At 47.2% G+C, this 71204-nt stretch overlaps 1 protein-coding gene across 1 annotated transcript; it reads left to right on the forward strand.

Moving 5' to 3' along the window:
- Positions 1-7065: 7065 nt before the first annotated feature.
- On the forward strand, positions 7066-59670 carry KBTBD12 (kelch repeat and BTB domain containing 12). The gene is made up of 5 exons (XM_039248650.1): positions 7066-8135; positions 11241-11511; positions 13505-13655; positions 36829-37026; positions 57111-59670. Exons 1-5 carry the CDS (start codon positions 7066-7068, stop codon positions 57290-57292), a joined length of 1872 nt encoding a protein of 623 aa, XP_039104581.1. The 3' UTR covers positions 57293-59670.
- Positions 59671-71204: the final 11534 nt, after the last annotated feature.

Below are 71204 nucleotides of genomic sequence, written 5' to 3' on the forward strand. Positions count from 1 at the left end.
CAGCCAGGGGTCTCTCCCCGCTTCATGTCCCAGCGCCCCTGTCTTAGCGTTATCCGTCTCCGAATCGTGCGCGTTACCGTTTGCCTCCCTCCCTAGACTGCAGGCTCCGTAGAGGTAGGGACACTTCGGTCTGTCCCGTTTCTGGTGGTCTGCCTAGAGCCACGAACAGTGCCTGGCACTTTAAAAAGCTTCTGCGAGCATCAGAAGTATCCCCAGGCAACTCTCTGAACTTGAAAGCCAGGAATATAATTGCCCTGCATCCCCCCCTCCCCCCACGTGATTCTTAAGAGGAACTAATGAGCTACTGTATAATGCATATTAAAGCACTTTGAAAAGTATAAAGTGCCCAGAGAATGCAAAGCAGTGTGAACTCCTCAAAGGAAAGCCAAAAAGAAACTTGTCTTCTTTAGCTTTATCACTCTAGGCCTGGCCTGTTATTAAACACCCAGTGTGTGGGATGGATTGTTGCTCTTAAGTGAAGCAGGTGCTTTTCCCCACTTGTGGGAGACCGAGTGCGTGTAAGTGGTGCAGGTATTCTGAGCCATTTCCGACCAGCATCTGCGCCTTGTGATGTAAGGTGTGGGGATGGAAGGGTGAAAGCCGGGGGTCACAAGTAAGTGGCTGTACGGTGACTAAAAGGGCCGGAGGAGAAAGGCGACAGCGTGAGAAGGATTATAAATGAGGACACTCAGGTCCCAGTGAAAGGATCATGGGGGCTGGGGAAGGAGAGGAGAGGTTCCATCGGAGAGGCGCCAAGGGACTACTCAGGTCCTGCTCGCCATTGTCGCCATGGGAATGAAGGGCCCCTGGTTGCCATGTCTTCCATTGTTTTCCGTAGATGCTCCACTGTGTCACTTTTGCCTGTTGACAATTAATTTGCAAAAGAAAAAAAAGTGAGCAGCCAATTTGTGATCTCTGGCTTCGGTTCTCTAAAAATTGGGGCCAAATTCCTGAGAGCACGTGGGCACGGAATTCATTCTGAAAGTAGAAACGAGAAGTGGGTGTCACAGTGCATCAAGCTCTAGGCAAGGACATGACGGTAACAATTCTGGGTCATTTGCTTGACTTGGACAATAGGTTAGCAACTTGAAGAATCAAGCACAACTTTTCAGTGTAGGGAAAAAAAGCTTCAAGATAGTGGTTTATTAGCAACACCAGAAGGAAAAAAGGTTATCATGAACTTATAATTTAGGACTAAGCAAAACATTCACAAAATTGCAGAGACGTGAACTGAGCAACTCTCATGTACCAGGCATCATCACGGACAGATGTTAAGAATATGGAAATGATTGAAACATGAGCCCCCCCCACCTCAATGTGCTTGTCATTGAAAGGGGAGGCAGGCAATTGCATAAATAAATTGCAGTAACATGGTTCAGTTGCAGAATCATTAAGTTCAAGGTACAAGCAAGGAAGGGCAGAGAAGACCTCACGAAAGAAGTGATATCTGAGCTAAGTTTTTTTTTTTAATTTTTTTTTTATGTTTTATTTACTTCTGAGATAGAGTGAGCAGGGGAGGGGAAGAGAGAGAGGGAGACACAGAATCGGAAGCAGGGCTGTCAGCACAGAGCCCGACGCGGGGCTCGAACCCACAAACCACGAGATCATGACCTGAGCCGGAGTCGGACGCCCAACCGACTGAACCCCCCAGGCGGCCCTGAGCTAAGTTTTGAAGATCTACTTGTGTTTTTTCAGGTAGAACAGGGGGAAAGGGGAGAAGGATATTCCAGACAGAACAACGTGTGTGAAGGCGTTTGTGTGCAGCAGAATTGTCAGGGGTTCAGTACTCCTAGAAGATGGCAAAGTATGAGGCAGGAAAGGTTGAGAGAGGCCAGATTGCGAAGGGCCTCATAATGTTTGAAGAGGGGTGGTGGTGGTGGTGGCGAAAATAAGCTCAGGATAAATTTTTTTCATCCTTGTTATGGAAGTATATTTGACATCCAATGTTAAGAGTAGTTGCAGGTGTACAGCTGAGTGATCGGACAGTTTCATCCAGTAGGCAGTGCTCACCTCTATAAGTGCAGTTCCACAATTTGTATCCCCTCCCTCTCACTTCCTGAAGGCAGCCCCCTCCCGAATTTGGTGTTTTTTACAATTACCCTTCATGTCTTTATATCCCACTACAGCGGTATGTATATAACGTTTTTAACGTTTTATTTTGCTGTAACTCCAAGCTAACAGAAAAGTTCTAAGAATGGAAAAAAGCCTCCCATATACCCTTTCCCAGATTTACCAATTGTTTATATTTCTCTTGCAGACTATATCGTCTGTATTTACTCTTTTAAACATGATTTCAGTGGGATGTATTCTATTCTTCTGCAGTCTTTTGTATACACTACAATATTTGGGAGAGTCACTCGTGTTGAAACATGTAGCTCTAATTCATTCTCTGTTTATACGGTGCAGTATTCTGTTGAGTGAATATGCTGCCGTTCTCATATTCCGGTTATTTCCAAATGTTTGCCATTTCAAGCAGTGCTGCTATGAAATTTAAACTAGTGTAGACTTCAGCACATGGAAGCAAGGTCATGTATCACTTGTGATTTAGGAACAGAAAATGTAAAGAGTATAAAATTAAACATTATAAAAGCAAAGCATTGGCAGCTTAAATTAACATTTTTATTTCGCGTTAAAATTTGTAGCAGTCTGTCTCTCAAAACTCAAATATACTGGACATGGGTGTAACTGCATTTTGGATTTGCAGAGTAATTAGGCTTTATTCTTGTGATTTGTATTTATCTTTGCTACTCATTTTTTCTCTATTATTATGGGTACTATTAATATAAATGTACCAGTTCTGTCTTCTATAAATTGGAGCAGAGAATAACTTCCCATTGATATCATTGAGAACATTTATACAGTTTTATTTTGCTGATGAAAGGAGAATGCCCTCTCTCCTCATTAAAAGAAAAAGTTGCTGTCAGCTCCCTTTTATTTATGAGCTGTGTCTGTGCCCGCAAGCAGTTTGCGTATGGACCCAAACGTCGTTATTATTAGCAAATTATTTCTACAGGTGTATCCTGCTTCAGCTTTATCGTACAGATTTTACCAAGCGAATTACGTGTTATGCATGCATGACCTTATTTAATTCTCCCAACCATTGTATAATTCTCAACACTAATCTCCAGTTAGAAGACTGAGCGAGGCTCAGAAACTTGCTCATGTTGCTAGACGGTAGAGCAGGCATTCAGACCCAGGCCTCAGTAACCCAGCCACAGCCCACGTTTCCAGCCACACTTGGCTACACTACCGTAAAATAACGGTGATTTCCATTTCTTGAGCCCTTGGATGCCAAGAACTAACCTAACTACCTTATTTGTAGACCTTATACCCATTATACAGATGAACAAACCAAGGTTTTCAAAGGTGAAATAATTTTAGGATTATAGCAAGGAAGTAACTAAACAGATGCAAAGCCAGGACTGGTCTCACTTCAAAGCCATCTCAGTGCAATGCCAGTATCTTCTCTGCACCATGTACGTGCAGGAAACAACACTGAGAACGTCTTTGAAGGCCGGTGGTGAGCTTAACTGCTTGGGTGTTTTTCAGGATTTCCATTAGCAAGTTCATTTGGTCTACAAATCCATAGAAATTTAGAGTATATTTCAGGAGGTGTATAAAAGGCAAGTGGAAGGAGGGGATACTGAAATATTTACATGCATCTAAAAAATCCATAAATGTTTCTTCGTAATGTTTGTAAGAGTTACTTTTGTTTTAAAAGTGTTTGTTGTTGTTGTTGTTGTTGTTGAAGCCAGTGTTTGGGGAAGACAGGCCACATCCAAATAAAGTATTTATACAAGAAATTGATTTCTATCTGGGAACCTTAGGGGACAAGCAGATGATCATTTTGAAATAGGGATCTGACCATTACGCTTCTTAGAACTGCTCAGCTGGGTTTAAGCAGAGAAGTGGAGATCAGCACCCAGATGGGGCACTGTCCTACTCATGATCTAGAAAATAAACGGATTTATTTATAACGGTAGAATGGGGGCCGTTGACCTGTGGCCTGTTTTCGTATAGCCCATAAGCTAAGAATGGATTTTATAATTTTAAGTCGCTTTTAATTATCAGAAGAACGTTGGGGCGCCTGGGTGGTTCAGTCGGTTGAGCGTATGACTTCAGCCTAGGTCATGATCTCGTCATTCCCGAGTTGGAGCCCCGCGTCGGGCTCTGTGCTGACAGCTCAGAGCCTGGAGCCTGTTTCGGATTCTGTGTCTCCCTCTCTCTCTCTGTCCCTTCCCCACCCGTGCTCTGTCTCTATCTCTCAAAAATAAATAAGCATTAAAATTTTTTTTTTAAATCAGAAGAATGTTTCATGACACATGAAAATATATGAAATTCAAGTTTCAGTAGCCCTGAAACATTTCACTGGCACACAGCCACGCTCATTTGTTTCTGTATTGTTTGTGGCTGCTTTTGCATTACAATGGCAGAGTTGAGTTGTTAGGCCGGAAGCCCTAGAGCCTATGGGAGCCTGAAATACTTACTTTGCCTGCACTTGCACTTGCACGAGAGGGAAGGGGTAAGAGTGCAGACTCTGGAGTTAGATGGAACTGGGTTCAGGCTTCCATTCCTGCACCCGTAACATGTTGTGGCCATTAATGAGAAGAGGTAAACTCAGAAGAGTGACGTAGTGATAGTTGCCTTCTATCAAGAAGAAATCAAGACAGCTAGAAGTTTCCATGTTTCTTTTACTTGACAGTGTAATCGTAGAACACACTAAGAATCCAACAAAAGTGAAATTTTACAAAATACACAATTGCAAGTACCTTAGGCAACCTTTTCTCGATATTTCTGCACCTGCCACTTACACCGTAAGGACCCCTGAGCGTCCGTTCCAGCAATCCCGATTCCCACTGGCTTCAACGGTAGAGGAAATTGTCAGTGAAACCTGAAAAGCGCAGAAGTAAAGCCTGTCGCCAGCCCGTCGCTCTGTATTCTGGGCCCTCTTCCCTGCACCAGTCACAGCGGCCCGGGCCCTTCGGCTCCAGGAGGAGGCGGGCTGGATGCTGCGCGGAGCCCAGCACCGTCTGCTGTAAACTCGTTTATAAGCTACTACTATGTTTATAAAGAAAACAAACGTACTGTACTAGTTAGTCCGTTTTGTAACCCTCTCTGAAACTAAGGCTGCCTGTGTGTTTATTAAGGTAGCCGCACGCCACCAAGCTCTACAGGGTGGTTTGGGATACACAACCCTAGGGTTGTCCTCCTAATGTTTGGGTTCCCAGCAGCATCAGGGTCAACACTTTAGGAACTCGCGTCTGAACCGCCCGCATTATACTGGATCTAGCGACCCTATCAGGAAACTGCTCTTGGCTTTGCAGCCCTGGTATCGATTATCCTGTGAGCGATTCTTATGTATCAGTACAAACGGAATAGGAGAAATTTTCTGATACTTATCTCCTCATGAGGAAACTTTTCTGGGTTTCAGCTCAAAGTAACAGCTGTCATCTATAAAGCTGACTGATATGTTTATGTACAAGGAAGCCCACGTAATATGATTTGGGCTCCGCATAACGTGTTGTAGGAGAGCTCAGAAATGGGAGGGCCTCTCGATTACCGAGAATTGGATTCTCTTTGTAAAATGGAAAACAAGTGAAGGTAAAAAGCAAAAGTTCACTTTTAACCTGCAAGGCCTCACAAAGAAAGTCTTAAGCTTTCATGGAAATAAAGCTGAACCATTAATGCTGGGAAATCTGGCAAAGAGGGTTTTATTCCTATTTCAGGTCTGTAAGTCTCTTAGATTGGCTGGTGGTTATAATTCCACACACCCCAGCACGGTGACTTTTCGGTCTTGGAGTTGCGATTATATACTTAAACATTCCTGTCATGCCTAACACTTGTTTCCTGAAATGAACTTTCATTCAACACTGGAAAAAAAGTGCCATTTCTCCTCGAGACACAGCGAGAATGGGGGTGGAGAAATCTCATCGAGATTGGATAGAATTACAGAAATGTAGAAAATTTACAGCCTTTGCAGCTGACAAATTATGCTTTCCCATGATTGAAATAATCACCTCCCTTCCTCTCTCCACTCCTAGCACTGACGTTTCTGCCTCTGTTCGTTCGTATTGCTTACAACGTATATAGAGCCAAGTAAGAGCTCCAGAGGGTGACGGGCCCAGGAGGTCTGCTCTTCACATGAGGGATGCTGACTCTAGGATGCCCTTCCTTAAAACCAAACAGCCAGTTAACTCCCTCGAAATACCCTGTTCCCATTCCTCTGGGCAAGAAGACAGACGACCAGCTTAAAGACACTTCTAATTAGGCCAGTGCTTTTTAAGGGCGGAGGGGAGCCCATCTATGCCATGATGAAGTAGGTGAGCATGGAGTGGGAACAGAGAAGCAGGCTGGCTTTGGGGTCCTTTCTAAGTTTAGGATGAGTCCGTTGTCCATTTCAAGTGTTGTAAATTCTCAGGTCAGCAGACATTGGGTTGCGCTTTGCAAAGCACTGTTTTGAGCGATCTGCCCCATCGCCAAAGTTTGCACAGAATTTTAATGGGTTTTTTTTTTCTCGGCCATCCTGTATGGCTTTATGGCCATTAAATGTTGGGGTGCATTTCTTTGGGAGGGTGCACGTAACATTTTCGTGACACATCTCCTTGGAGAGAAGATTACCTCAGGCCCCTGCCTCCTTTGTTGGCCGGCCAACTGTATTTGGTAACTGGAAATGTATTCGAAAACATGCGTCTTATCAGCTCTCTCCATTCACCTTGGAACGCAGGACTTTCCAGCCCTCCTAGAAAAATCTCTGCTGCTGATTACGTTAATGTTGTTAGTAGTTAATAATTCACTGTTTATACAATCCATGGCTTTATTTTTAGATACAAAGGTGGTTGTCTTAAACTACCCCATTTGGAATGGATAATACTGATTTATAAATAATTCTTAGTCCTCATTCTCCATATTTAAATTACAGAGAATTTTTTTCTTACCAGAAAACGGATTCTTCCCTCTCCCTCAGGACATCCCTGTTGCTTTTTGACTCATCAGACACGCAAATAGCCCCCCAAGAATCAAGCTACGTTTAAAGAAGACTTACCTAGAAACATTGAAAAGTGCATCATGGAGTGCAAGGCTGAGGGAAGAGAAAAATACCAACATAGCTTGAATTTACTGAATAAAGTTAAGAACATGAAAGAATTAGCGGAAATGATTGACGTAGTACTCATAGCAGAAGGGGAGAAATTTCCTTGCCACAGGCTGGTCCTGGCTGCCTTCAGTCCGTATTTCAAAGCCATGTTCACCTGTGGACTACTCGAATGTTCTCAAAGGGAAGTCATACTTTATGACACCACAGCGGAAAGCGTGTCGGTGATCTTGAACTACATGTACAATGCGGCTTTGGAGATCAGTAATGCCAATGTTCAGACGGTAGCGATGGCTGCCTATTTTATGCAGATGGAAGACATCTTTAGTGTGTGTCAGAAATACATGATGGACCACATGGATGCCTCGAACTGTGTAGGCATCTATTATTTCGCAAAGCAGATTGGAGCTGAAGATTTATCTGATCAATCGAAGAAATATTTATATCAGCACTTTGCCGAGGTGAGCTTACACGAAGAAATATTAGAAGTTGAAGCACACCAATTTCTGACGCTCATTAAGTCAGATGACCTAAACATATCCAGGGAGGAGAGCATTCTGGACTTGGTCCTCAGATGGGTGAACCACGACCAAGAGTCACGCACAGAGCACCTTGTCGAGCTTCTGAAGCAAGTCAGGCTGGAGCTTATAAATCCTGCTTTCCTAAGACAAGCCCTGAAAAGGAACACGATGCTTCTGTGCGACGCAGCTTGCATTGACATTATTCAGAACGCGTTCAAAGCCATCAAGACCCCCCGGCAGCAGTCCCTAAATCTCCGCTACGGCATGGAGACCACCAGTCTCTTGCTCTGCATCGGCAACAATTCTTCAGGAATCAGGTCAAGACACAGGAACTACGGGGATGCCAGTTTTTGTTATGACCCCGCTTCACGGAAGACCTACTTCATCTCGTCTCCCAAGTACGGAGAGGGCTTGGGGACCGTGTGTGCTGGCGTCGTCACAGAGAACAACACTATAATCGTGGCCGGAGAGGCAAGCGCCTCCAAGCTTTCTAGACAAAAGAGCAAGAATGTGGAAATCTACAGGTTTGTGTCTAGCAAACAGTTGTGAATTGGTTTTAATTATCGTGCTTTAATTATCTCGGCTCTAGCAACAGTAGAAGGAAATACTCCCCAAAGAGGGATCCTGTCTTAAATTACGTGTTGTCAAAATTACCCCATAATTACATATTTTACATACATGTATATAAAATTCATAACAAAGTCACCCAGTATAAAATTATTTTTCTCCTTTTATTTGTTAAGAGCATGTAGTTGGATTCCCGTAAGGTGAACATGTATATATTATGATTCCACTGTCTATTTTCATGCTTTGCTTTCATTACTGACCCATAAGAAAGGGTGCAATTGAAGGGCTCCTGGGTGGCTCAGTTGGCTAAGTGTCTGACTTCAGCTCAGTAATGATCTCGTGGTTTGTGGGTTCTAGCCCCACATCAGGCTCTGTGCTGACAGTTTGGAGTCTGCTTTGGATTCTTTCTTCCTCCCCCTCTGTCTCTCTCTCTCTCTCTCTCTCTCTCTCCCTCTCTCAAAAATAAATAACAAACCTAAAAAGAAGAAAGTGTGTGATTGATTAGGTTTTGAAGAGTTTGTTGATATAACTTAACAAGAAGAAAAGTTTATTAATACTGATTCCTTTCAGCTGATCTTTTAGTTCATAATTCAGAGTAATAAGTAATTTTTTTCTGAACCCAAAATTACTAATTCTCTGTCAGTTTTCATTCTGTATCCCTAATTTGTAGATCTTTCCTGTGTCTCCAGTAGTGCAAAATGTTTGTGGCCTAAGAATGCTTCAAATCCTAGAATCATAAGCGGAATGAGTCTCTGTAAGCAGTAGCATATTATCCAGGTCTTGTATGTGAGGAGGATACATCTGTTTACTATTTATTTAGCAAGTATTCAGTGAGCATTGAGGCCTTCAGTTAACTGGGTAAGTGAGAAATGTGCACCTAGAATAAATACTGGGTAGTAAAGCTCTCCTTCGGCGCCCTCCCCTCTCACCTCCCTCTTGCGAGGGTTTGTTCAGACTTTTCCATGAGAAAAGTTCCTCTTGATGGTGAGGTTGGGAGAAAGAATTAAGAGGCCTGTTATTTTTCTGTGATCTGTTAACACTCCACTGTCGCTTTTAAACTGTAGGTCTGTCCCTTTTTCACCATCATCTCCCCTAGCAGTGATAGGGAAGGGAGTGCAGAGCCCTGGGTGAGAGACCTGGCCCTATGCCCGTGGGGGCCACACACGTCCCTGGGCAGCAAGAACAGTCTTCCTCAAAATCATCAGGTAGAGACTCCCAATCCGGGATGTCCGACCCCTCCGTGCCCCGCGTTTGATCGGACAGCCGCTGGTACAGGGAGCTCGGGTTCTTCAGACTGCTGCTTTTCTTCCTCATCAGGACAGTCCGTAGTCCCGTTGTCTTTTTTTTTTTTTAAGTATATTTACTTATTTTGAGAGAGACAGAGAACGAGCGGGGAAGGGCAGAGACAGAGAGGGAGAGAGAGAACCCCAAGCAGGCTCTGCACTGTCAGCACAGAGCCCGATTCAGGGCTTGCTCTCATGAACCATGAGATCATGAGCTGAGCCAAAATTAAGCATCGGACGTTTAACCGACTGAACTGCCAAGACGCCTCTAGTGGGTCATTTCTTTAAAAAGAAAAGAAAAAGGTCTACCTTTCCATCTCCTTTAACTCTCCCTCATACTTCAGTATATTAGAGCTGAGGATCTAAGTGCCGTGTTCACACTGTCAGCCTCTGAGAATGCTGAACCTCTTCCATCACTATTTTCTTTTTATGTCCTATCCGTTTCTCCAAAGCGTATGTTTTATAGTTTTATCTGGTCCTTTTCTCCTCCCCATTTTCACTTTAAAGTGTTAAAACAAAAAATCAGATTAGCAGGCTTGCCCGGCAAATGTGTACTTCCCTACCCACATGGGACGTATTTCATTCTTGGCCTATTTTCTTTCTTTTTTTTTTTTTTTAAAGTTTTATTTATTTCTGAGAGAGAGAGAGAGAGACAGCGTAAGCCGGAGAGGGTCAGAGAGAGAGGGAGACACAGAATCTGAAGCAGCTCCAGGCTCTGAACTGTCAGCACAGAGCCCGACATGGGGCTCAAACCCACGAACCGTGAGATCATGACCTGAGCCAAAGTCGGACGCTTAACCGACTGAGCCCCCCAGGCGCCCCTTGGCCTATTTTCTTAAACCATGTCTCAGTACACCCAAACTCCATTTTTTAGTTCTGATATACTCGTAAAGAGGCAAGACAAAGGACACCCATGAGATCGTATATTTAGAGACTGCATAATGTGTGTGTGCGTGTGCGCGCGCGCACACACACACAATCAAAGTGTTGGACTCTGGGAGGTATTGAGAAACCAATATCCCAGTGTCCCTACCTCCCCAAACCCTTTTCAGACTGATACGCTTACTCGTGGAAGAAAAGATGGAAATTACCATACCCAGAGCATTAAAGTAGATGCTAAATGTTATTGGGCACCTGCTCTTGACTCTGTTCTCGGCCAGTCGGAACTAGAAGAAGAACCCTTAAAACTCTCCACTGCACACGTTGTCCCGTTAAAAATCTCTGAATCGAGATATTTCGAGTTTGCCAGAAAGCTGCCTCCTTTGATGTGGAATTAAAGTTGAGACTTCTACTCCACAGACCTTAGCCTTAATGTTTGGGCATCTTTCATTTTTACTTACCCCTCCTTGATAGTAAAATTACAAAGGATTTGCTGCAAGATTTCCTATTCTTGATTTGCTTTCCCAGAACGAGGAAATGAAAGTGAGTCCTGGAGAGCCTATACTTTGTCAGTATATTTTCTAAAATTCTACTCCTGGAGCCAAGACTACACTGTCAACCAACTTGAATTTAAATTAAATTAATAACTAATAATAGCAACTACAAAAATAATCTGCAGCAGAGAGATATGGTTAATTATTTCTATGCACATTATAGTCAACCTTTGCCAGAAAAAGAAGCCCAAACCGGTGTTACTATCTTAGATGAATGTGATTTCCTCACACCAACCGGAGGGCCCACATCATGTTGTTTGTAGCTGGAAAAGAAGCTCAGGTATGTTTCTGGGATAAACTGGGTCCCAGCGAGCACTAATCGCGGGTTCTCTCTCCTAATTGGCAGGTATCACAACAGAGGAAACCAGTTTTGGGAGAAGCTGTGCACAGCTGAATATCGAGAGCTGTACGCTCTGGGCTGTGTTGGCAATGATCTCTATGTCCTGGGGGGACAGATGAAGGTTAAAAACCAGTATCTCATCACAAACTGTGTTGACAAGTACTGCGCAGAGCGGGACAGTTGGAGAAGAGTGTCTCCCCTCCCGCTGCAGCTGGCATGCCACGCCGTAGTCACCGTGAATAATAGCCTTTACGCGATCGGAGGCTGGACCCCTCAGGTTAAGAACTCTCCCACACCCCTAACTGGCATGGCCACGTTGCCTCTGGCTGCTGTGCTGACTAAGCGAGCTTGACTTACGTTTGGGTAAAAGGCCTTTGATCTTGTAGAATATTAAACTTAAGAGGGTAACGTGTTGAAGCAGTTTGGGAAAATGAATTTGAAAGGGTGTTATTCATAGATATGACTTCATTTCATATTCATGCTCCGCTCTTTATAATCCTGCCCATTCTTGCTAATTATGAAAGATGCTTATGCTGCGGAATTATCTATAGGGAGCATCTAAGCAAGAGGCAGGGAGACCAGAACCTCATGGTGCCTCTGCCTGCTTAGCCATTGTGGGAGCGGAGGCCAGTCACTCTTAGGACTTTTGTGCATTTAAAGTTCTTACTCCGACGGGAAACCAGAATACCTGACCTGTGATGGTACGCCCACTGCCACTGGAGTGTGCTGTAACTGCAGACACTTCCTGCCTTAGCCGGGCACCAGCTGGTAGAGGAACCAGATAACCACCGTTCGCACCAAAGCCCTGCCCGGGGATGGCAAAGCCGAGACCGCAAAGTCAGTAGAGTGTGACCACAGCGGCCCTTCCTTCTGTCCCTGGCTGGGCCTCCCGGTGCCTCGAGCTCGCACAGCAGTAGCTGCCTTCTGCCCCCGCTTGCCAGTCCTCCTTGTAAAAACCCCTCTCCGCAGCCCGCTGTCCATCCTCAGGACAAAATGTCAACTTCTTTTGGCCTCTCTGATTTCTGGGTTTGGAAATGCGTTTTGTGATCACACTGACGCTTTCTGCATTCATTTCCCGAGCTTGAGTTTTGCCATGTATCATACCTGTGTTTTTAAAACCCATTTAATGCCTTGTGAGCTGTGTCCTGTGCATCAAGAAGCAGTACAGACTTAATCACAGCTCATAGCTGAGACCTGACTGATTAAGTGTAGTTCAGAGAGATCCTTTTGATAGTTCATGGCATAGAAGCTTTCCTTTGGTTTTCTTTCCACTAAAATAAAGATCACATACTTAACCATGAGAAGGAAAATTAACACAGTAAAGTCAGTATGGCTTGCTGTGTAATGTCTTTACAGAAGGCACGTGAACATTTACTGTATAACAAAAGCACTTGCTGGCCCATACCTAATACAGTGCATTAAATTGCAAGCTAACATGCGTTTGTGATTGCATTGCAGTGATCGTAACCCCTGGTGGATTTAAAGTAATAAAATTAATTACAACTTTCATAGGTATGGCAATTATTTCTGTGTCAAACACCTGCATCCAAAACAAAAGCCAGGCCATAAAAGTTCTTGACACATTGAAGACAAAACCCATCACTTCACCTGAAGTTTATGATTAGGGAAAGCCACATTCTTGTGTCTAAGAATAAACAATTCAATTCTTACTGTTTCTAGTCATTAAAAATGTATGTAAATAAATACATTAAGATAATTGCAAATAACTTCTATGAACCCATAAATCTTAAAAATTGAGTTTAGACCATTCCTATATAGGTCATACTTATAGTGTAAAAATAATTACTAAAACACTAAAACGTTTTCATATTTTGTTCCATTTGGATTAGACAAATGAAGAAGAATGCCTTATGAATTATTAAAGATCGTCTCTTGCAAATATTATTAAACCCTAGCACAATAAAGTTTGCTGAAGTAAAATTGCACTTTAAATACTGTTCAAGAATATTTGGTTTCAATTTTAAGGCTCTGCAGTCCATTTCTAAAAAGTGCTGTCCTGTCTCATTGCTGAGATCACAGACCGTTTGCTGTAACCCGATGCCCTAGCTCCACTCCTACAGAATAGAAGTTCCTCTGACATTGACGGAGCCCTCTTCACCCCAAGTCACAGGATCCGGTGTGTGTGTGAGTGTGAGTCACAGCTAACTTCTATTCATCTCCTTGGCTGTCTGCTTCGATTAATTGCACTCGTGTGCTCACACAGGTTTCTAAATGGTGTGTTATCTCATTGGCTGGCCTGTTTCACACAGGTGGATCTTCCTGATGAAGAACCGGACCGACTAAGCAACCGACTCCTGCGGTATGACCCCAGCCAAGACCAGTGGACAGAGCGGGCGCCCATGAAGTTCTCGAAGTACCGATTCAGCACGGCCGTCGTCAACAGTGAGATTTATGTTTTGGGTAAGAAGAAGCAGATTGCTGAAAGGGTGTAACTACTTTTATTTCCCTGGGCAGTTCGCCTCTGTAGAAACGACATGGTCTTCCTTCCTCTTGTATCCCAGTTCAGACGTCTCTATAACCAGCCAAAAATGTTGTTTGGTTTCTTGTTTCTCTAGGGCACAGTCAGATAAGACTAACTGAAAGTCCACTGACTTATCGAAAGCAAAGTTGTTTGTACGGAATTTTCCAGTCCCTAGGGATGCAAGAACAATAGTGTACATCTTTATATATGCCATCGACTAAGATATTTTGAAAGGGGAATAAGCCTTTGCCCACCTGTAGTTGGTGAAATGTGGGTTTTTGCAACCAACTGTGGTTATCTGTGCAAATAGAAGATTCGGCCACTGTGGGTAAGACACCAGTTTTGCCAGGCCCTTCGCTTTGGTTCACCCATCGAACTCCTGGAGAGGTGTTCTCAAATAATCCTCATCTGAATGCATTCATTTCTTATTTCCTATGTATGCGTGGCCTTGTCCTGACCAGTACGGATTGGTGACAGACTGGTTCGTAGCCAGTAAAGCAGGTAGACACTCTGGCATGGCTCCCGTGTTTCCCCTGTCCCTCTTCACCGCTCGTTCCTCCCTCTCTTATTATGTCCTTGGCTCCTCTAAGCACATTCCCTCCCTCCCCTCCCCTCCCTCTCCCGCTGCCCTGCTCCTGTGTGGGAAAGGGTGAGACAGGGACACGGCAGCCGACTGGGCGGGTAAACCGATAGGTGTGCCGAGATCCTTCACTTCACCCCGTCCACACTGAAGACTGACTGGCAGAAACACAGGGAAGGTGACGAGCACCAAAAAGATGGCAAAGAAAAAACATGAGATATGAGCTCAGAGCAGACCATGCATTTGAATAGCTTTTTTTTTTCTTTGCTAAAAGGAAGCCATTATCTCTTGGCTGCCTGCACAGCATGAAGCAAAATAATTAATGCACTCAAATATTAATAGTTTTATAATTTTAAAAACATTATGCAACATAATTTACGACTACCTCAGTTATGAGACTCATAATGATCAAGTTTTTCCTTTGGAAATGTATTTGTTCCTTGGTTATAACCATATGCTGTGTCATTGGCCCAGAAGAGACCATCTCTAAACTAGAATAGATTGCCTAGGATAGATATATAACTCCAGGGAGGGAAGGGCTAATTATGTTAAATTGGGAGGTAGTCAAAAGAGGGATAAAAGTGATGTATTAATGGAACAAAAATGAGATTTCCCCCAATGCGCAGCCACGGCTAGGCAAGATGCAGGATAAAAATGTACATTTTTGTTTGTTTTGGGGGTGACTTAGATGGAGGAAAGGAACCTTAGAGACAAACTTCGGAGCTTACGCTTCCTGGCATGAACAAATGTCCACTAGCTGAATGAAAGGAGGTAGATGTTGGGGCGCCTGGGTGGCTTAGTCGCTTAAGTGTCAGACTTTCGCTCAGGTCATGATCTCGTGGTTCGTGGGTTCGGGCCCCGCGTCGGGCTCTGTGCTGACTGCCAGCTCAGAGCCTGGAGCCTGTTTCAGAGTCTGTGTCTCCCTCTCTCTCTGACCCTCCCCTGCTCACGCTGTCTCTCTCTCTCCTAGAAATAAATTAAAATATTAAAAAAAAAAGAAAAGAAAGGAGGTAGATGTTAAAGGACCCATAAGATTTGGTCAGGTGAGGAGAGAAAAGAGCCCACCCAGGAAGAGAGATCATGCAGAGGGGCAGGAAGAAAACGAGCAGGGAGAAAGCATAAGGAGAGGTTTGGAGGTGAGAATGAAGGTTGAAAGAAGAGAGAATGAAAGGAGCGTGAGTAAATGAGCCCACGAGGGGCAGGGAGCTGTGGGAGCTAGTTTACAGGTAAAATGCCAGCCAGTTACCAAGGCCTGTCATAGAGAATCAAGAGAATAATAGAAAGTGGTGAGAAACTTTGCAGAAGCAACATGATTAAAGAATGTTTGGGGAACGCTGGTGAGGCAAGGATTAGAGAACGGATCGGTGGTGAGAAGAAACTGGGTATGGAAAAGACCAATTAGAAAGACTTTTGTCGTAGCTTAGAATCTAGTTCCTGAATATTCAGAACAGAGGACCGGACTCCTAATCGCTCAAATAAATGTCAGCATCTTGTAAAACTCAAACCAAAAGAGTCAACACCCCCAACATTTGCTACTTAAAACCCAAATGTACTTCTCAGCTTGGAAATGGAATGAAGTTCAGCTGTTTCGGGTCTGTTGCCTTAGTTCAGATATCATTGTTCATGGACTGCTAAGTGGAATTTGGGCAAATACCCTGTGGAACCCTAAAGCCTTATCAGTCTCAGTGGTTCACACAGGAGCCTCACAATCATGTGTTACTTGTTTTAGCGAAAGCCCTGTCTGCTTTTGGGAATCTGCGTGTGCCCCACTGTGATGGGGGTCACTGCCAATTATTATTACCTGATACCTGTGATAGATTTAATTACTTACCGTCTCCTGGGTAGTCTAGAGATCACCCCAAAATTACACCCTCTGAAATCGCCTTTCCCATAGAAGCAGTGTAGTAAGTTGGGGAAGGTGCCAGCTTTGGAATTGAGTAGATTGGCATTGAGATCCTGGCCTCACCATTTATTACCTGCATGTCCTTGGCCAAGTAAATATTTTTTTCCTAATATTAAAATCAGAACGCCTGCCTCTTATGAGAGTTGAGAGTAAATAAAACAGGGTGTGTAAAATCCCTACAATGTAAGTGTTCAGACGTTATTATAACTACTGTATTTTTTAGCTCCGTTGTGTTACAGGCACTTTGCTGAATTCTTTGCATAAAGAAATTCACTTAATGGTCATAAAAAACTGATAAAGTATTAACTCTTCTGTATGGCAGACTAGATATCTAGACTGATTCTCCCACTGGAAATACCAAAAAAAAAAAAAAACGTTAGAAAACATTTTTTAAATTTTCTGAGAAGCCTCTATGCTCTGTATGGCAGGAAGAACTGAGCAGACCAACAGCAGTGAGGGCAGGAGGCTGCCAGCTATGGAAGAAGTGAGTGAGTGGACACCCTCTCCCCACAGAGCAATGATAAGACCAGAGTTTTCAAAACAACCATTTCCGGTCTCTGGAAACCAACCAAAGACAAAAAAGTGAGAAGAGCTTAGCTTCTCAAAGCTGCTGAACTTGACGTGAGTCTTCAGGCCGTCCTTGGCATTCTTTCCTGAGCCGCCCCAGCTCCCCACCCCACTTGATTTGGCACAGTATCTCTACTGGACTGGGCTGTCTATGGAAACTAGCATCTTTGTTGGGCAGAGGGGGCTGACATGTCTGGGAGTGAAGGGCGGGAAACCCACACTCAAACAGTGACAAACGGGAAAAGCCTGCGTCTCTCCTGAGCTGAACTTTCAGTCTTGGTGGGGACAGCAGCAGACAAGAGAATTAGCCAGAAATTTAATAGGGATCTTCCAGGGAAATCCTGGAAATGAGAGTCATAGAGGGGCTTGATAACTTCTCCACACATCCCTAGAGGCTAGGGACAGACGTGCAGCCCATAAGGGGATGCAGGTTCTTCACACGTTCCTGGGTGACTGGGAGGCCAAGCGCGTACGGAGAGGTGAGAAAGCCAGGCAGAAGTAACAGTCGTGGCAGGCCTGGAAACCACCTGAGCTTCGATTGTGCTCCCGACCGACACATAGACCCACCGAGCAAGGCTGGAAGCCTTACTGGTGTTTGACTGCAATTAGTCATTGACTAGACCTAAGCCATGAAGAAACAAGAGAAACCCCAATGCTAAAGAGAGAGAGAATTTTATTTATTATTTATTTATTTATTTATTTATTTATTTATTTTAGAGGGAGAGAGAGACAGTGTGAGCAGGGGAGGGTCAGAGAGAGAGGGAGACACAGACTGAAACAGGCTCCAGGCTCTGAGCTGGCAGTCAGCACAGAGCCCGACGCGGGGCCTGAACCCACAAACCGCGAGATCATGACCTAAGCGAAGGTCGGAAGCTCAACCGACTAAGCCACCCAGGCACCCCAGAGAGAGAGAATTTTAAACAATGAAGCAGAGACAGAAGCAAACCATAGTGGAGGCAAATTCAGTCTGAGCAAATCACTTTAAAACAAGAAAGAGCAACAACAACAACAAAAATCCCCTAAGGAGGGAAATGAAATTAAAAGTGGCGACAGTATATTATTTTAAATGTCTAGTTACCAACAAAAATTTATAGCACATGCAAAGAAAAATAAACAGGGGTGTGTAACCCACGCTGGGGCGGGGGCATGGAAATAGTCAATAAAATCTGTCTCTGAGGGGATATGGGATGTTGGATATGGGATTTCGTTGATAACATTTTGTTTATAACATTCCAAAAAATAAACTGCCAGGCTTAAAAGCTTTCACTGGTAAATTTAAGAATGAAATAACATCAATCTTTCAACCTCTTTCAGAACAGACATGAGGAGGAGACACTCAGCAACTCATTTTATGAGACAGCTTTACCTTATATGAAATTACATACAGATATACAGATTATACAGAAAAAGAAAATTACAGACCAATATTCCTCATGAACAGAGACACAAAAATCCTCAAGAAAATATCATCAAGTTAAAACCCAGCAATATATAAAAAGAATAACACACCATGACCAAAAATGAATTTTATCCTGGAAAGGCACGGTCATTTCAGTGTTCAGAAATTAACCAATGGAATCTACCGTATGAAGTCTATAGAAGAAACCTCACAATCCTGTCAACAGATACAGAAAAATCATTTGAAAAAATATAACAAGCATTCACGATTAGAAACTCTCAGCAGGGGCACCTGGGGGGCTTAGTCGGTTAAGGGTCTGACTTCGGCTCAGGTCATGATCTCACAGTTTGTGAGTTTGAGGCCCACTTGAGGCTCTGTGCTGACAGCTCAGAGCCTGGATCCTGCTTCAGATTCTGTATCTGCCTCTCTCTCTCTCCTCTACCCTGCTTGCACTCTGTCTCTCTCCCTCAAACATAAATAAACAATAGATTGAACAAGACCTAAATCTGAAAGGCAGAGCTATAGGTGTGTCACAAGTGTGTCTTTTAGACCACATACATTTCACATAATTAGTAACGTAGTTGGATTTAAGTTAACCATCTTGCAGCTTGTTTTTATACAACCTGTCTTTTCTTTGTTTCATTATTCTTCTCCTGCCTCCTTTTGGATTAGTTTCATTCTGTCTTTTAAAATTACACATTCATGTAATTTTCCAGTCGTGGGTCAGGGATTCCAGTATGCGTTCCGGACGTTGGATTCTACCCTCACGTTAATCCTTTTACCACGTCTGTAAGAACTTAGTAACCTCATCCCCTCTACCTGTTGTACTTGTGTGTCAAACGCTCTACATACCCTTATGCTGTGGTAATTTTTGCTGCTGTTGCTGTTTAAACAACCTTTGGTGGCTGTTCACAAAATTGCCATGTCCAGTGCTTGTCATTCCTTCCTTACGTTACACGCTTCCTTCCGACCTGCCAATAAAAAGCAATGATCTTCAGTCTAAAGAATTGTCTTTCGTATTCCTGGTAGTGCAGGTCTGCCGGTAATGAATTCTCTTGGCTTTTGATGGTCTGCAAAGGGCTTTTGGAAGCAAATCTTTTGCTGGTTAGAGAATTCTAGGCTGGCAGATTTTCTTTCAGCACTTTAAATGTATCAGCGTCTGCCTTTCTTCATTTCTGTTTAAAAAGCCAATGGTCTTGGGGCGCCTGGGTGGCTCAGTCGGTTAAGCATCCGACTTGGGCTCAGGTCATGATCTCGCAGTTTGTGGGTTCGAGCCCCGCGTCAGGCTCTGTGCTGACAACTAGCTCAGAGCCTGGAGCCCGTTTCAGATTCTGTGTCTCCCTCTCTCTCTCTCTGACCCTCCCCTGCTCACGCTGTCTCTCTCTCTCTCTCTTTCTCTCTCTCTCTCTCTCAGAAATAAATAAAACATTGAAAAAAAAAAAGCCAATGGTCTTATTGTGGCTCCTTCAAAGGTAACATATACTTTCTGGCTTCCTTTAAGGTTTTCTCTTCATTTTTGTTTTCAGGGATGTCACTGATATCTGCTTGAGTGTGATGTCTTTTTTCATTCTGTTTGGGGTTGACTGAACTTTGGGGATTTATAGATTGATGTTTTCATTAGTTTGGGGGAAATCTTCAGCCATTGTCTTACTAAATATGGCTTCTATTTTATTCTCTCCCTTCTTTCCTTTTGTGAGACTTCAGTTGGCTGTATGTGAGAGCTTTAGATGTGGGCCGTGTGTCTCTTACGATCTTATCTGGATTCTCCTTTCCTACTTTTTTTCTTCCTGTACTTCAGATTGAATACTTTTTATTGAACTATCTTCAAATTCACTTACTCCATCTTCTACTGTATTCAGGCTGCTGTTAACTATCCTATGAATTCTTATTTTCTGATACGATTTTTGGTTTTCTTGCTTCCAGAATGCCCACCTTATGCTTTTTCATAGATTCCAATTTGGTGAACTTCTCCAGTTTTTTTCATTCTCTTCGTCAAAGTTCTTTTCCTCTATCTAATCTCATTAATAATCTGATTGGTCTGCTAATTCCAGTATTTGGATAATTCATGAATCTGCTTCTATTATGTTTCTTCTTCTTTTTCTTTTATCGGTCCTATTTCCCTGCCTACTCACACGTCTGGTAATCATTCATTGTATGTGGAACAATGAGAAAGGATCAAAGAGCTTCCCAATGCTGTCCTCCACCGGGCAAGATACTGCCCTTCATTGGCAAGACAGAGCAAAGGACGGGTCACCTCAGTGCGACCAGGTCGCAGCCTTAGTGACCCTCAGTTCACCTGTTGTTTGTCCCCGTTCCCGGGATATGGTCCCTCCAGGCTTTGGACTGGGAGCTTCATGGATCTCTGTGTCCTCTCTCCTGAGGGGCTGTGGAGATTCAGCTCTTCCCTTCAGATTGTTCTAGCTTTGCTCATTTGTTGTTGTTGATGTCATTGCCTTCCTGAATAGCTCCGAAGCCCGGCGATATCTCAAAAGAGAGATTTCTGGCTTGTGCCGGGCACCTCGCTTCGGTCAGATTCGGTCTCCTACATCCCGTGCAGCTCCAGGAGATTTCCCTCTGACCATGAAAAGTATTTGGCCCAGAATCCCACATTGCCTTAATAACTCAACAGTTTCAAGTAAAGAAATGGCCACGTGTGGGAAGTTCCTCTCTGCTGATCCTCTAGTTTTCAGTCTGTCACGCTGACCCCGCACGGCTGCCCCCTGCCCTGCTCCCAGCCCGGTCTCTCTCTCTCTCACTATGGTCTCTCTGTGTCCAATCCAGTTCTTTGCCTTGGTCCAGAATTAGCAAATACCCCAGGTCTAGAAAATGGCCCAGAAAGGGCTCTTTCCTCTCTGGCATTTTCGTTCATCTAGTCCTTATTGTTTCCACACCTCTCTAACATCCTTAAAAATGTGATTTTTTTTTACCCAACAGACTCTTTTTTGCTCGTTGCATTAGGATCATTAACCTGCCAGGACCTACTACTACATCTCACCAAGAAATGGAAAAATTATTGCTGTGCTCCTTTTTTTAGACACAGTTCTTCCTGTATGATATGTGTGCATTACAGTTTTGTAAAAGGGGAAAAGGGGAAGAACAAGATCTCGGGGCAAGTTCCTTATTCAGACTTACAGTTCTCAAATGGCAAGGAGAATCAGAGCCAGTCAGCTGACAACAGAGCCTTCCTTTCGGCCTCTGGGCTGCTCCTTCCTTACATCGAGGTTACTGACTTCCATCCTGCCGTTCGACTAAGACTGCTCCAGTAGCATCAGCAGTGGTTACAGAGGCCCTTCGGGAGCGGCCTGGCTCTCTCTGTACCTTGAGTCGGCTGACAGTTGTCCAGCAAGCCGTGCATTGGACGGTGCTGGCCATGCAACTCTCTGCCTTCACGATGAGGGCTGTAGGGTTTCAGTGCTTCTTTATCTCATGCCCAAAATCCTAAGCTAGAGTCTCCCCACAGGGGCTGACCTAGGAAACCTGGTTTACTACTATACGAGCATATAGTTCTGTGATGTTTTTCCATAACTGGAAGAATGCAAAAAATCAGAAACTCACATGCTCTAGCCAAGATCGTGACCTCTCATCTGTAAGTCCTCGATGAACAGGACCCGTAGCGCTTCTCACAGAATCCAAGCTGAGAAACAGAATGATTGAATGCTTTTTTTTTTTTTTTAAGAGAGAGAGAAAGAGTGTGTGAGCAGGAGAGGTGCAGAAGGAGGGAAGGAGAGAGAGAGAGAGAGAGAGAGAGAGAGAATCTCAAGCAGGCTTCATGCTCAGTGCGGAGCCTGACGCGGGCTTGATCTCATGACCCCAGGATCATGACCTGAGCTGAAATTAGGAGTTAGATGTTCAACCAACTGAGCTACGCAGGTGCCCCCAGAATGGTTGAATGTTTGAAGTTAAAGTTCTAACAGGGTCTCTTAAGGAATTCTCAGTCTTTAGAGACTGAAGCCAGTGAGATCTCTGCTTCTTTCCAGCACCTGCAGTTTAGTCAACACTGTTGATGTCCAAGCCAGACGGTGAGACAGAGAAAGGAAAGGAGCTGAAAATCAAATTAGCTAATTTTGCCCTCTGACTTAATAACTTTTGTACACGGGTTGCCAGGGCAGTCCCTAAATTACGGCCTGGGTCAAATGTGGATTTTTATTCTCTGTGCTTTCTTTCTTCCCTCTCAGCATGAGAATTTAAGAATTGGGTTTATAGTTTGACCCACTGGGTTCAGATAAGAATATAATGTGATTATTTGTTACCTTTGTAGTGATTCTGAGCCTGATATAGTCATAGTTGCAAGAGGTACAAAACTTAAAATTATAAACCCTTTATAAGACACGTGGTTTGCTAATATTTTCTGCCATTCCACAGGTGCCTTTTCACTGTGTTAATTATTGTCTTTGTTGGACAGAAACTTTTAGCTTGGTGTGGTCCCAGTTGTTTATTTTTGTTTTTGTTGCCTGTGCTTCTGGTGTCACAGCCATGAAATTGCCATAAAGCCAGTGTCACAAAGCCTTTCTCCTGAGTATCCTTGTAGGAGTCTTACGGTTGCACATCTTACATTTACGTCTCTAATCCATTTTGGGTTGGGTTTTATGGATGGTGTGAGATAAGGGTTTAATTGCAGTTTCTTGCATGCGGATAAGTGTTGGCAAGAATGTGAAGTCATTGGAACCCTGGCATGCTGTTATTAAGGCAAAACGTGTAGCCACCATGGAAAATAGTACAGGAATTTTTTTCCTCCAAAAATTAAAAATAGAAATACCAGGGGTGCCTGGGGGGCTCAGTCAGTTGGAAGTCTGACTTCGGCTCAGGTCGTGATCTCACAATTCATGAGTAGGAACCCCGTGTCGGGCTCTGTGCTGACAGCCTGGAGCTTGGAGCCTGCTCTGCTTCAGATTCTGTGTCTCCTTCTCTCTCTTCCTCTCCCCCACTCACATTCTGTTTCTCTCTCTCTCCTTCTCTCTCTCTCTCTCTCAAAAATAAATAACCATTTAAAAAATTGTTTTAAATAGAAAGACTATATGATCCATCAATCCCACATCCGAGTATTTATCCAAATATTTGAAATTAGAGTCGCAAAAAGATACTAGCACTCTAATGTTGTTTGAAGCAGTATTCACAATAGCCAAGACACGGAAACAACCTAAGTAGTCACTGAGAGACGAATGGATAAAATGTAGCATGTACGCACAATGGAATACTATGCAGCCTTTAAAAAGAAGGAAATTCTGCAATATGCAAAAACATGGATGAACCCTAAGGATATTATGCTAAGTGAAATAAGCCAGTCACAGAAAGATTTCACTTTTCTGAAGTCTCTTAAATAGTAAAATTCACCGAATCCAAGAGTGGAATGGGTGTAAATTTTCAGTTAAGCAAGATGAATATGGTATAGAGGGCTATACCATATATACACTCAGGGTGACTGGTTATAAACCTTCAGGCTGGGAGGGGGTTAGGGATAGCAAAAGTCTCTGAGGAATTTTAGAAGCAAGGTTTCCAGGACCTTGAGGGGCTCACTGTTGCTACGGAAATGCCATTTATTACTGTTCAGTAAAAGCTCAGTCATGACACCCTTCGGATAGATGTATATCAGGGGCCCATAAGCTTGGAATATGATTGACAATGTATAAGGGGGCGGGTAGAGATAAAGGAAGTTTCCAAAGGAATGTTTATATTTTAAAGTAGACTTACAGGATTCTGGGCGGTCAGGATAATGTTAGGCTAAGTCTGTCTTTTGGCCTGAGTGAAGTGTCATCGTCATCGAGGCAGCTGAGCTCGGAGAAGGAGATCACTCTCCTGTTTCGAAGACTTGTCAGTGGGCTGCAGGTAGTCAAGGAATTTTTCATTTGCCTCAGTTTCCCACATCCTAAGGATGCTCCAAGGAGCAAATGCTTCTGGGGGTTGTCTGGAGACCCTCACTTTAAGATCCCCACTGGCTGGGTCTCCTGTCCTCGTGATCTTCCCAAAGCTCTTTGAAAACGGTCAGCCCATCTTGGAGATCTTCCGAATTGGCAGTTTTTTTATGCCAGTTTCTTTTTCTGAGACTCCTGTTTCCAGTTTGAGTCCATTCACAAAAAGAGAGGACAAGGCTTACTTTACCTTAACTACTGGGTGTACTTCGGAAAATTGTTTGGAAGTTTCCTAAAAGTTTCTTTTGAAACTCTCCTATTGATTCATCACTATGGTGTTGACAATTTTGCTATTACTCATCCAGCACTATTTAGATAATTACATGGACAATGGCCCTGTCCACAAATATTTTATTACCTTCCTTGTGGAGTAAAATATACCTTTAAATAAGCAGATAATCCCCCTTGACAGCCTATGTTGTGAGTAGTGCCAGAACCGTTTACCAGGCGTTGGAAAAGGAAAGAATCTACAGTTACATCTTCCAAATAATTGGTGCCGGCACCTTTCAGTGCCAACATCTGATAACATTTTTAACTAGACAGCAAATGTTTTAAGTTATCACACCTTTCTCTGCCTCCTGAAACACACTTCTCTGAAGGAAAGTAGTTTGTGTTGAAGAATGACTACATGCGGGTGGTTTTCCTGCGTTGTCTGAGTTCTCACAATGTCCTGCAAAGGTAACATCTCTGCTTATTTTTATCATACAAGTCGTCCGATTAAATCTAGGCTTCAAACCCAAATCTGCCCCACGTCAAGGTTAAAATAACTTGTACAGATAATCATTAGGAGCATCGAAAGCCATACCAGCCTGAACGCGAGGGCCGTACAGGTCGGCTGTGAATTAGGTCGAGCTAGAAGGCCCGCGGTCGCTATGCTGTGAGGGCCCTTCCTTTCCCTCCCAAGCTCGGTGCCGTTTCTCACCCCCTCCTTGCCTTCCGCAAACCATGCACGAAGATTGCAGTCGATGGTGCATTCACACGGATGTGTGGCCCTGCGCCTCTGACAGCGTCTCCGGTTTTCTTCAGAGTAAAATCCAAGGTCCCCGTCACAGCACCACCACTCACTTGTCTTTACTTTGTTCCATGTTGGCATTTGTGTTCTGGGCGGTGAAATCCAGCTCCCTGTTAAATGAGGGGTGAGTGTGTCAGGTTGACTGGAGGCCGGGAGGCCTGATAAGCATCTAACCACCGTGGGGAGAGATTTAGGCACGAGGGGGCATCTGGCTCGTTTGGTTAACGGCCCCTGCCTTCACTTTTGTACAGTTTTACAAATCTGAGTTCACGTCGTCCGTACAAAGATTTCCCAGGTTTCTTCTTTGCCTCACGTAAGTCATGTAAAGGCAAGTTCCTTCTGCAGACAAATCCTTCTCTGCAATTTGTTGATGCCATGCCTTTTGGAGCAAGTCGCTTAACTGTTGGTCTGTTTCCTTCATAAAATAAGGGTAATGATGATACACCATCATCTCGTGCAGTTGCAGAGCTTGAGAGTATCATGTCAAATGAGGACTGCCGGGCCTGGCGCGTACATAGGTGCGCAAGAATGAGAGTTACGACGATAATTGTTACTATTACTTGTAATCAGCGACAAGCGACCCAATGACGCTTCAGTCCCCAAAATGGCCAGCCCAGTCCTTGCCTAACGTCGTAGCCTGGGCCGTCCCAGCTCCTCCCTGACAGGTCCCCGTGGCGGCTGCAGAGCCCAGCTGAGGAGCCATGCTGAGCCGGGGTCGCTCTGGCCTCACGCACTGGGGTCAGAGGTCTGTTTCTGTCCACTCTTCTCACCCCTCCCTTTGTGAACACGCACCAAGGACACTGCATGCCCTCGCAGGCTGCTCTTCCGTGTGCAGCAGGTGTACATCTTCACATGAGGCGCTCTTGGAAAACCCTGTCCAGAATATTCTTTCCACGATGAACTATTGCACCTTGTAGCCCAGGCGGACCCCAGGGTTTGATAGGAGCTGTCAGGATTTTAGAATATAGGCTTCAGGTAGCATCTGGGCTGCATTTTTGCTGGAGTGTCTTTGGAAAGTGTTGCCACAGATAATGACTTGAATTTAGATGAAAACGGCTCCTGGAATTGGGGCAAACGAGCCAAGAGGCATATTAGTCAGATCCTGGAGAGTTTTTCCTGGAAATCTAGAAATTGCATTCTTAAAATAAAAATACAGGAAAGGATACAGCTAGATTGTTAGCTTAAGAGTCTCCACTGTCCACTTTAGGTACATGTGGGCTCCATCAGTTTTGCACTGTCTTCGGCTCTTCTGTTGAATAACTTCCTGGAGAGCTTAAAATAGTTTAAAGAGTCTATAGAAGCCTTATGAGTGAATGACACCCTACCGAAAGCCCAGGCATTTAAAACTGGCTCGTTTTCATTCTGGCTTTTCCTCTGAGGCCTTTCTCTGGAATGTAACCATTTTTGTGCAGGAAGGTGCAGCCGGCTGTGAGCTCAATGGCAAAACCATCTGAAACCCTCTAGGAAGAGGCCAGAGGGTGCTGTTTAAAGCCATGCGTTTTAAAATGCTTTCTTTTTTACGAACAATCTTTTGTCCTTTGTACTATGAACGCTCATTATAAGAGATAGTTAAGCTTCTTTAATCCCAAATACATCCTAATCTGCCCAAAAAAATTGCTCTTTAAACAGGCAGCCTAAAAAATTTAGGTTAACCTATCTCATCAAGAGTTTTCAAGGTTTAAACTCATATTTTTATGAGCAATCAAGGAGGAGAGGAATTAGATGCAGGTCCTATCAGTAAGGTTTGAGAGAGATGGAACCTTCCAGGCTCCACCTCATTACTCCCTGGCTGAGAGCTCTTGAAATCATCTGAAAAATTATTTTAAATATGGTACCAGGGTTGTCTTTGAAAAAAAGAGATTTTGTGAAATAAACCAGCACGCGTTTTCGCTCTCCTACTATCAGTTAGGCTTTTGCATAAATTACGCTTGATTCTGAAATGACCGTGGATGCTCATGAATATGGATTTCTGGCAAATGTTTTTAAAAAGTCACATTGCATCCAGAAGATGCTTGATGGGTCGGGAAAATCAAATATAGAAAGCGAGCTGCCGGCATGTATTTGGGGAAAGGTTTAGACCTTACCCAACCTGCCCCTGAGCCTGCCTTGCGGCCTCATCCCCTCGGGCCTCTCCCCTTCCAACCCCGCCAAACCTAAGCCCCAGGCACAGGCCATTTCCTGACACACCTCCTTTCTGGTGCCCCCTCCTCCTCTGTTTCCCTAACTCTGGCAAGAAGTGTGCTTCCCCTTGGCGGCTGGCTGTGTGGCCGCCAGGTCAGGGTTGATCGCACCCCCCCCGCCCCCCCCCCGCCGCTCTGTGCCTGTCATTGCCCTCATCAGGCCACACTCTGACCGACTAGGGCTCTCGTTCGTGTCCACGTCCCTCCCAAGAGCCAGCCCAGGGCCTGGCTTCTGTGATGACGGCCTGGCAGAGAGGAGCTTACTGACCCGACTTCCCCCACCTCTGTCGCCTCTCCTTGTCTTCCGTCCCATAAAAAGCCACACAAATTGTTGTGCAGAATTGTTTCAGGTCAGATTCTTCACGTCCGCATCCGGGGAGCCGGCCAACAGGAAGCCTTCCCCCAGGGCTGATGTCCCAGACCCTCCGTGTCACTTTCTCCAGGAGGCCGCTCTGTGCCTCACCGGCTTACTGAGGCGGCCACACTGTGCAGTCCCTCAGCCGAGTGCCGCTGAGGGTGACACAGGGAAGTGACACAGAAGGTTCCGGTCCCTGAAGGAAACGCACTTCAAAGACCCCGCTAGACGTGAACGATTTTAGGAGGTGAAAGAACAAAGTTTGATTATGGTGAGATTTTGATTTTCTCTCTCTTGAGATAAAATCCAAAGCACCTTTTTAAAAGATCGAAGTGTTTCTCAAGTTACCCTCGTTGGCTGTTAAAATGGCAGATCCCTGGCCCTGGCCCCCGGCGCATCCTGAGTTAGTGGGTCTGAGGTGGGACTTGGGAGTCGGAGTCTCCGGAAGCATCCAGGCAGCTCTGGAACGACTCATCCACTCATCCGAGAAATACAGACGCGGTGAGGGCGGCAAAGAGGCGGCGCCGCGTTGGTGGGGGCGCCACATGCCCAGAATATTCACTGAGCTCTTCGGAGAGCTGCAGACAAGAACGGAGACACTCCACTCCCCTGGGCAGCACCGTCTAGTCAGGTGCCCCAGGGGGATGTCAGGGTTATTTGGTCACAGCACCCTGGCTTTCACATTCCCGAGCAGGCTGTCGGTGTGTTCTGATCCGATTCCAGAGTGTTCTGGACCTGGGAATTTCTGAAGCGCACACTGGACCAAGAAGGGTCTGTGCTTTTACAAGGGCCACAGACATCAGGCAAGGCCTTCTCAGGGCCGTCTTCCTCCGGGAAGAGGCGGGCCTTGGACAGCCGCCAGCTGAGGTGGCCCTGCCCTGGGGCGAACGGCTCATTATCTCTCTGTTGTGGGCATCCATGAAATGTCTTTCCAGTCAATCATGTGAAGGATTTTAACCCGGATTGTCCGGCACCCTCAACGGGGATCCCCGGAATGAGTACTCTAAGAGACCAAAGTGTGCCTGGGGCTCCCAAATTACAACTTGGCTATAGTAATTTTTATCCCTGACATCCTAAAAGTTCACAGAAAGTTGACAGTCCCTCATTTCCTTATGACTGTTAGTTAGAAATTATATCTTTAATTTATTTTATTTTATTTATATGCTTGTAATATATATTTATTTATATATTTACTTTATTTACTCAACATATAATTATAACGCTAGAGTCCTTATGATTTCATATTTGCCTTTGGTTTCCCAGTAGACTGTGTTTTAAGGACCAAAAAAAAAAGAATCGTAAACGTATTACTGTCTGGTACCTGCATAAATGCAAGGTGGCTCTCCAGAATATTCTTAAAGATTGCTTAAAAGTAACTAGAAACTTAAAGTGCTTTTTTAATTCTGCGGTCAAAGCTGGAAGCCTCTCCCATGTGAAAGCCCCTGATGAGCAGTGACGATAATGTTCTTGGAAGTGAATGAGAACGATCTCTGGCAAATGTTGTCTTGGCCCTTGACTTAGCTGCGGATGTTTGCAGAGAAGGACGGTGTTTCACAACCAAAGGACTGTGCAGCTAGGCGTTCTCTGCTTTGTTTCTCTGAAAAGAGGTCAATTGCTAAAACCCACACTGATAGCCAGGATTTGGTCGTGAAAGCAGATCTTAGGTCTGTTTTCACGCAGCCTAATGAATGAGTAGAGTCATCTTACATCTATGGCATATTATGACAAGTCGCATTGTTACCTCTAAATCCTTGAGAAAATGCTTGATTACGTTTGGTGTTTTCAATTCACTAAGGCAGAGAATCACATATGTTTTAAAACATCATAGAAAAGTAGCGTGCGTTATCTTCAACTACTTATCGTGATTTGTAGATGTGATCATTTTCTTATCACTCTGATTCTCTACTAGTTCTTGGGTGAATATGGCAACAAGCACAAGTTATGGTTTTCTGCAAATCGTTTTATTTACACGCGAGATAAACATGCCACAGACTTATTAGGACCTTTTTTCTGTAATAGTCATTCAACAAATATTGTCAAGATCCTTTAGGAAAGAGCCATTATACTTAGCACCTCGGAGAGTGTAGCAACATGCATACCTTGCCTTCAAGGATTTACATCCTGCGTGTCTACATTTTTCAGCTGGGGAATATACCTGATGAATAGTCCTCGGCCCTGAGAAGTGTTAGCAGAGTGTGGGCCGTGTCGGGTCAGGTTAGGTCCAGCCCAGGTGAAGAGAAGTTAGCTGATGTAGCCGGGCTGACCCAGGGGTAGGGCTGAGCCCAGCAACAGACTCACACCCAAGGCCTGGGCGGACCTTCCCGTATCCTTAAGAAGATGACTTTTGTAAACTGGCAGGAAGTGAATTTTCAGCTCTTTGCACTCAGGGCTTGCCACACTCTGGGAAGCCAGTCATCGCTTTTCATTTTGACAAAAATGTGTAAGAAAAAAGATACCTCGGGTGAGGGTGAGGAGCTGATCCATTTCTGCATTTGGGTAAATTTTTATTTCTTAACTATCTGTAAAAAGCGTTGAGGAAACAGATGTGAATTAGACGCTCCTCTGCCCTCAAGTGACGTACGATGTGATCTAATAGGGAGACATATGTAAAGATAAGTAAGAGCGATATATCTTATATGTAGATTCCGATTTCTGTTCAAAGGACATTGGAAGCCCAAAGAAAGGAATGGCTGCGTTTATGTAGAGAGACATGAAAGATTTCTTTTCAAGATTTTTATTTTTAAGTAATCTCTACACCCAACATGGGGCTCAAACTCACAACCCTGACATCGAGAGTTGTGTGCTCTACCAATGGGGCCAGCCAGGCGCCCCTAGACCTGAAAGATTTGTTGATGGTGACTATTGAGCTGAGCCTAAAAAGAGAAGTAGAGGGTTTTGAAATGGAAGGGGAGAGGGAGGAGGAAGAGATGCCATTCTAGGCAGAGATCCGCCTGAGCAAAGACCAGGAGCTACAGAGCCTCACCTGCTGGGGGAGCTGAGCAGCCCAGCACGCCTGGAGCCTGAGCGGAAGGCCGAGCACCAGGCAGCCGCTGGGTCGTCAAAGCTTGCGGACCTTACAGGGAAGGGGTAGCCAGGAGACGTGTTAAGGAGGTACGCCCAGCGGACCTGGGCGACGGATGAGATACAGAGGCCGCTGAATCAAGGAGGACAGTGGTGCTGTTCATCTGAGACTGAGCCCTGTCACCTCTGACCTGGCGTGACACCCCTAGGTCGTCTGCCGAGCTTGCTCCTACCCAGCGTTCCCAGGCTCTCCCTGGTTCTCCCCGTACGGGCTCAGACCTGCCAGGCTGGCGGAACCAGCTGGTGAAGACGTGCGGGGAAGGAAAGGGGGCCCCGGGGCTTGAAAGAGCTTCCCTGGATTTGGCCAGACTTGGCCCATACATTGAAATCCACTGACACCTAATATTGGGTCTGGCAAAGCCCAGGGCTTATCAGATGGGGTGGGATGGCAATTTTGTAATTGCACCTTATCTGGCACCCACAGGCTCAGTGCTGGAACTTACTAGTCAGCTGTGCCCACATTTCCACTGGGAGATGTATTTCTCTCTCTCTCTCTCTTTTGGAAATGTATTGTTTTTTTTTTTATTTTTTTAAGTTTATTTATTTATTTTAAAAGAGACAGACACAGCACAAGTAGGGGAGGGGCAGAGAGAGAGAAGAGAAGAGAGTCCCAAGCAGGCTCCGCGCTGGCAGCACAGAGCCCAGTGCTGGACTTGAACCCATGAAACCCTGGCATCATGGCCTGAGCTGAAACCAAGAGTTGGACGCTTAACTGAGCTGCGCAAGCGGCCCTGGAGATGTATTTCCAGTTCCAGGAGAAATGTAAGACATTTCAAGCAAAATCAAGCTTTAACAAATGAACTTGGTCTTCCTCCTCAGCTCCTTGATTTGATTTTCGAGCTAGTATGTTTTGAGGAGCAAATAAAATGCAGACAGATGATTGTTTTCTTAGCCTGGTGAGTAAAGAACTGGCAAAGGGCAGTGAAGCGTCAGCCGGTGAAGAGAAGGGCCTCCCTACACGTGAGGACTGTCAGACCTGGGGGCCAAGACGTTGGCACCACCCGGAATTTTGTCAGCGGCGGATAAGCCTGCTTTCAACCTGGTCCTCGAGGACTGTTTTCTGAAAATACCCAAGATGCCTGTGTTAGACCAAGAAAGGAGCAAGATCGTGTCTCCCAGGGTCTCGGGCGCCGAATCGGGAACACTGAAATGAGCGCAGAAGAAACCCCAGAGAGCAGACAACCCCAGTGGGGACGAAATTGTCGCGGGAGGTATATCAGCAGTGAATAGACTCGACATGCAGGTCAGAAAGCAGCCCATCCGCTCAGATGTGTGGGTGGCTTCGCTCTGGGACTCCTGCTGGCCTGGCCGCCGAATCCTTCCTCTGGCGTTTAGGATGCCAGCCACCCGCCCCTCCCTCTGTCTGCTGTTCATGACCCAGCGCGTTCCTCTGAACCTTGGAGAGCTTTTCTCCTCATGACAGCTCAGCCTACTTGGCAGCCCTTTGACCTTCTGAAGACGAGACTTTTAAGAGCGATTTGACCACACAGTCCAGTCACCCACAGACCTAGCTAATAGTTAACTTGAGAATAAGCAAACATGAGATTTCAGCCACTTTGGGGGCCTCTGGCTTACTGACCCAATATCAGCCCAATGAGTACCCACCACCTGCTAGCCGCACAGCCAATGCGACTCCCTCCTTACCCGGCCCCCTTTCCAGAGTTATATGATTACTTAATCTTTGTCCCCAACTTGTGAAATTGGTATTATTATCCTTAGTTTACGGATGGGAAAACTGAGGCTTGGGGAACTTACATGGACCCAAGTCACCCAGCGCATAAGTGGCAACACAGGCATGTCTGTGGGTGTGTTTCCAGAAGCCCACGTGTTTCGCCTGCATCACAAGGGAGCTTACGGCGCTCAAGGTACTTAGTAAAGCTGCTTTCTAAAGAGTCTTTAGCAATGCAGGTGACCCTGGGAGCTCGTCCGAGCCATTACACAATCCCCTTCCTCTTCTCAGTCCAGCCCAGGGAAGAATAGAGGAAGCCTGACCCCTGAAAGCTACCCAGCAGGGCAGACGCGGGGAGCCAGCGCTATTGCAGGCAGGGAGCACAGACAGGGAGTCCTTGGAGGGAGTCAGAGAGGCGCCACTGCCCTCTGCCCTCAGCCACCTCCCTGCCAGGACTGTGTGCACGCACCCACAGAAGGGAAGGCGTCTATAGCAGCCAAACCCAGGGAGAACGGGTCTTCATGGAAACAATAACGAGGAGGGGCGCCTGGGGGCTCAGCCAGTTAAGCGGCCGACTTCGGCTCAGGTCATGATCTCCCGGCTCGTGGGTTCGAGCCCTGCGTCGGGCTCTGTGCTGACAGCTCAGAGCCTGGAGCCTGCTTCAGATTGTGTCTCCCTGTCTCTCTGCACCTCCCCTGCTCATGCTGCCTCTCTTTCTCCCTTAAGAATAAACAAACATAAAGAAAAAAAAAAAGAAACCATAACGAGGAAAGGGAGGCACTGTCCTCATCTATAACTTCCGCCCTCCCACCTCCCCCCCAAAAACCCTAAGGTATATAGTTTGCACTTGAAGTCGATTTGTGTATGACTCACAAAGGTGATTTCTATTCATTTGCCTGTTTTGACTCAAGAAGAGTCAGGCCAAGAGGCTCTGATAGCATATAAATTAAAGACATGGAGGATCTCATTGAAATTCTCAAGATGTGCTGATCCTACCCTAGATTCCTCTCATCAGAAAGGTTCTCGTGTGGTGCTGCTGCTGACTTATTAATAAAGATCACACTTTCATTTGATTATTTATCTAATCAGGATCCACCTTCGGTTTAAGCTCATTAAGTCCACTGTTACCAAGTGCGGCTGTAAGTGCACTTGATGGCGGGGTAACATCCAAGTGGGAAGGAGGACACGTTGACGCGCCGACGGTCAGGGCGAAGACCGCGCCCTGCGAGCCGCGGCGCCCGCGAGCAGGGCATGCATGCGCCATCTGCCAGCCACACAAAGAGAGTACCTATGTCAAAGAGGAGACTCAGGGTCGAACAGGATGGGAAGTACACTTAGTACCAGAACAACAAAAATGGCAAGCGCCCTGACTGTTCCCAGAACACAAGCGGGTGCTCCCCGTCCTTCCCACGCATTGTGTTGGGGGAGCCTTTCTAACGGGCTCTCGTTGAAAGCTCTGAGTTACGTTCAGGATGCTGGGTTCCCCGCGTGCCCCCAGCCCGACTCCCAGGGCCTCGCACTTAACCTGTTTGCTTCCACTTGTTCATAGGTTTTCCAGAGTGTTTGTAACGTAAACCAGCCTGACTATCTACCCCAGGCCTTGCGGGGCGGCTCACTGCGTCATCTGGCTCTTACCTGGTGAGCAGTCGCCAGCTCCAGCTGCTGGGGATGAATCCTCTCGGTGAAGGCCGGCTTGCCCGCACGTAGGAAATTCCACTTGCTGTTGGACGAGACACCTCCAGCTACCGCAGTGCCACACTGGGAGGGCCCCCTCATGGGAAACGCTGCGGCGCAGACTTGGCACTGGGAAGGGCTAAATTAGTTATCTGGTCGGATACAAGGGAAAGCAACTAGGAGCTTCCTGAGCTGATAGTCTCCGTCCCTGGATTCATACTGAGACAGGAAACAGGCCAGGCTCCATCAGCAAAGTGGGGGAGGGGGGGAAGGGGGAAAGCCTTCCTCCAGACTCGTCTGCCATCACCTCTCCTGCCTGGCGTGGGTCCCATCCAGGGTGGAAACAAGCTGTCCCCATCAATCTTGAATTAATTCATTGAGCACCGTGCGTGAGACACTGTGAGAGAAGAGGTGCAAAGAGTAACCTTTGCCCTCAGGGAGCTTATAATACATCCACTTGGACAGAGAAAGCAGGGGAAGAGTTAAATTTCTCATTCATTCATTCATTCATTCATTTCAGGCACACATGTGTCAGACACTGCTAGGTATGAAGAGAGACTGGGGAAAAAACAGGCGGTGATGAAAACACCATCTGACTAGCACAACGATGGGCAAGAGGTGTTAAATAGCAGTGAAGGAAGAAATGCTATGAACTGGTATCTCATTAAATTCTCCATGAGCGGTACCTGCGGTAAATGCCGGGAGATCAGAGCAGCTTAGTTTAGGGTTTTGATGGTACGAGGGTTTTAGTTTAGCCACGCCCCCATCACCTCAACCCCTCTGGGACCCTCTCAACTGGAAGGAGGTTGGCCATGCAGGGCTGGGCTGTCAGATTGGCTCAGCATGGAAGGAGGTCACCCATGAGAGGAGCATCTGTCCGTCCAGGAAATTCACCTCTGCCTCCGGAGCCGTCCTTCAGGTCAGGAAATATGGCCGGGACGGCAAAGACCTTTCACTGTGGGACCTTGGAGGCGAGAACAAAAACGATTGCCTACAAACGTGTGTTTCTTACTACAGCGGATCAGAGATTCTTATACAATCACCGTTCCCGTGAAGGGCTGTGCTTAAAATCATGCTTACATAAGTGATGTTTCAGTTAGTTGTCACCGTCTCTGGGCTTCTGAGTCTAATTTATATCTCTTCTAAGTCACCTGTCACGATGTTGTCTACCGATTTATTTGCATGCATGACCCTTCCTGCCTCATTAATTTCTTTTTAAAAATTTCTTTTTAAAAATAAAAAATTATTTTATTTTTTAAGAGAGAGACAGAGCATGAGCAGGGGAGGGGCAGAGAGAGAGGGAGACCCAGAATCTGAAGGAGGCTCCAGGCTCCGAGCTGTCAGCACAGAGCCCAACATGGGGCTCGAACCCACAAACCACGAGATCATGACCTGAGCCAAAGTCAGATACTTAACTGGCTGAGCCACCCAGGTGCCCCTCGACCTCATTAATTTCTTAAGAGTAAGAAACATGCCTTATTCATTTTCCTAAACTTCTTACCATTTAGCACATTGCCTTGATAAAATAGGCAGCCAGTGAATAGCTACCAAATGAACTATATCATCCAAAACTGGAAGATGCACTGGGCATTTGGGTTTGGAGCCTTTCTTCAACCTCAAACTTGAAATTTATCAAGGAATGGCCCTTCCCTCATGGGGAAAAGTTGATGAAACTTAAGAAGAAAGGAAGAGGGGCACCTGGGTGGCTCAGTCGGTTAAGCATCCGACTTCGGCTCAGGTCATGATCTCATGGTTCGTGGGTTCGAGCCCCGCATCAGGCTCTGTGCTGACAGCTAGCTCAGAGTCTGGAGCCTGTTTCGGATTCTGTGTCTCCCTCTCTCTGACCCTCCCCTGCTCACGCTGTCTGTCTCTCTCAGAAATAAATAAAACATAAAAAAATAAAATAAAATAAAAAGAAGAGGAAGAGACAGGCTTACAATGATGAGGAAGGGAAAGGATGCATCCCTACTAGCAGACTAGTGAAATCATTGCTATCAACAGAAAGACAGATGTCAGGGTGGAGTTACGGTCACCTTCAAACCTGAAATTCTTGTTCTAAGGGCGACGTTCATCGTGGGAACCAGTGTTGGATGCTCTAGAACACAAAGCCTGCAATGACATCAGCCTCCTACGTCGTACAAACAGACACAACACTGAATAAAAAGTGGCATTCAAGTTGGGTATGGAGTACAGAGCAGACATCACTATTGCTTAGAAATTATCTGAGGGGCACCTGGGTGACTCAGTTCAGTTGAGCATCAGACTTCGGCCCAGGTCACGATCTCATGGGTTCGAGCCCCCCAAGTCAGGCTCTGCGCTGACACCTCAGAGCCTGGAGCCTGCTGTGGATTCTGTGTCTCCCTCTCTCTCTGCCCCACCCCTGCTCGCACTCTGTCTCTCCGTCAAAAATAAACATTAAAAAAATTAATTAAAAAAAAAAGATGGGGCGCCTGGGTGGCTCAGTCAGTTAAGTGTCTGACTTTGGCTCAAGACATGATCTCATGGTTCGTGGGTTCGAGCCCCGTGTCAGGCTCTGTGCTGACAGCTCAGAGAGCCTGGAGCCTGGTTCTGATTCTGTGTCTCCCTCTCTCTCCGCCCCTCCCTCTTTCTCTAAAAAAATAAACATTAAAAAAATAGAGGAAAGGAAAGAAATTATCTGAGGAGCACTAGGCAAGCACACGTCAGAGGCCTGTGATGTGTGATAGAATCCGTAGCAGGAACGGGGTGCTACCCACGATGAAGGCGCAGTTCTTGCTCACCTCATTTCTGTGTACCATTCTCTGTAGGTGGGATTGGCTGTGTAGGTCGAGACAAAGGCCAGGTTCGAAAGTGCCTCGATGCGGTGGAGATCTATAACCCCGATGGGGACTTCTGGAGAGATGGCCCACCTATGCCAAGCCCCCTGCTCTCCCTCCGAACCAATTCTACCAGCGCAGGAGCAGTGAATGGGAAGCTCTACGTCTGCGGAGGATTCCACGGAGCAGGTACCGATCCAGTTATTAATGTTTTATCACCTCCACCGGTACTGACTTTAAACTCCCTTAACTGACCCAGCCACCAAAGGATGAGCTGGACAGCAAGGTGAGCCCCGGGCAAAGGCCTGGCCTTCAGAATTCAGTGGCCTGGAGCAGCTCACCGAGGCTCTGAACTTGGGGTTTTCACGTCTGCAAAATGGAGCTATTTGCCACGACCACAAGCTATTTTAAGACTTAAATGAGATCCAGTTATGATGTGTCCGGCCTGTAGCTGTCACTCAATAAATATGAGTTGAAATGGGAGAAGCGCGTCTAAGGCCTGACTGCGGGCTAACGAGAGATTCGAGAACGCGAAGAACACGTAGACCTAGAGCAGTGGGCAGACTGTCGGGTTTCCTCACCATCTGTAGTGACCGAGAGGTCCCGCCCCCGAAGAACATTCTTACTCTGCCTCCACTGCTACCTCTTGAAATCAATTGCCTGAAAGCATTTCTAACATAACACCTAACGCATATATTTATTACCACACTTAGTTCCCATGTACCAAGTTTCACCATCACTGCAATGCCCGGTATGGATTTATGATTTTTAGCATAACAGAATTTTTTTTTAAACATTTTTTTTAAAGAGATTTTATTTTTTTTTAAATGTTTTATTTATTTCTAGGAGAGAGAGAGAGAGAGAGACAGCGTGAGCAGGGGAGGGTCAGACAGAGAGGGAGACACAGACTCTGAAATAGGCTCCAGGCTCCGAGCTGGCAGTCAGCACAGAGCCCGACGCGGGGCTCGAACCCACGAACCGCGAGATCATGACCCAAGCGAAAGTCGGACGCTTAACCGACTAAGCCACCCAGGCGCCCCATTTAGCGTAACAGAATTTTTAAACACACACACAAATCTAATAAGCAGCTGTCTCCAAAGTTATTTCGTTGCACCAGTAGAGAAGGCAGAATGCAGTCATATTGAAATGACTAGCTATTCAAGTCTAAGGTCAGTGGTGGAAAAACGAGGCCAGTATATCTCCATGAAAAGCAGCGTCAAGAGCCCTTAACACTTGGGAAGCCTTTCGTAAGCCCACCTTCATTTTTTTTTTTAATGTTTTATTTACTTCTAGGGGAGAGAGAGAGACAGCGTGAGCAGGGGAGGGTCAGAGAGAGAGGGAGTCACAGACTGAAACAGGCTCCAGGCTCCGAAGCGGGAGGTCACACCAGAGCCGACGGCAGGGCTCAAACCCACGAACCGTGAGATCATGACCTAAGCGAAAGTCGGAGGCTCGAACNAAGCGAAAGTCGGACGCTTAACCGACTAAGCCACCCAGGCGCCCCAAGCCCACCTTCATTTTTAATGCACCTAATTGTCTGTGCGTTAAGAATAAAGTTTTCATTCCGAGCTAAAAAAGGAGATGAATGAACCGAATACAGTGAGGGGGCCTTAGTTGGCTCTTGATTCAAACAAGTCTCCTGTAAAAAGATATTTTTCAGATAATCGGGGGAATCTTAATATGGACTAGAGTATCAGATGGTATTAGGGAATTGTTAATTGTTAGGTTATGATAATAATGGCTTTGTGGTTTTATATAAAGGAGAAAGAAAACAAAGGAAAAGCGTTAACAATTAGAGATCATCTAGAAGTATTTATGGGGGACAATGATATGCTGTCTGCAATTGGCTTTCATCTACTCCAGCAAATACTTTTTAAAAGGCGAATGGGGTGAAGGGGGCAAGAACAGATTTTATAGCATCGGTAAACCATTGGTAATGGTTAAAGCTGGATAATGGATACGCTGGGGAATTATTTTACTGCTTTTGTGTATGCATTCCCATGACAAAAAGCTTTAATTTTCCTTTCTCTGGACTTGCCATTCAGAGGCCTTTCCAAAGGGTTTTTTAAAAAACCATTTTAATATCTTTTATATTAAACATCACATGCTTATGTACTCTATCACGGTAGCCAAGAACCCCGGCTCAGCAAGGAAATGGAATAAGTGGCCCCAGGTTCAAGCTCTGTGTGTGAGGAAGGGTACGAGGAGTCAGGAGCGAGACCCCAGCCGCTGGGCCCACGCCCCCACCAGGGTCTCCTCCAGCTGACATCACAGCCTCCTCTCCATCCTGTGGCTTTTGGCTTTCTCTTGACCAGGAGAACACAAAGGGCGGCCTCAGGACACCAGAGGGATGGGTGGCAATTAGTGTCGAAGGACCTAGAAGATAATTCTATTTTTCCTTTCTTTATCTTATCATTCCTTGTATAATATTGAGTTGGAGAACTGATAACCCTCAACTTTTTAAAATGTCTACCTCCATACTATGAGCCAACCTCTTTTCTTGTACTGCAGGGGACTAATAATGCTTTCGGCCAGAGGGAAAGGGATTCGCCATAGGAGCTCTCTAAGTCCATTTTAATTATTTGGTCCTAACATGGTGGACCGTCTGGGGTTAGCAGAATGCATCATTCCCGGGGTGTTATGAAAAAGAGAGCAATTGTATAATAGCATGCCCGTTACGAACCAGACGCTTCAGCATCAGATCTAGAAACAGGCACTGAATTTTCTCTCCTTTTGTGACACAAACCTAGTCATCCCATTTGTTTATTCGGAGAACCACAGTCAAGAAAATGAAAGGCTCATAATCTATTTCGTTAATTCAGGAAAGAGGGGACTGAAACATAACTGTTGATAGGCATTTGGGACGCAGTCGAGAGGTTCAGCGTGTGATGGGAGGGACAGACACAGAAACGTGCGATAAATACAGGGATTTGTCTTTGCTTAACAGACTAGCTTGAACACCTCCATTTTCTCCCCAAGCCCCACTAAAAGGACAGTCAGAGCAATAAGCCCAGGCAGACGAGGGAAAGAAGAGGGAGGATGTGGGCAACAAAATTTTGGAGGCTGGAGGGCAGACGAGTGAGCGGTGACCGACCAGACCAGACAGTTTAATCCGAAAACGGGTCACAGGAAAAGCAAAGAAACGAACAAACCCCGCAGAGCCCCAGGCGGCCTCGGGGACTGGCAAGAGCAGTTGCCTCTGAGGAGGAAGGGACGGTGAAGCAGAGAACATGAAGACGGGCTGGAGGGAAGGAGGCGCCCAGTCTCCTGCCCCGCCCGGGCTCTCGGTACAGACACAGAGCCCCTCCCACCCCAGAGGAGATGGAAGCTAGGGCCCGAGAGGAGGGCAGGCACTAATGAACGCATGAAGGAAATAGGCTACATCCGTGCGATGGAATATCATTGGCAATAGAAAGGAATGGAGTCCTAACTATACTACAACATAAATGAACCTTGAAAACATTATGCGAAGTAAAAGAAAGCCGTCACAGATGAGCCCGTGTGGTTCCATTTATAGGAAATGTGCAGAGAAGGCAAATGCATAAGGATGGAAAGATCTGTGGTCGTGGGGGGAAATCGGGAACAAGAACTGACTGCCAGTGGGCACAGGGCACAAGGTTTCTTTCTGAGGTGACAGAAAATGCTTTAAAATTAGATGGTGGTGACGGTCACACAGCTCTGTGAATATGCTAAAATACATTGAATTATATACTTTTAAAGATGAATTGTAGGGCGTGTAGATTAGATCTCGGTAAAGCTGTTATTAAGGAAAAAGGAGCTCTCCCCCCCTCCGCCCCCCAAAGTAGTTGGCTTTTGTGTTTGACACTAATAAGGAGAATTAGCTGAATTGCCCACAGGGAGAGTGCAGTGGAGGGGAGTTCTTTGCGTGGAAGAGGCAGCCGTGGCGCTATGCGGGGACAGAAATGTCAGTTTCCAGAGACGGAGAGACAGCGGTGGCAGGTGACACCTAGTGGCGGGAGCCGACTCCCTGCTCCTAAAAGCCTCCAGGAGGAGATCACAACACCGTGGCCTGAGGACCTTGCGAAAGATCCTGAGCTGATGCTTGACACACCGAAATCCTGCCTTTTCGAGACGGCACCAGCGGGAGGGGGGCAGAGGATCCGAAGCGGGCTCTGCGCCGACATCAGCGCGTCCGATGCGGGGCACGGATCACGAACCCCGAGATCACGTCCCGAGCCCAAGTGGGACTCTCAACTCACTGAGCCACCCAGCCGCCCCCCGGGAGTCCTACCTTTTGAGGGACCAAGTGACCTTGGGGAGCAGGCACCCCGTGCTTTCTAGCTCCAGGGAGCCCCCAGGACTCCTGAATATCCCAGGAGGAGGGGCTGCTCCCGGGCTCAGCCGGCTTCCTGCAGACAGAGCCCCCACCCTGGCTCTTTGAGACTCGGCCGCATCTTCCTTCCAGCCTCTGGTTTAGTGTGTTTCCCCTGAAGTCTGTGGCGCAGGGGTCCCTCCCCTTTTACCACGACTGCAGCCAGAGGGCCCACGCACCGACGTGCAGTCTGTAGCTACTCTTCCATTCCTTCCAAGGTCACATCGGCACCCCCTGGGCCAGCTGAGCGAGCCCGCCTCTTCTCTACTTCGGCTCCACACTGGCTACCATGGGGACGGGGCTCTGGGCAGAGACGTTCCGCCAGAGTCCAGCACAAGGCCCTTCTGCTTCCAGCTCCCCTTCACGCCCCTGACACATTTGCACCATCTTCCCTGGATAATTCTAGGGGAGCCAGGAATCGGCCCCTCCTCCACCCAGGACCAGAGAAGCCCTCTGCCTTTTCTCGGTCCCCGGCAAGAATTTCCCTCAAACCACCCCCCTGACTTCCCTCCTTCAGCCCGGGGCCCAGCCCCGAAGGTAGAAAGACTGCCAGGGGAAACCTGAATAATCAAAAAGAGGAAACGCATTGGGAAGTATTTCAAAAAAGTAAATACCTCGCTTAACAAATGCAGAATAAGACGGGCTCTCTGTCACCTGGTGTTGCCTTTGTGAGGAGCTGTTCTGAGCCCCTGGCATATGTTGGTTCACACAGTCCTCACCACCGGCCTGCAAGGTAGGCGTTGACATTACCCTTACAGACGACCGGGGAAACAAGCCACCGAAAGAGGTCCCGCAGAGGGGACACGGTGATTCCAGGATTCCAAACTCGGATAGTCTGGCCCCAGAGTTTGTATTGTATTTTTTTTTAATGTTTTATTTATTTTTGGGAGAGAGAGAGAGAGAGAGAGAGAGACAGTGTGAGCAGGGGAGGGTCAGAGAGAGAGGGAGACAGAATCTGAAGCAGCCTCCACCTGCTCAAATGCACAGATGCGGGGCTCGAACCCATGGACCGTGTGATCATGACCTGAGCCAAAGCTGGACGCTTAACTGACTGAGCCTCCCAGGCGCCCCTGTATTGCATTTTTTTAACCAGGAGACTAAATTGTCTCTCCATGCCAGACACGTCCAATCAGAAAATTTGGGGATGGGGCCCGGACATCAGTATTTTTTAAAAGCTCTCCCGATTGCTCTAACACGCAGTCTGCCTTGAGAACCACCAGCCTGGCCGGTGTCCATTGTTCATTCATTCAACAAAACTTTATTGAATGGCTACCCCTGAAGGAGTAAGCGAGGGCCAACTAGGAAGTTGCCACATCAGTAGAACCATGCTTCCAGCCGGAGGCTTGGAATGTAGCTGTGCCCCTTGCAGAAATAGCTGATTCCAGACGTGGGCACTAAACCTGTGAGCTGAGCTGAGGATATTCCATTATACGAGGAAGCCAGTGAGCTGTCAACGACTTAAGGGAGTCCCATCAAAAGACAGAGAAGCTGGCATAAAAGGGCAGTCCACGGCCAAATTTGACATAACTTAAACATCAAAAATCATAACTGACTATAATTGATTGAATAAATAATAAACGTAGAAGGAATGACAGAAGAATACATAGAATGATCATGTTGCAACCCCTAATAAGATCATTGGTTCCGGCAAATCATCAGTGGGTGCAACAGCATCGATTGAAAGGTGATGAAAAACAGCATATGCACGTGGCACCAAAGCATTACCCAGTACTAAGCACAACACTGATTAATACTAATTACAACGAGGAAAAATACATACTTTTACAGTGCTGAAATTGGATGGCCACCATTGTAACCAAATAATCGTCATTAAAAATAGGATAATTTGGGGGCCGCCTGGGTGGCTCAGTCGGTTAAGCATCTAATTTGGGCTCAGGTCATGATCTCATGACTCGTTGAGTTCGAGCCCCGCGTCAGGCTCTGTGCTGACAGCTCAGAGCCTGGAGCCTGCTTCGGATTCTATGTCTCCCTCTCTCTCTGACCCTCCCCTGCTCACACTCTGTCTCTCCATCAAAAATTTTTTTAAAAAATTAAAAAATTGGACAATTTTATAGTAAGTTGACCCTTAAACAATGCAGGGTTAAGGTGCTGACCCCCATGCCATTAAAAATCCCCATATAACTTCTGACTCTCCAAAAACTTAATAGCCCACTCTTGACCAGAAGCCTTACCGATAACATAAACAGCCAATTAACTCATATTTTCTTCGTTATATGTATTATATGCTAAAATAATTGTATTAAAGTGTGCTACAGGAAAGAAAATGTTAAGAAAATCATAAGAAGGAGAAGATACATTTTCAGTACTTGCTGAAACAAGTCTGCATACAAGCGGGGACCCATGCCAGTCAAACCCAGGTTGCTCCAGAATAAGTGTATTTTCCTTCTGTGTAATACAGTAGGAAGGATTCTTCCCCACCTACTACCACCACAGTGATTAACTCCTGTCTAATCAAGCCTCTAAACCTCCAGCCTATAGGGCATACAAGGGAGAGGGACCCGTTAAATGACCCTATGAGGAAACAGACAAATTCAGAATGTAGACCTTCAACAAGGAAACTGGCCCAGATACTCAAAAAAGTTAATGTGTTGGGGAAAAAAAGATGGTGCTATCCTAAATGAAAAGAGTTCAGAGGGACATAAAAACCAAATATAAAGTGTGAGCATTTATTGGATTCTGATCAAAGAGAACGACAGTGTAGACATTTTGGGGACAACTGGGGAATATCAGAACAGGGTATTATTTAACATGATAGAATTGATGTTTTCTCATAGGTATGGTAATGGTATTGTAATTATGCAAAGAAATATCTTTATTCTTAGAAGAAGCCCGCTGAGTATTTAGGGGTGAAGTGTCATGTCCGCAACTAATTTTTAAGACTTTCTGAAAAAGAAAGTGCGTGTTCATGTGTACACATGAGGAAGGCAGTAAACATATGGAAATAATGTTAACTATTATTGAATCCTAACGTAAAGTCTGCAGGTATTCATTGTACTCTTCTTCCAACTGTTTCAAATTTCTCAAAATAAAAAGTTGAGAAAGGAACGAACAGCTTTGGTGGCAACTACAGGATCAACCTCTGTTTTATCCCAGGACTATCAACCACAGAGAGAGATACAGTGCGATTCAATTTGTCTGTTTTACTATTGCTATTTCAGTCCCCCCTGGAGAAGTTGTACTGAATATATACCGCATATTTATACTGTGTATGTCATATATGCCATTTGTATTTCCAAAAAGAATGGAGACAATTTAAAGAATAAGCATAGGTGCGATGAAACTAAAAACATGCTTAGTAATAAGTAGAAGGGGTAATTTTATCAGAAAACCTAAGTTATGAAAAAATTTCCAGAATGTAGCCCAGCTTCCTGGTCTCCAAGGCAAAGAAGGAAAAATGATGGTTTCTGAAGCTCCTATTGAGAGAAGCACACAAGTGCCTCCTTCTATTGCCTCTCATCCCAAGTCTGCCTGAATCTTGAATCTAATGGGAGTTCTCTGTGCTTCTTGGATTTTGATGTCTGTGCCCTTCCCCGGATTAGGGAAGTTTTCAGCTCTAATTTGCTCACATTAACCTTTTGCCCCCTTTTCTCTCTCTTCATCTTCTAGGACTCCTATGATATAAATGTTATCCCTCTTTCAGTTGCTGAGTTCTCAAGTCTTGTATCATGATCCTTTGCCTTTGTTTCCCTCTTTTTTCTGCGTCATTATTTTCCATAATTTTATCTTCTGTATCACTGACTCGCTGCTCTGCTCCATCCATTCTTGCTGTTACGGCAGCCATTTGAGATTGCATCTTGGTTATAGCATTTTTAATTTTGGCCAGACTAGATTTTAGTTCTTTTATCTCTGCAGAAAGGGATTCTCTTTTGTCTTCTATGCTGTTTTCAACCTCAGCTAGTATTTTTATAATCGTGGTTTAAATTCTAGTTCAGACATCTTACATATATCTGTGTTGATTAAATCCCTGGCTGTCATTTCTTCTTGTTCTTTTGGTGTGAATTCCTGTGTCATGTCATTTTGGAGGAAGAAAAAAAATTAATAAAATAAAAATTTTTAATTAAAAACAAAAAGAATCCAAATAAAGGAAGCTAGATCCTAGGTGTATTTCGGTCTGCTTGTTGACGGAAGTGTGCCATGACCGACAGAGTCCTTGGTCTCTGACTAAGAAGGTTTCATGTCTTCTGCCAGAATCCTTCTTCTCCTCCGAGAGTTATGAGATAATAAACTGCCTGCCTGATGAAATCAAGCCAGGTGAATGACTCAGGCTCTGTCCTGACTTATTTTCTTTCTCTTCCACTTGTGCCCTTCCCAGAGACCTTCCATGATACAGGGCAAGATGGCACAACAGCCATCAATTTCACCCTACTCTGCCTCTCCAATCATCCAGCACTCTTCTCTCAGTGCCAGAGCAGTGGAATGGGCCTCAGTTCGTGTGCAGGCCACCAGAAAGGTAATACCCTCCAACTGGTGGGGGCCTCCTGGGACTAGCAAGTGAGAGGCTGACGTGCCATCCTGAAATCCTGGGGCCGCACCCCGTCAGCTTCTGTCCTGACTCCCTGTTCCACACCAGCTTTTCCATCCACACCATTTGGCTTCATTTCCCAAGTAAGTTTCCAATAAATAAAAGTAATCATCTGCCTTAGGTTGAGCTCCTCCAAAAATAGATGCTGAGACAGGACTTGAGTGTACATAGTTCTGGGAGGCATTAAGAGAGGAGAAAGATGGGAAAGCAGGAGGCCACAAGGGAGAATTAACTGACAGGTTACTGCCTTGGGCCACTGGCATTCAATCCCAGTCGAAAACTCAGAGACAGTGTGGAACAGCCTCTGGGCTGTTCCCTACCAAAGGGTGTGGAATCTGAGATATTTGTCCTCAGATTGGCTTCTTGGCACTCCCAACTTGCCCCACTTGAGCTGAGAGAAGATCCTGAGGCAAAGAGTAGCAGGTGGATGTCATCAGCATATTCTGGAACAATGATCACAGAAGGGATGTGGCTGACAGCTGATATGTCAGTGATATCACTGACGGAGTCTTCTACACCATCCTAACCACCCACCTTGAAACAAAGAGGGCTTATTACTTTCAACTAAAAAGATGTATCTGAGCAGATTCAGCTTCTGGTGGTTTTAGCCAACTGTCAGTGTTTTCATCTTGCACCAGCTTCCTCTTACCATGTAATCACTGGGTTTGCTTTCTTTTTTCTAGAACGCGTCCAGGAATAGGAATGCAGCCTCTAGGCTCTGTGCTGAGCTGGCATACAGATCTATATATGTTTTATAAGCTTTTGCAAACTCGGAAGATTGACATTGATTTGTAGGCATGACAGACAATTCTCTCTCCAGTCCCCAGCAAGCTGGGAAAGGCTGGGGAAGTCTGCTATCAGCTGGAATGCAGACAGCAGAAAAGGCCCAGGATCGGTTACTGCCATCTGCAACATAAATCTCACAATTATTATGACAGAACATAATTTAGGGAACTCTTTTTTTTCCCAAACTTTTAGTTAAATTCAAGTTAGTTAACATACAGTGTAATATTGGTTTCAGGAGGGGCGCCTGGGTGGTTCAGTCGGTTAAGCGTCCAGCTTCGGCTCAGGTCAGATCTCACGGTTCATGGGTTCAAGCCCCGCGTCGGGCTCTGTGCTGACAGCTCAGAGCCTGGAGCCTGTTTCAGATTCTGTGTCTCCCTCTCTCTCTGCCCCTCTCCCGCTCATGCTCTGTCTCTCACTGTCTCAAAAATAAACTATAAAAAAAATTTTAAAAACTATTGGTTTCAGGAGAAGAATTTAGTGATTCATCACTTACATGTAACACCCAGTGCTTACCCCAACAATTGCCCAGCGCCCATTTAGCCCATCCCCCGCCCACCTCCCTCCATCAACCCTCAGTTTGTTCTCTATCTATAGTTAAGAACTGAGGACTGATGGGTGTTGGGGGGGAGGGGGTGTGATGGGCATGGAGGAGGGCACTTGTTGGGATGAGCACTGGGTGTTGTTGGAAACCAACTTGACAATAAACTATTTATTTAAAAAAAAAAAAGAATCTCTTATGGTTTGTTTCCCTCTCTCTTTTCTTTTTCCCTTCCCATACGTTCATCTGTTTTGTTTCTTAAATTGTACATATCTGATAAAGGGTTAGTATCCAAAACCTATAAAGAACTTGTCAAACCCAATACCCCAAAAACAAATAATCCAGTTAATAAATGGGCAGAAGACATGAATAGACATTTTTCCAAAGAAGGGAACTCTGTTCTTTTTAAAACTCCCTCGGATATAACTTCAAACTTACGGAAAAGTTGCAAAAATAAAAATAGCATACTGAGTACACAGATTCACCTGTCACTAACACATTGCCCCTTTTGCTTTATTTAGCATTTGGTTAGTCATTGAATCCATCTGGCCATAGGTATGTATATATCCACACATGCAGACAGATACATAGCTTTGTTCTAATCACATGCAAGTAAGTTGCATACATCATGCCCTTTAGCCCTAAATACTGGAGTGTGTGGAATAAGAAGAACATTCTCTTACACAACCACAGTACAACTAACAATTTTAGGGATTTTAACGTTGATTCTACCCTCTTATTTGCTCTCTTCTTAGTATTCTAATTTTTATCAATTGACATAATAATGTCCTTCGCAGCATTTTTTTCCTCTCAAAGCTCATCTATAAGCAGGTATTGCATTTTGCTTGTGTGTCTCTTCAGTTTCCTTAAATCTGAAATGCTTCCACATACATTTTTTGCCTCTTACAACATTGGTATTTTAAAATGATACAATCTTCCCCCTTTTTAAATAAAACATTCCTCTTCTGAGAACCAGCAGATGTTTCGTTGTGCTCAAACTCAGGTTATGTATTTCTGGCTAGAATATTGCATACCTGCTATGTCTTTCTCAGTGCACGACATCTAGAGGCAAATCAACTCCATTACCCCTCCGTGGCAATGTAACTTTTATTCACTTGTTCAAGATATTGTCTCATTTTTCCTCCGTATAATTCCTATTTTTCCCTCGCAACTAATAGGCAATGTCTGAGGAGATGCTTTAAAACCACACATTTATATTTTTTCACTTAACAGTATCTCCCTGAAATCATTCCATATCAGGTAGTAGAGATCGTCCTTGCTCATTTTTCACTGGATAGTGTTCTATTGTGTATATATCATAGAAACTCTGTTCTTTATTCTTTGCTAAGGCAGCTCCCCAACGTCTCTTTGGACCAAAAGCTAGGGCCACCTCCCTGATTTTCACAAGATTGTAAACTGGGGTCCAGTCAAGATGGAGTGAGCGCCTTTCACCCAGTCTCCCCCGCTGAATGTGAGCAATACCCCTGGGCAGAATGCATGGAGCTGCGACCTGAGAACTCTTGAAACTAAATGGTCATGATCAGACTGGGGAAGTAAACCAGAACTTGCAATACCACCAAATTAATAAGTTCCCCATTGGTTTCTCTTGGTACCCACTGGCTAAGACTCAAAAGCAACCTGAAACCTGGAACTTGGCACCAACTGTGGACAGAAAGAGCTCTAAGAGAAGCCCTTTATTTCTGTTTCAAGGAACAAGAAAGAGAACCCTATGGGTTAGAGAAAGGGAGGGGGGCTCTTCTTCATTTTCCATTCTCTCCAATATTTTTTTGAAATATTTTTCTGAGCTTATTTATTTATTGAGAGAGGGAGGGAGAGAGAGAGAGAGAATCCCAAGCAGACTCCATGTTGTCAGCAAAGAGCCCAATTGTGGGCCCACAAACTGTGAGATCATGACCTGAGCCAAATCCGAGGTCAGATGCTTAACCAACTGAGCCACCCAGGCGCCCCAAGATTTTGAAGTAACCAGGCAGATGCTTTAAAGCAGTTATTATAATGGGACTCCAAGAAGTAAGAATGACTACTTTTGAAAGGTTTGTAAAGATAGAAAGTCTCAGTAAGGAAATAGAAGCTATTTTTTTTCATAATTTTAATGTTTATTTATTTTTTGAGAGACAGAGGGAGACAGAGCATGAACAGGGGACAGATAGAGAGAGAGGGAAACACAGAATCAGAAGCAGGTTCCAGGCTCTGAGCTGTCAGCACAGAGCCTGACGCAGGGCTCGAATCCACCAACTGTGAGATGATGACCTGAGCTGAAGTCGAAAGCTTAACTGACTGAGCCACCCAGGCACCCTTAGAAGTTATTTTTTAAAAAAGAACCAAATGGAAATTTTAGGACTGAAAAATAAAATAGCAAGATTACTGAATGGGCTCAGTAGCACAAGGGAAATGAAAGGAAAAAGTGAGAAGTGAGTGCATTTGAAGGTAGTAAATAAAACTTACCCAATCGGAGTAACAAAGAGAAAAACTTGAATAAGAAAAGTGACTAGAGCTCTGGGGACCCATGAGACAATATTAAAAGATCTAACATTCATGTCATGATCCCAGAAGGAAAGGATGGGTGAAGAAAAAATATTTAAAGGAATAATGGCTGAAAACTTGACAGATTTGGCCAACTGAATGCACTTACAGATTTAAGAAACTCAGCAAACTGAAAACAAGATAAACATGAAAAATCTCACATCCAGATACATCATAACCAAATTTGCAAAACCTAAAGATAGAGAAAAGATCTTGAAGAAGCTAGAGAAGAACAAAAGGTAACATATGAGGGGAAAGTATTAGAATGGGTGTGAATTTCTCAACCCAGTCAGAAGGCAGCAGAACAAAATTTTTAAGCTCTGGGAAAAAAAAAAAAAAAAAGAATCACCTGGAATTGTATATGCAGCAAAAATATTCTTCAGGAATGAGGGCAAAACTAAGGTAAGACATTCTCTGATGGAGAAGAACTAAGAATTTATTGCCAACAGTCAATAAAAAAGAAAGTGCCTCAAATCAAAGGCACATGATACAAAGTTGGAACTTCAGGAATCAAGGAAGAGAAACAGAAATGGTAAATACCTGGATAAATATAATAGACTTCTTTTCTCCCCTTCAGGTCTTTCGAATATGTTTGACAGTTGGTAGCAAAAATTTTAACATTGTCTGACAGCGTTTTCTTTTTTTAAAGGTTTTTATTTTAATTCCAGTTAGTCAACATAGTGTTATATTACTTTAGAGTGTACAATATAGTGATCCAACAATTCTATACATCACTCGATGCTCATCACAAGCACACTGCTGAATCCCCATCAACCATTTAACCCATCCCCCCACCCACCTCCCCTCTGGAATCCATCAGTTTGTTCTCTATAGTTAAGAGACTGGTTCTTCATTTCTCTCTCTCTCTCTCCCTCTCTCTCTTTCTCTCTATACACACACACACACACACACACACACACACACAAAGGAAGAAATATATATTTTTTTATATATAAATTATAAATTTATATATAAATTTTAAATTTATAAATTCGTATATTAACTATACATATATACATTTCTTCAATTCCACATATGAACAAAATCATATGGTATTTGTCTTTCTCTGATTGACTTATTTCCCTTAGCATGAGACTTTCTAGCTCCATCCATGTTATTGCAAATGGCAAGATTTCATTGTTTTTTATGGCTGAATAATATTCTTTGTGTGTACACACAAAGAAATGTTATATATATAATAATATCCATTCATCAATTGATGGACAATTGGGTTGCTTCCATATCTTGGCTATTGTAAATAATGCTGCTATAAACATAAGGGCTCATGTATCCCTTTGACTTAGTGCTCTTGTATTTTGGGGGCAAATACCCAGTAGTGTGGTTGCTGGATCATAAGGTAGTTCTATTTTTAAAAAAATTTTTAATGTTTAGTTTTGAGAGACACAGAGAGACAGAGAAAGGGGAGAGACAAGAGAGGGAGACAAAGAATCTGAAGCAGGCTCCAGGCTCTGAGCTAACAGCAGCTAACAGCCAATGCAGGGCTCAGACTCACAAACCACGAGATCATGACTGGAGTCAGACACCCAACCGACTGAGCCACCCAAGAACCCCCAAGGTAGTTATATTTTTAACATTTTGAAGAGCCACCATACTGTTTTCCACAGCAGCGGCCCCACTTTGCACTCCCACTAGCAGTGAGTGAGCGTTCCTTTTTCTCCACGTCCCAGCCAACACATATTGGTTCCTGTGTGTTTGATTTTAGCCATTCTGGTGGGAGTGAGATGATAGGTATCCCATTGTAGTTTTGACTTGCATTCCCTGATAAGCGATGATGAGCATTTTTTCCTGTGTCTGTTGGCCATCTAGATGTCTTCTTTGGAGACATGTCTGTTCATGTCTTCTGCTCATTTTTTAGTTGGATTATTTGTTTTTTGGGTGTTGAGTTTTAGAAGTTCTTTATATGTTTTGGATACTAACCCTTTATTGGATATGTCATTTGCAAATATCGTCTCCCATTCCACAGGTTGCCTTTTAGTTTTGTTGATTGTTTCCTTCACTGAACAGAAGCTTTTTGTTTTGATGTAGTCCTAATAGTTTATTTTTTGCTTTTGTTTCCCTTGCCTCTGGAGATGTGTCTGATAGTGTTTTCAATGTATGTTAATGTTATACAGAGACGATCATCTCCCCACAGGTGGGGAGAGGAACTACATGGTGGTAAGGTTCCTGTATTCCCCTTGAAATGATAATATGTTAATTAATCTATTAAAAGTTAAGTATATATATTGCAATCCTTAGGAAAACTACTCAAAAAGCTATTTAAAAAGGTGTGTCTAAAAACTCAAGATAAATTAAAATGGGTATTAAAAATGTTCAAAGAATTAAAAAAGAAGGAAAGTGGAAATCAAGGCACAAAAATAAAAGGAATAATAAAATAGAGACCTAAATCTAAACATACCAATACTTACATTAAATATAATGGTCTTTATCAGATAATTTCATCTCATAAACCTTCCACTTGTGCTTAAAGAAAGTGTAATCTCATTTTTTTAAAAGTATCTTCCTCTTGAGAAAATGAAACACAAAAACTTTTCTTGAAAGAATCATTTCCTTTAAAAAAATTGTTTGGGGGGGGGCACCTGGGTGGCTTAGTCGGTTAAGAGTCTGACTTTCGCTTAGGTCATGATCTCGCGGTTCGTGGGTTCGAGCCCCGCGTTGGGCTCATTTTTTTAAAATGTTTTAAATGTTTTATTTATTTCTAGGAGAGAGAGAGAGACAGCATGAGCAGGGGAGGGTCAGAGAGAGAGGGAGTCACAGACTGAAACAGGCTCCAGGCTCTGAGCTGGCTGTCAGCACAGAGCCCAACGCGGGGCTCGAACCCACGAACCGTGAGATCGTGCCCAGAGCTGAAGTCGGACACTTAACCGACTGAGGCCCCCCAGGCGTCCCTGAAAGAATCATTTCCTATTTTAACTCCTCCATGTAACTTTAGCCATAAAATGAATTCTATATTTCTTATACATAAACCCAGAGTACTTCGTAGGAGTTCATTTACAAACCATTACATAGAATGCCAGTTATCCCTTGATCAGAGAGGTTTTACATATCCATTCCTTCAACCTGGTGGAAAATATAAAATCTTTGATTGACTAATTGAATTTATACACAGAGAAAGAACGTGACTATGCAACGTGATTTTATAATTACACTGATAGCTCTAGAGGGCTATGTCATTTGCAGACAGGCAACTACATACCCTCAGCCGTTCCTTTGTTTCTGTTCTGCCCATTTGAATGGACTCTTGGCCTCCTCCGCTAGCGGAAGCCTGCTGGTCATGCCTATTTGTGACGTTCATGACTCTCTTCTTTCTGCCTGAGTCAGGGGCAGTTAAATGGCCCATTTCACTGATGTGAGGGGAGGCTAGGTAACACCCCTCAGCCGAGGACAAGCCAAGTTAGTCTGGGGTCCATTAATCATTTTCTGATTTACCATTTATTCACAAACCCCTTCGTTCAAAATGAAATAGAATTGGAGGAGGCTTCTAAGATGCATACAACGCACTAAGATAGAAATTAAAATAAATCAGGAAATTGAATGGACACACAATAAAGAGAGAGAAAGACAATCAAGCAAGACGTGCTGAAGTCAGTACCTAAAGGTGCCCGAAGTTCTGCCCTGGCTACGTCTGGACTCCAGTTTGTCTCTGATCTCACGAGAGGCCGAGCAGAAAGGAAATCACGCCCTATCGGATGTGCAGCGCCCTCCAGGGAAGAGGAAGCCACTGCGTAGAACGTACACATCTTGTCAACATGCAAGAAACTTCTCCCCATAGCCTCACGTAGAGAAGAGGGAACTGTCCCCAGTGGTGCTTCTATAATGACAAAATATGTTGAATCTTCTATTTTCTTCATGTAAAATAATGTTTCAAACTCATGGAGGTGTCAGGATGCAGGGAGAGTTTATTGCCTCCTTTAATAATTAAGTGTGTCTATTTTTGGAAAATTAGCTGAACTGAAAAGGGCCGGCACTGAGTTGAACCTCAGTTTCTTCCTCCTTGTTAGCATGATGACATTTCCAGAACCCAAACTCGCGCGAATAGGTAAGCACAAACGCCAACCCCTGATTGCTCGCTTTCCGAGCTCCGTTGGTAGAAATTTAGGACAGCATCCAGCATGGCCCCACCAGGATGTGCATGTCTGGGGGGCAGCTGTGGCGGGGGTCTGCGATCCTCCTGAGGGTTCCCGCCCCCACGAGCATGCCTGTGTTCTAGAACACTAGTTCAGAGCTTTCATACTCAAGAGAGCTCACTGGCTGTCTTCTTCACTTCCTTGCCGCTGATGCAGTAATCTTCATCCTTAATAAATAAAGAGATTTCTAGAAAAGCTGTTATAGGCATACATGTTTTTTTTAAAAAATGGCTCCCCAGTAAACACTGAAATGAGCAGAAGGAAGCAAAATTAGTGAAGAAAACTACCTACTTCGACTTAATAAAAGGCCCCAGTCTGCATTAAGTTGAAGAAGAACGCCAGAAGTCTTCACCCAGTTAAAACAAAGCAAACCAAGAAACAGTAAGTCCGATGTGGCCATGGTAAAAGACCATTCCACGACAATGGCAGTAAGTAAGGTGGAAAAGGCCGTTTCATCTCAGTAGGAGAAACAAGCAAGAAGATGGAACATTCTGGACAGATAGGACACCTGTCATGTTTTAGCCACTGAGCATTTCCAGCAGCCATGCCCACAGCCATAAAGGTCACTGTATTAGACACCATGGATTATAGAACATTTCCTTCATCATAGTAAGTTCTACTGGACAGAGTTGGTATAAAGAAAATGTGATACACACACACATAACACACATACACAGTAGAATGATATTCAACCATGAAAAAGAAGGAAATCCTGCCATTCGCTGCAACAAGGATGAACCAGGAAGACAACGTGCTAAATGAAATAATCTGGACAGACACACACAAAAAAACAAATACTAGGCCATCTCACTTATATGAGGAATCTAAAATAGTGATGTTCACAGATGCAGAGTGTGGAATGGTGGTTGCCAGGAACTTGGGGTAGGGAGACTGAGGGTGTGGGTCAAAGGCTTTCGGTTATAAGATGAGTAAATTCTGAGAATCTATCGTACAACATGGTGACTGTAGTTAGCAATACTGTACTGTATACTTGAAATGTGCTTTAGAGTTCTCACTACACAAGCACGCACACACAGAGGTATCTATGTGGGGTGTGTGGGGTGATGGATGTGTTAATTGATTGTGGTATTCATCTCACAATGTATACCTTAAACATATTTTTGTCAATTAGCCTCAGTAAAGCTGGAAAAAACATTCACCTTCATACCTAATTTTGTGTTTGTAATTTTGTGATATTTTCCTTAAAGAGGATCACCAAGTTTGTATACGCTTTAGGTCCCACTCATTGGCCTTATCCATTTACTGTGGAAAATGCAGTGATACCATCATGTCCCCCTTCATTCAATAGAGCTTAGTAGCTACAAGCTCAGGTTTTGAGAACCGCATATCTGGGTGCATATTCTGGGTCTGCCACTTCTAACTGTATGCCTGTAGCCTCAGCATTTAATTGCTCTAAGTTCTTCCTAATCTGTAAAACTGTAATAACAACAGTACTGGCTCACAGGCTTACAATGAGGATGATACAACATAGTGCCTCATTGCCGCCAGCACACAGTAAGTACAGTACACAGCATGGATCCAGTGAGTATCAGCTCTCACTGTTTTTTGGTGTTTGGGGAGTGAAGAGTCTTGCAGGAAATGCAGGTGAATAAAGACATTTTCAGGGAAACAAAAGCTGACCTCCTCTAAAGTATATACTTCAGGAAAATTATCATTAATGAAAAGTCTAACATGCAAAAAAAAAATGAAGAGCAATGAAAGTGTAAAGATGTGGATTAATTATAAATGAGCAGTTACTGTATAAAACAATAACGGTAATGTCCTGCACAGTTAAAAGATATATAGAATTTAAATGCACACTCACAGTAGCTAATAAATTGGGAGGGCAGCAAATATAATTAAATTATTCTAAAATCCTTCAAGAAGAAGGTCAAGCATTGATTGTCTTTAGGCCTTGAAAAGTTGAGTATACATGTTTTACTTTCTAGGATAAACAAAAAAAAGTAGAAACAGGCTTTATAAATTCTAAATCAGTAGAGGGAAGGAAAAGGAATAATAAAAAATACTCAGCCAATCCAAAAGATGGCATTAAAAGAGAAAAGAAAGAGTAAGTGAGACAAGGACAATCCACAAATGAGGTGGTAGATTTAAACCAAAAGAGATCAGTAATTACATTAAATATAAATGGACCAAATGCTCCAGTTAAAAGACACAGATCATTGGAATGGTTCTTGAAATATGACTTTTTAGTATTTATAATATCAGTCAAATGAATGCTGACGGAACTTATTCTAGAGTAAGAAGATCACTCATAACAATAAATTTATAAATGTTAAATTTATATGTACTTAATAACACACTCAAAATGTGTATACTAAAAATTGACAGAACTAAAAGGAGAAACAGACAAATCCACAATCTTAGTAGGATATTTTAACACAGCTCTCTTGGCACCTGGAAGAACAAGCCCGCAAAAATCAGAAAACACGTGGAAGTGTGGCTAACAAGACCCCATGAGTGCATATGGAACAGTGCACCAACAACTACAAAATACAGGCACACATGGGCCATTTTCAAAACTTCACTTTAGCGGCACCTGAATGGCTCGCTTAAGCCTCCGACTTAGGCTCAGGTCATGATCTCACGGCCCGTGGGTTTGAGCCCCTAGTCGGGCTCTGTGCTGACAGCTCGGAGCCTGGAGCTGCTTCGGATTCTGTGTCTCCTTCTTTCTCTGACCCTCCCCTGCTCACGCTGTCTCTCTCTCAAAAATAAATTTTAAAAACATTTTAAAAATTGACTTTAATACACCAGGACTGGGCACTTTTGCATATATGATCTCCTCTGATCATCATAAAATTATAAAATAGTCATCTCGACTGGACATCTTCCACCTGCCCCTCCAGACTCACCGTGCCCCGTTCTCTGTCATGCTCTATGTCCTATGAAGTTGATGTATATTGGGTGCATTCACAGACCCCTTTCTCCTCTGGTTTCTGGTTGGATTCAGCCAGTGGGAGGCGAGAGCAGAGGTTGTTGGGTGGGAGGAAGGTTTCCTGCAAGGACCCTGGCTTAGCGTTAGCATCCCCGTCTGCCTTTAGGGAAAACATAAGCTCAGGGAGGTCAGCCACTCATCTAAGGTCACAAGCTGTATCTCCCCTCCAGGTGTAGAAATAAGGACAGTTTCATCTGTAGCTCCCAATATTTATAAATTATTAAATGTAGATAGTGGTATACCCTGTTAGTATGTCAAATAACTTTTGAATGTGAGTTTTAACATGGCCTTTTTTCGTTTCTTAAATGCCAGGGACACCGTGTCTTCCATTTAAAGTATGTGTATTCCATTGTTGTCTCGTTTTGGTGCCTGATGCCTCTTAGAGGAAGTTGTTTAATAGAGTGAAGACGACCTCCTACCTTGCTATCTTTCAGATCGACATGAGGTTATCTCCAAAGAAATACTGGAGCTAGACCCATGGGAAAACCAGTGGAATGTTGTGGCCGTTGATGTCCTCATGCACGACAGTTACGATGTCTGCCTGGTGGCCAGGATGAACCCCCGAGACCTCATCCCCCCGCCTTCAGATCTGGTGCAAGAAGGCAGTGAGCACTGAAGTCGGTGTTTGCTGGAGGCTCCTGCTGTGTGTGCGCAGGAGCCGCTAGGAATGGAGAGAGCCCACGGGCACCAGCCAGTCCCCCTGGACATGTGTGTTGCATGCATAGTGGCCCGTGTGCAAAGCAGTGCGTGCTGGGTGCTGTGATAGGGAGGGAGCAGAGTCCACGCTCAGGGATGGGTGGTCGGCTCGGATGGACAAGACGTTCCAAGGCCACGTGTGGCGATGGCACGGAGGACACAGGTGAGCGCCGTAGGGACCCAGGAGGGAGGACAGCACTGCCGAGGAGCAGGCCTTTCACCAGGGCCTCGGAGGATGAGGAGGCAGCAGGCCGGTGGGTGCAGCTGACGGGGCCCTCACAGCAACGGCTGAGCAGAGGCCCAGGGCTGGGCCAGGCTGCCGGGGCCACAGGCCCTGCCGCTGAGGCTGGAGAGGGAGGTGGCAGAGGAGTGACCGACGCCTGGACGACTCTGGTGGCAGAGTGAGTGGGCCTGGTCTCTGAGCAGGGGACGTGCCTCAGCACCCTGTCGTGTTAAAGGGGACGTCCCCCTCTGCTCTGTTCTGGTTTCGGTCCTACGAAGGCTTTCTATTCTTGCGTACGATATGCTTCTACCGCAACAACATCGCCCAAAACGGGGCTCGCGATGGACCACAAGTTCCAACAGCCAAGGCCCTGAAGCCCGACCACAGTGAGCAGAGGGGAACCCCACCCTGGGCCAGGTCGGCGTCAGGGACGGGGGGGGGGGCGCCCTGCCGCCTGGTCCACTCACGCTGGCGCACAGTGTCCGGGACGAGCCTCACCAAGCTGCCCTTGGCCGGCTCTCAGGCGCACATGACCTTCGGGACATGGGCCCTGGCTGCATGCACCTGGCGGAGGCCACCCATAGACCAGGCTTCGGAGCGGAGGAGGCAGGAAGCATGTGCTCTTGGCTCCCGGCCGCCTGCCCTCTTACTCAGCCTTTGCAACGTCTCCCCCGAGACTGGAAGGTAGGGATGGAGCTGCCTGCCTCGGCCCACGTTGAGCATAATCAGCAAACAGGCGCTCCCAGAATGTACTTGAGGGCTGACATTTAAACGACGCATGGGAAATGCATCTGTCTTGCTCGCCGTCCATACTCCCGACAGCACAGTGGATTCAGAGTGCATCTCAGTAGCGGTTCTTCAATAGCTTCAGGTTGTCCCCCAGCAGGCCAGACTCCGGGGGGACAGGGGCCGTGTCTGTCCCTTGCACCTCAAAACTGTGCTACTTGGAGCCCGCAGTGAGCAAAGTGTGCTTTCAGGCAGTGAGGCCCGTGCCCTTCCCTAGCGTTTATGCAGAGGGTTCTAAGGAGACCTCCCACGTGCGTCCCAGTGAGCTGATCCTTCTCCCTACTCTGTGGGGTCTTTTTCTTGCTGCAAAGGCAGAGCAGTTCCTGTGAGTGGGCTGGGCCGGCCGTGGCAGCCATGGTCGCAGAGCCCCCCCCAGGTCTGCTTCCCCAGCTTCCTCTTAGCAGAACCACGGCGCCTGCTCCACACACACACCGGAAGCCGCCACGTTTGCCTGCATCAAGGAGCCTTGTCGGCGCGTCACCATCCATCCTCTGGAGGCCCTGGGGTCAAGATCTCGGCCCTGGCGCCAGCCTTGCTCCTTAGCCAGCTGTGTGGTCCTGGCCAACATAACCCTTCCAAAGCCTTATTTTCCCCAAATGAAGAACGGGAAGAAAAAGTCTTTCCTAGGGTTGGTGTGAGGACTGAGTGAGAAAGTGCTGAGCACAGTCCCTGTTCGATACCAAAACAACAAGCACCCTTCACCCGCCGTTCTTTCTAGTGGCACCGCCATTGTAACCCGCGTTTCCCGAAGCCTGGCGCCCACAACAACCAGTCCCTGGGTGGGGGGACTCATGAGGTTGGAGGGGAGCCGTGCACATGTGTGAGGGGTTCCCAGCGCCCCAGCCCCAGGCCCTCCGCGGGGCGTGCAGATACACACGCAAGCCTTCGCTTCAGCGTCTGTTTTAAGCCCAGGGTGCTTTTAGTCTGACTTTCGTATTTGTCATTAAACACGAGACGCCTCGGCCCTCCTGTTGGCGGATTTTGCCGGAGACTCGGCTTTGAATTCCTACCGCCCTTCCTTCCTCTCAGCTGAAGGCTGTCCCCGTATCTCAGTGGAGGACTCCGGAAACCTTGACTCTTTGCCAGCTCTTCTCTTGTGGGACAGGATTCCTGGACACTGAGCCGCGCAGAACATAGCGGGGGGAACCTGGATGCTGAGGCCCGTGAGAGACGGCCGCCGCCAGCTCGCTGCTGCCCGGTGTCCCCCAGAAAGTCCACTGTCCTCACTGATCGACTTTATGATGAGCGAACACTTTAAATTGGAACTTACAAATAAAAACGTGCTAATGACAGATCGCTATTATTGTTTTTCGTATTGCAATTTCATGTCGATTTCTCTTGGAGAAGGGGCTCTGTGCCCGGGGAGCACGGAGCATCCCAGGGCGGGCAGGGACGGATGTCCGCCAGAAGATGGGGGGAGCAAGCAAACCCCAGAGGCCAGGGCAGGTGAGGTGGGCATGGGGGCAGGAGGTGACCCCACTTCCAGGACGGTCGAAGCACAGGAGGATGTCAGGGAAAGGAGCTGAGGCCGATCACGAAAGACCTCGAATGCCACACCCAGGAGTCGGTCGCTGCCTCGGCACCTCGGTCTTGGGCGGAGGTTCTGTGGGAATGGCCCTCCGGGGTGCAGTGTGGACGGGCGGGGTGAGAGCAGACACGGGCGGGAGTCCCTGTCACCGAAGCTGAACTAACCTGGTGACCGTGAGGTGGGACGGCAACCTCGCACAGAAACGCAGGCCGTCTGTGCTTTGCCGGCGGACTCGGAGGGGGAGGGGCTGGGGGCTCTGCCACGGGAGGAAGGCCAGTCAGCCGGAACCGAAGCCCGGAAAATCTTTTAGGGGTCCTGCCCCCTCCTCCGGTGACCCTTAAAGGCAGCCACCACCCAGATGGCTTCAGCCGTTCACACCGGGCCCAGCTGGGAGTCACCAAGAGAGAAAAGAGGGTTTGGGGTGTGGTCGAGTCACCCCACTTCTCTGCCAACCCTAAAGCCCCAGCCGGCCCCCGGCCTTGTCTGCAGCAATGGGGAGGCCGTCCCGGGTCTTCGGAAAATCCTGCGCCAACAGTCAGGGGAGCCACTGCTCGTACCAGAGCTAATGTAACAACCACGTGGCACAGTCCCGGCCCAGGGATCCATGGGGAAATCTCTGGAAGGGCTTTCTCTGCCAAGTGTTCTCAAGTCTGCGTGCCAGCGGACCTGCGGTGACGAGGAGGTAGAGACAGCTGCAGCTGATCCACGGGTGGGGGCGAGTGGGCGCGTGGAGGGACCCAGGCCCCGGGTAACACCCGGGAGCCACCAAACGAACCAGCTGGGGAGCCTGTGGCGACCAGCCACGCGTCCCGATAGCTTGTTCCCTAATGTTCGGACTTCCTGAGTTACCTGCTGCCCAGGGTCTCCTGACACTCCATCCCTGCCCCACCACTCGATACCCCTGCCCCAGGGGGGACTCAGTCCGGACGCCGGGATGCCTGGTGAGTATCTTCATTCACCGTGAAATGCCGTGATTTCAACACATTAAGAAATATGTTAATGGGATATTTTACTTTTGTGTTTTACTAAGTCTCTGAAATGCACACCTCAGGCCAGGCCACGCCGCAAGCGCTCAGTTCCCCCCCCTCCCCTACCGACGGCTACTTGCACTGTCCCCAGGGGCCCCAGAGGATAATGCAGCAGCCACATGCCCACCCGCTTGTATTTGAGGGCCAGTGTGAGCACTCAGCCCCCCCCCACCCCAGAACATTCCCCGGGGGGCTTGCGCCCCCTGCACCCACCGGCTCCCTCCCAGCCACGCAGCACCCCTCCCCCGCCATCCCCACCCCCTCCCCGCCTCACCTGCCTTTCTCATACTCCCCAGTGCGGTGAGACCATGCCCCCTCGTTACTTTGATCTTCATTTCTCTCATTACTAATGGGTTTGGGCCGAGCTACTTTTAAAAGCATCTCTCCCACCTAAGGGGCACCAATAACAGATTAGCTAAATAAACTACGTTGTCTCTTCCAACGGCCGGCAGTGGGGTTGTTATAGAGAACGAAGTGTTCATGCACCGGCCAGGACAGGTCGTGAGGCAGGGAACCAGGGTGCGGAGCAGGGGAGAGGGTGTGAGGGCCTGACGCCGCCGTAAGCAGACAGCTGTGCGTGTGCGGAACCCCTCGCCAGTAACCGTCTTCTCAGGGGCTTTCGGCACTCGCTCTGCCCAAGTGCTTTCCCATCATTAAGGGCACAGCTTTCCCTGCAGCCTCAGTGGGTGGAGCACGTGACTCTTGATCCCAGGGTTGTGAGTTCTAGCCCCGCGCTGGGCATGGAGACGACTTAAAATACCAGCACACATGCCCGCCGAGCCCTACTGAAAACAGTTTTCCGGCTCAAAAGCGGATGCACCCAGGCACCGCCCTCCTGGCCTCTCTCAGTGTCTAGAACCCCAGGTGCGGGACGCTGGGTGCAGAGAAAGCCTTCGGGGGCCCCAGTTCCATCCCAGCCCCCACGGCCTGCTGTGCGGCCTCGGGCGCCCCTCCTCCCCTGTCTGGTCCCTAGCCACTTCACTGGGGGCGCTGGAGAACTGAAGGAGGTGATGTGCGTGCCCCCCTGGGGCAGAAGGGGGCAGTGGCCCTGGGCTCTACCCACAGCTCTCCCGGGCCACACCCCACCCACCCACCTTCTGTGACCCGAAACCTCTCTGCGCCTGTTTCTCCTCCTGCAAAAAGAAGGGTGAGAGAGAGCAGCGTCCGCCTCAGGGTAGGGGTGAAGACCAGGCATGGAGGCCACACCACTGAAGGGATTCGGACGTCTTCTGTGGGCTGGTCTCTCCAGCTCCCCACGCGCACCCGGAGCTCTCCGCTCCTGCAACGCACTCTTGCTGAGGGTCCGCCATGTCCACACGCCACTCCGGGGACTCCCCTCTTCAGTCTCCGCAGAACATAGAAAGCTGAGCAGAATGAGAAAGAAAAATAAATAAAGATCAGGGCATCGTGAACCCCAGAGAGGAAGGGAAGCCATCGCTTTCTATTGCCTCAGCTGTGACTGGTGTTCACATCAGTTCACAATAACGCCAAGCCTGAGCTGGAATGAATGACTGGGAGGGGGGAGGGGGGAGGGGGAGGGGGAGGGCACCGGCATGGGTGAGGACAGGGGGGAAAGACCCGCGACAGGCAGGCGCCCTCCACTCCGTTACTGCAGGAAAGGCCCGAGTCGGCGCAGGGCCGGTTCTCAGGAGCTAACGGACCGCAGGTGTGGAGGCCGCTGAACCTGCGAAACTCAGGGCTGGCCTGGACGTACCACAGGCCCCTGCCCTCACCCACCGGAAGGGGGACCCCAGGCCCAGGGCCACACCAGGGGCTCGTGGCAGGACCAGACACGACCCACTCAGCTGACCCCGGTCCCCTCCTCACTCACTCATGCGTGTGCACGTGGAGAACATCACTGCCTAAGGACCACGAGACAGCTGTGTCCCTCTGGGCCTCTCTGAGCCTCTGTTACCCCATCTGTAAAGTGGGGGTATAGTGGCACGCGCCTCTTAGGGTGTGGGGGTTAAAAGCAGGCACATCGATGAAGCGCGGAGGGGAATCTTGGCTCATCTGAGAGCAAGGGTCCCCCCTCTGCCGGGAAGAGACAGCCTGAGTGGTACAAGGTCAAGTGAAAAAGGCAAGATAGAGAACTAAGTATATAACCCAGCTCCACTGGGGGGTGTGGACAAGGCCATGAGCACCACCACACCCCAGACACACGCACACGCACACACACCCCCCCCCACAGTCACACGCATACATGTCTGTGCCCATGTATGCATGTGTGTGTTTATGAGTGTGTAAGTGTGTGTACAGATGCAGGTGTGTGTGTGCCTGTGTGTGTGTGTGTGTGTGTGTGTGTGCGCGCGCGCCCTAGAAGGGTAAATACCCAAAACTAAAGAAATTGAACCTGGTCTGGTGCATAAAAAGGAACTAAGACCCCCTCCCCCACTTCAGCATTTCCTTCAGAAAAGTTGAGATCGTAAATGCCATGTCTGTCTCATTCAGATGTATGTAAATGTCTTTTTTTAAAGTGTATTTATTTTGAGAGAGAGAGAGAGAGAGAGAGTGAGCAAGAAGGCAGGAGACGGAGAGACAGAAGGAGGGAGAGAACCCTAAGCAGGCTCCACACCGCCGGCACGGAGCCCCACGTGAGGCTCAAACACACCAACTATGAGATCATGACCTGAGCCAAAATCCAGCGTCGGACACCCCACCAGCTGGGCCACCCGGGTGCCTAAATAAGGGGGCGCCTGGACGGCTCCATGGGTGAAGTAGGAGACTCCTGATCTCTGCTCAGCTCATGATCTCACAGTTCATGAGATTGAGTCCTGCATCAGGCTCTGCACCGACAGCATGGAGCCTGTTTGGGATTCTCTCTCTCCTCTCTCTCTCTCTCTCAAAAATTAAAAAAAAAAAAAAAAAAAAAAAAAAGCTACATAAGGAGGCACCTAGGTGGCTCAGTCAGAAGAGCATGTGACTCTTAATCACAGGGTTGTGAGTTCGAGCTCCACATTGGGTGTAGAGATTGCTTAAAAAAAAAGTAAACTTTTTAAAAATAAATAAATAAAAGCTAAATAAGCTTCTTGACAGTTTTGCATCCTGGGATTGGTTGCCTTTCTAAAACGTAACATTCAGGGGCTCCTGGGGACTCAGTTGGTCAAGGGTCCGACGCCGGCTCAGGTCATGATCTCGCGGTTCGTGGGTTCGAGCCCCGCGTCGGGCTCTGTGCTGACAGCTCGGAGCCTGGAGCCTGTTTCAGAGTCTGTGTCTCCCTCTCTCCCTGCCCCTCCCCCGCTCACGCTCTGTCTGTCTGTCTGTCTCAAAAATAAATAAACATTTAAAAACGGTAAACATTCAGGAGGCGGGTGCCAGGCCCGGGGAGCGTCTGGCTGCTCGTCAGAGGGCTGGCGGACGGCGCCTGTCGGGCACAGCCGGCGGCCGCGGCTCCAGGAGGGGCGCTGTCGCCGCCGCCCTCGCCCCCTCTCCGCGCCGCGCCCGGCGCCCCCGCGGGCCGGCCCCACGCGCACCTTTCCCCCTCCCTCCTCGTCTTCGTGGGAGGCTTTCCGGGTTGGCAGGGGATTCCCATCATTTCCCAGCAGCCTGTGCGGGTGCACACGGACACGACTGGGTGTGTGCGTGTGCGCACGTGCGTGTGCGCAGGTGTGCGCGCGCGTGCGTGTGTGCGGGTGTGTGCATGTGCTGGTGTGTGCACGTGCGTGTAGGCATGGGGGGGTAGCAAGCCCCCCGGGAAGCTGGTGCACCCCCCCCCCCACGCTGGGCCTGGGAGCCGGGGTCGCACCGGGAGAAGCGCGTTCCCGCCTGCGTCCTCCGCGCGGCCGCTGGGCTGAGCGCAGGCAGCGTCCGACAGAGAAAGAGGTGATTTGCCGTCGCTGCGCGCGGCCTCCGGAGGGTTTCCCGCAGGCGCGGACACGGCTCGGGGGCCCCCGCGGCCCACTGCGCCTCCCTCCGGGCAGCCTGCCGCGCGGTCCTGCTTCTGTGATCCTCCCGTTTCACAGACAGGCAAGCTGAGGCCGCTCCAAGGTCACGGGGCTGGGGGCACACGGGGCCGGGGGCTCACGCCCCGCCGCGTCTCTGCGCCAGCCTGGTGCCCAGGGCCCCTCCAGCCCAGGGCCCCGGGCGCGGCACCCACGGCGGGACGCGGCGCTCAGGGGGCTCGGGGCTGGGAGCCGGGGACGCGGGCCGCACCCGGCTCCCCGGAGGAGGCGGGCGAGCGGCCCGGACCGCCCTTCGGTGCACCCGGAACCGGGAGGGCGAAGCACGGCAGCTCGCCGGGCGGGGAGCCAGGGCCGCGCGCGAGACGCACCCGGACTCGGTGGCTCGGGCCGCAGAGCCGGCGCCGGGCCGGGGGGGGGGGGGGGGGGTCTCACTCCGCCTCCAAGGTCAAGGCCCCGCCCCGCCCCCCTCCCGAGGCCGCGAACCCGGCGACGCGGGCAGCGAAGCAGCCCCGCCCCCTGGTGGCCGGACGCGGTATCTGCCCGCGAGGAGCCGGCGGGGACCCGTCCGGACACACACGACGGGCCCGGGGGAGCAGGGCAGGGGCGACGGGTCCCTCAGACCCGCTCTGGACACAGGGCGCGGTTAGGTCTGCAAAGCGGCAAAGCAAAAAAAAAAAAAAAAAAAAAGACAGGCCTGAGCTCCTTGCACAGAACAGGCGCTCGGGCCTCACCAGGGTTTAGAGAAAGGCAGTCCCAGCGCAGAGACCCCCTCACCCCGCCTTCGGCAGGCCCCGCCGGGACCCTCGGCCGCGCCGCCCACCCCAGCTCGCTCGCTCGCTCTCAAAAATAAATGAATAAACTACAGATAAATACTCGGCAGCGGCTGCATGAGCAACACGGACGAACCCCACGGAGGCTGAGTGACGGGAGCCAGACGCGCGCTCTCGTCCCGAATGTTTCAACGGATCCAAAGCTTCAAAAGAGACAGAAGTCATCGTAGCAACGGAGCTGCAGAGCGCGGTTCCCTGGGGGCGGTGTAGACACGCCACCGGAGCAGGGAGTCAGCCGAGTCCCTGAGGGCGTCCCTCCGTCCTGGCTGTGGCGCCCGGGGCGCAGGATGGACACGCGTGGGGATCAGTTTTCCCACTTAAACGTTGCACCCCTTGCTCAGGGCCTGCTGTCCACCCCCAACCTTGCAGCCTCTGTGCGAACACAGACTAAACCCGGGCCTGTGAGGGTGCGTGGAGGTTTTCTGTACGATTCGCAGAAAGGGCCTTTAAAGGAAGGAAGTGCGACCTTTTTCCCTTCCTCCCTCCTGCTGGCTGGGATGCAGATGTAGGGCTGGTGCTTCAGCTGCCATATTGGACCGCGAGGCGCCGCGCACGGCGGAGCAAGAAGATACAAGGGGCCTGGGTCTCTGAGACCACGGGGCACGGCAGGGGCCTGGGAAGCCTTCCTGCCTTCCTCAGAGTGAAGGAGATTCATTGCCTCGTGGCCAAGCTGCTGCTACTTGGGGTTTTCTGTAGTAAGCAGCCAAACCCCATCGGGAGCAAACACGGACACCGTCGGGGACCGTCGAGCATCAGTTGGGAGAGCTTTAGACGTCTCTGGAGGGTGGGCGGGGTGCCGCCTGGGAGGGAGGGGGCGGCTGCAGACGCGTGTGTCCTGCAGACGGGATGTGCCCAAGCGAGGGCAGGAAAGGGACAGGGACAGACTGGGGACTGGCAGGTAGGCGCGGGGCGCGGAAGGGACGACAACGAAGGACTGAGGCGGGCTCACGTTTCTGGACGTGGGAATTATGACCGTGACGGCCACGTTAAGCACAGCGGAAAACAGGACAAGATTTATGAAGCATGATGATGACTTCGATTTTCCTTTCCTGCTCACGTCCTAATTTTCTGATTTCTTTTTAGACCCACACTAGTTTCCCCTGAGCTCATGTTCATAAAGAGCTTCTTTTTTAAAAAATGTTTTTTATTTATTTCTGAGAGAGAGAGAGAGAGAGGCAGCATGAGCAGGGGAGGGGCAGAGAGAGACGGAGACACAGAATCCGAAGCAGCTCCAGGCTCTGAGCCGTCAGCACAGAGCCCGACGCGGGGCTCGAACCCACGAACCGAGAGGTCATGACCTGAGCCGAAGTCGGACGCTCAATTGACTGAGCCACCCAGGCGCCCCATAAAGAGCTGCTTTTAACAAAACTCAGGATGGAGAGCACAGAGAAGAGCTATTAACTATGCACCACTTTAGAAAGTACCCAGGGGCGTCTCAGTGGCTCAGTCAGTTAAGCACCTGACTTCAGCTCAGGTCATGATCTCACAGTTCGTGGGTTCGAGCCCCGCATCGGGCTCTGTGCTGACGGCTCAGACCCTGAAGCTGCTTTGGATTCTGTGTCTCCCTCCCCTGCTTGTGCTCTGTCTCTCTCAAGAATAAATAAGTGTTAAAAAAAAAAAAAGAAAAAAGAAAAAAAGAAGGAAATGTATCCGTGCAGATCAAGAACTTTGAAAGTATTCATTGCTTTGACCTACCCAGCAATTCCCACTTTTGGGATTCTATTTTAAGAAAATTAATAGGAGACGTAGGCAACATTTTAATCTTGAAGATATTCATCCCAATGTGATTTATAAGTGGGGGAAAAAATGTGCACAATCTAAACCTACAGCTTCAGGGAAATCAACCGTGGAATCTCCCAGGATGTATCTTCCCTGGGTATAGAATTAATATGAGGGCAATGGAAAAAATGTTAGTGACAGGAGGAAAATACTATATGAATTATTGAAAATATTTAGAATACTTATTTAAATATTAAAAATAAACTTTAAAATGGTTTAAGATATTATAAAAGCAGTATACAAAATAGTATGTGGTCACAATTATGTTAAAAGTAGGTAAGGAAGGGGTGCCTGGGTGGCTTGGTTGGTTGAGCGTCCGACTTTTGCTTGGGTCATGATCTCGCGGTTCGTGGGTTCGAGCCCCGCGTCGGGCTCTGTGCTGACTGCCAGCTCAGAGCCGGGAGCCTATTTCAGAGTCTGTATCTCCCTCTCTCGCTGACCCTCCCCTGCTCACACTGTCTCTCTCTCCTAGAAATAAATAAAACATTTTTTTTTAAAAAGTAGCTAAGGAAGAAAGACAGTGGAAATGGACCCACATTAAATCCCCCACCCCCACCCGTGGGCAGCTACAGGATATTCTCCAACCGTGTTTGAACTTTTATGTATCTTCCAAAATTCTTGAATGCCCTGAATTATTTTATACTTGGAAAAAGTGAATCAGCTACGCTCACTGACTCCTGAGGCGTCTCATCTTTCTGAAAAGATGTGTCCGAGCTGCGTGGGTGCCTGGTGTCCAGGCCCCTGACAAGTGGGCTACGGATGGCTGCCCGGCGCCGGCTGTGCCAAATGTCTTCTCTCTCCTGCGAATCCGGAACCAGGAGCTAGTGACTTCGTGTATGTGATATTAGGGACCCACAGGAGAGACTCACCTTCAGATACACCGCTGCGCTCTGGGGCAAAGGGCCTGCAGGGAGAGGAGAGGGGGAAAGGGAGTCCAGAGAGGCGGGCAGCACGGCTGTGGCCACGGACGCCCACGCTCTCCTCCTGGCCCGGATGATCTTCCTGTCATGTCCTTCTTGGAGCCTCCCTGGTGTCCTGCTCACACCGTATCCATTTTGGCTTGGGCTCATGTGCGGGACCTATTTTCATTCCAACCAGCGAGGTCTGGAAAGTCGGTGGGGGCCCCGTCTGGCTCTGTGCCTTCAGTGTGGCCCCTCGGATCCTGCCCAGAACGTGGAACGTTACGCAAGCAATATGACGAGGGGACAGTTTTGCGCTGTTGCTTGCCACCAGGGGCCCTGTCTAGAAGTGTGACGGGGTTAAGTTGACCACGTTGCTCGGGGGCGAACTTGGACAGAAATCAAGGACGTGTGACAAGAAGCACCCAAAGCCTAAGGCAGCCAGGCGGGTTCCCAAGGACGCACGCACCCGCGACCCAGCGCCAGGAACAAGAATCGGAACGTGGCCAACACCCCAAAACGCCTGTGGCCCCTCCCAGCCACTGTCCTGTCGCCCAAGGGTCAGTCTCTGCCCTGAACTTGGAATGCCACAGACTCGCCTTCCCTGTTCTTGAAGTCTATGTGAATGGCCTCATACACACGTGCTCTTTGGTTCTGGCTCCTTGCACAACGGCACTTCCTTTCCACTCCCGCACTGACAGATGGACCCCAGCGCCCCTGCCCTTGAATCCGAATGGGTTCATGCCTCGCTTATAACCAAGAGAAGGCACCAGAAGTGACACTGGATGACTTCTGAGGTTTCAGACATGCCTGGTTGGCTGAGCCCTGAGCGTCCGTGTCGGAGTCTGACAATCCCGAGGCCACCGTGCTGCAAGGAAGCCCAGGCCACATGGAGAGGCCACGGCCACTTCTGCTCTGTTCTGCAGCCCCAGCTGGGGTGCCAGCTGACCGCCAGCCGGGTGAGTGAAGAGGAATCCAAATGAGTCCAGCCCTGGGCTGTCAAGTCACCCCCAGCTAGGATGACCAGATTCGGCAAAATGAACAATAAACTGTAGGACTCTCAGTCCGGTATGAATTTCAAACACAATGAACAGCTTTTCGCAGAAGTGTGTCTCACAATTCTTTGTCGTTCGACTGAAATTCACCTTTCGCCAAGTGTCCAGTATTTTATCTGGCAACCTGGTGCAGCCGCTCTGGAAAACAGTATGGAGGTTCCTCAAAAACTTGAAAATAGAACTATCCTGGGGCGCCTGGGTGGCTCACTCGGCTAAGCGTCCGACTTTGGCTCAGGTTGTGATCTCGCGGTTCGTGGGTTCGAGCCCCGCGTCGGGCTCTGTGCTGACTGCCAGCTCAGAGCCTGGAGCCTGTTTCAGTCTGTGACTCCCTCTCCCTCTGACCCTCCCCTGCTCACGCTGCCTCTCTCTCAGAAATAAATAAAAAACATTAAAAAAATTTTTTAAATAGAACTATCCTAAGATCCAGTAACTGCAGTACTGGGTGCTTACCCAAAGAAGACAAAAACACTAATTCAAAAAGCTATATGCACTTTTATGTTTATTGCAGTATTATTTACAATGGTCACAATATGGAAGGAGCCCAAGTGTCCATCGACTGATGAACGGATAGAGAAGGTGTGGTGTGTGTGTGTGTGTATATGTACACACACAATAGAGGAGAACTCAGCCATAAGAAGGATGAAATCTTGTCATTTACAATGACGGGGATGGAGCTAGAGGAAAATACTAAGTGAAATGAGTCAAAGACAAACATCATATGATTTCGCTCACGTGTGGAATTTAAGGAACAAACAAGCAAAGGGGAAAAATACAAGAGAGAGAGAGACAGATCAAGAAACAGACTCTTTTAAAAAATTTTTTAATGTTTATTAAGTATATAAATGTCATTATGTATTAAGTCCAACATCTAGGCTTCCACAGGAAGGGCTTTTATGGAATGCTTCTGTTTACTGTGTATGGGCCATATTTTCTTTTTCTTCCTCCCTCCTTCCTTCCTTCCCCCCTTCCTTCCTTGGGGGCCTGTTTTCGAATCCTCACTGAAAACTGGATATTTTAAACAACCTAATAGGGCGACTCTGGAAGCAGATTTCGTCCCCTCCCTAGGATTTGTTTTTATCGCTGTGATTGTGTGTTTGGTGATTCGTTTGAACTAGTTCTGTATTCCTTGCTGTGAGTGGCCATCGAAGTCTCTGCTGAGTTCGGTTCGTGACCAGCTAGTGATCAGACAGAGATTTCCTTAAACGCGTGAGACCGATATTCTCCTAACGTACGCAGACGGCTCACTGCCCAGGCAAACCCTCGGCGCTCAAACCCAAGGTGCAGAGCCTCCAGGCCTGCGCACGTTAGGGTCCTTGCTGAGCCCGTGCAGAGGGGTAAGTGTGGGCACGCTCCACCCGTGCATGTGGCCTTCTAGGTTTGCTGGAGTGTTCTCGAGCTCTTCAGAGCTGCTGTGGATGCCCATTCCCCAGTTCCGCCTTTAACCTTCCGGGCTAACTTACTGTCTCGAGCGCCATTTGCTCCTTCGGGCAGTTGTGAAGTTGAAGCCTTCCCTGCACATGTTACTGGGAAGTGCCCTTGGGGAAAAGGCTTTCTGCGCTGGGTGAATTCTGAGCTCCAAGTCAAGTCAAATAAAGGGGGGTCTTGGAGGCGGGGTCTCCCAGGGACCCTCGGACCAAACAGCGCCAGTTCTCTTGGAAAGGGGCTTCGAAGGAGCTCCACCCCATTCTGCACCGTCCAGTGACCGCCAGGCCATTGGTTCTCGCCATTTGCACCTGCTGGTCTCCCAGGGGACTGCAGGGGTGAGGGCCGGGGGGCTGCAGGGGTGGGGGCCGGGGGGCGGC

This window comes from Hyaena hyaena, unplaced genomic scaffold (assembly GCF_003009895.1).
Source record: "Hyaena hyaena isolate Hyena2069 unplaced genomic scaffold, ASM300989v1 scaffold_316, whole genome shotgun sequence".
Lineage (NCBI taxonomy): Eukaryota > Metazoa > Chordata > Mammalia > Carnivora > Hyaenidae > Hyaena > Hyaena hyaena.

Excerpts from the sequence above, each read along its gene's own strand:
- KBTBD12 (XM_039248650.1), top strand. The coding sequence starts at position 7,066 with ATGGAGTGCAAGGCTGAGGGAAGAGAAAAATACCAACATAGCTTGAAT. Across the intron at positions 13,656-36,828 it reads CAGTGAGATTTATGTTTTGG|GTGGGATTGGCTGTGTAGGT; the intron begins GTAAGAAGAAGC and ends CATTCTCTGTAG. Across the intron at positions 37,027-57,110 it reads CGGAGGATTCCACGGAGCAG|ATCGACATGAGGTTATCTCC; the intron begins GTACCGATCCAG and ends GCTATCTTTCAG.